The following is a 72,089-nucleotide window of genomic DNA, read 5'->3' as shown; positions in this document are numbered from 1 at the left end:
CAATTCCTTCTCTGAAGTATCTAAAGGCAGATTAAAACTAGGAAGCACCGCATTTATCCACTTCACCAGAGACACAAGCTGCTGGCTACTTGAAACCATACCAAAATCTAGTGTTGCGTAAAGAGTAGGCCAACAAAAAATTGAAATAACCATTTCATTAGAGAGAAGCCAATGAAACTTCTCTTCGGTTAACACCTGCCCGAGGAAACCCATTTCCGTTGTCAGATCCCCCTCTCCCCCGCCCCTCCTGCTCCCACTGCATGCTCATTTTCAACACTCCTCACCCCTTTGATCAATTACACCTAAACTGCCACAACTAAGAATTTTAATAAGCGCAAACTCAAAACAAAAATGTTAATACTTCAAGTGCAGGAGAAACATTTAACCAAAATATACTTAACAACACTTCATCCTAAGAAAAAGATCAATAACATCACAGTCCAAACTTTGGCAGCCACTTACATCGTTTTAAAGCGGACCAAGCTGCCATAGCTGCATTTTTCTCAGCTTGTTTCTTATTCTTGGCAGGTTCACCAGTAAACGTGATTCCAGTCAGTTCTACTATCCTGATAAAAATAGGTAAATGTCCTAAGCCTGACCTGTACGTTATGTAATGAGGCAATGGAGCTCCTACCCTTTGCGCAATTTCCTGTACAAGGTTCTTGTACACTCCAGTCTCATCCTAAAAAAATTGACAACACGATAAGCATGTGCACAAAAAGCTACTAAAGGTACAATCAAGACATAATACCATGCAATGCAGTGTGGTTCAAACATTACACATTTTTCTTTCATATCTACAAATAGATATTAAAAAAAAGCACTAAAAGTAAAACATTAGCATCAGTCAAGCAGTAAAAGAGATTAATGAGTTCATGAGAAGGCGCATGTTAGAAAAGAGTGCGCCAAACATGAATTTGGGGGGGTTAAGGAGAGGGGGAAGCAAAAGAAAAAAAAACCCTAGAAGTAGAAGCGACAATGACTCACGAGGATCTTAGTGGCGAGGGAATGGGAGGGGCCACGGTGGGAGAGGGAATTGAGAGGGACTTCAGCGGCGGAGTGTTCGGCCTGACGGAGAGTGGAGCAGTAGTGAGGGGTCTCGAAGATCTCGCCGTTAAATTTGATGGTGGCCTTGAACCTTGGCGCGTGATTGGGACCTTCCCGAATAGACATGTAGGAAGGCAGATTAAAGCAGCTCCGTTGGGCCAGCTCTTGAAGCTGGTTCTTGTACATTTCTAGCAGCAACAACAACTTCTCTTTCTAGAGAAAACAGTAACCAGAGGTGGATGGGCTTTTAGGGTTAGTGAGAGAAAACGAAGAGGAATGCAGAATAAGAGAGTGATTTCTGGGAAATAATAATAATAAAATTGGGAGCTGAGGTTTTGCTATTCGCACGCGCTTGTTTTTTTCCCCTAATTACGATGGTCTTTACCTAAAACCCGTCGCAAACTTTATTGCATATAACATTCTAAAGCGGTTTTTAATAACCATCTTAGAATGTGCGTCGTAAAATACAATTTTTTTTATAATAATTACAAAAATGTCACCACACCACCTTCTAAATTGGTTCTATAATAACCGTCGTAGATCACACGTCGTAAAAAGTGTTTTTTTTAGTAGTGAAGTGGATGTGAACCTTTAGTCCTTTTGAATTGATTTAAAGTAAATGTAGTGTTTTAAAAAAAATCTCCATGATTTTCTTCGCTTTTATTACTATGTGTTTAAAAACTTTTAAATAAATTTTGTATGACTTTTTATTTATTTATTTATATTTGTGAGGGTAGAGGGTGTCACATCTCTAAACTATGAATCTCCATCACTCACTGGTCTCTTAACCCACCCAAACCCCAAAATCTGAAAAGACAAAAACCGTCTTATTCCTGGTGAAGAAGAAGAAGAAGAAGAAAAAGAAGAAGAAGAAGAAGAAGAAGAAGAAGAAGAAGAAGAAGAAGAAGAAGTTGTGTGGTGTGTTTGCGTTTCGTTCTTCCAAATGGCGATTTCCATCAGTCCCAGCGGTGGCTCTATGCCACCTCAACAGGAACAACAACCCAACAAGTATTCTTTCACCAAGCCCGTCTCTCTCGTGGGTCCTACCGATGCTGATCTCCAACGTAACAATGAATTGGACAAGGTTAGGTTATTGGTTTGTTTATTTTTGATTCGTTTCATCTCATCTCATATACGATTTGTTTAACTAACCCGTGCCTTCGCGTGAGACAAAAACCTAAATTTGTTTTGTTTTGTTTTGCTTCATTTGTTGATCGATTCAGGGCTCTACAAGAGCAATGAAGAATCCGTGGAGAGGAAAGAGGTTACCGCCTTGATCAGGTCTTCTACTTCTTCGATCTTGCTTTTCTTCATACTATTCAAGGTTCGTTATGGCACCCTTTACTGTTGTGATTGTTGTGTTTCATTGTCCTTTGGGTTTATGTTTTGTAATGATGAAGTTAGTTTGCGATGTAGATCGAGAAAAATTGGGTGAAGCAGTTGATGCGCCAACGTGGCTACACAGATTAGATGGTTGAGAATGCAAACAGTCATTTTTACTTTTGGCCCTTACCGACTAGGGGTAAGTATGCTGTTGTTACCTTTTCCTGACTCATGACATGGCCAATTGCTAATTTCTCTTAATTGTTCCAATCATGTAATGGCTCTTGATTGTTCCTAAGGATATATGTTTGAATATCATTATACTCATGATTATCGTGGAAAGTACAAATAGAATAATCGTTGAACTTCAGCTATATAATTTGACTTCATTTACTTCTTATTTCATTTCTCAATCACATTGATATCAATTTTTTTTTGTAATGTTTTTCCTATTCACATGACTGGTGACAGAAAAACATACGATTTTTCTTTATTGTGAATTAAACAAACTTAAAATCCTGGCATTACAGTTGAGCAACCATTAGGTAGAACAAGGTTTAGGCCATCTTTTTCTGAAATCTTGTGTTGCAAAACTATCAAAAAATATTTGTGAATCTATTCAAGGTTAACAATATAATTTAACCAGAAATTGTCTTTTTCAAAGGATGAAAGTTTCTTAAGTTTAATGTGTGCATAAATAATGTCATTAAATGTGTCAGTGTGGATTTGGTTTGAGTTATTGGCTTTTTATGCTGGAAGTCTATGTCAATGTGGTTATGAAAGGTTGTCAGGCGATGGATACTTACATGAAACTTTCTATTTTTTATTATTTTTATTTTTGTGTGTACTGTGATTAGTGCTACTATGGGACTATTTACATAAACATTTGAGTCTGAAAACTTGTTTAGAAAAAAGCATGGGTTAAAATCATGGCATTTTTTTCAAGTTCTGCATTATGAACTTGGACAAAAGTATGAGCCTTGTTAGTGCTTAGCTTTACTGAGTTTTAAAAGATTGGCTAAAATTTTGTTAAAACATAAGCACTTAGACAATGAAGGAAAGCTGGAGTTGCTGCACATGATGACTAACATTATATCAAGGAATCAGATCGGGCTGCACAGTGCACAAGGCAAGATAAAATGTCAAATGAAGAATTGAAGCTGCAGGATCCACGATGTCGGATACAATGTCCAGGACATCCTGCCCGAAAATACTGGACACATAAATCTGTTATATCTTTAACAGATTAATGTGCAGTTAGCAACAGATTTGGCGATCTATCTTTAGGAACGAATTAAAAGATAATTAAAGTTCGAATTACAAACTTGAATAGTTCGTTCAGGGATTAAAGATTAAAGATAAAAACTAAAAGATCAAACTGTATCTTTTAGATCTTTAAGTGCAGATTTTCAGGAGAATGATAGATCTCATCCAGCGCAAGTTGTTGCAGCCCAGATACGCACACTGCTATATAAACATGAAGGCTGCACGAGTTTGCTACCAAGTCCGAGATTGAAGAGTTATTTTGTGAGTTTTGGGACTTGAGTGTTTTGTGAGCCACCTTGATGTTACTCTAACATCAAGTGTTGGACCTGAGTGTGTAGAGTTGATCTCTATTGTTCAGAGAGCAATCTCTGGTGTGTATTTGATTTAATTGTAAACACGGGAGAGTGATTGAGAGGGAGTGAGAGGGGTTCTCATATCTAAGAGTGGCTCTTAGGTAGAGGTTGCACGGGTAGTGGTTAGGTGAGAAGGTTGTAAACAGTGGCTGTTAGATCTTCGAACTAACACTATTTTAGTGGATTTCCTCCCTGGCTTGGTAGCCCCCAGATGTAGGTGACGTTGCACCGAACTGGGTTAACAATTCTCTTGTGTTATTCACTTGTTTAATCTGTTCATACGGTCATATACAACCTGCATGTTCTGAAGCGCGATGTCGTGACATCCTGTACGACATTTGTCCCCAGTATCAGAATTTCAATTGGTATCAGAGCGGGCACTCTAAATCACTGAGTGAGATCTAGGGAGATAAATTCTGATGAACATGGAGAAAGAAGGAGGACCAGTGAACAAACCACCAATTCTGGATGGAACCAACTATGAATACTGGAAAGCAAGGATGGTGGCCTTCCTCAAATCACTGGATAGCAGAACCTGGAAAGCTGTCATCAAAGGCTGGGAACATCCCAAGATGCTGAACACAGAAGGAAAGCTCACTGATGAATTAAAGCCAGAAGAAGACTGGACAAAAGAAGAAGACGAATTGGCACTTGGAAACTCCAAAGCCTTGAATGCTTTATTCAATGGAGTTGACAAGAATATCTTCAGACTGATCAACACATGCACAGTGGCCAAGGATGCATGGGAGATCCTGAAAACCACTCATGAAGGAACCTCCAAAGTGAAGATGTCCAGATTGCAACTATTGGCTACAAAATTCGAAAATCTGAAGATGAAGGAGGAAGAGTGTATTCATGACTTCCACATGAACATTCTTGAAATTGCCAATGCTTGCACTGCCTTGGGAGAAAGGATGACAGATGAAAAGCTGGTGAGAAAGATCCTCAGATCTTTGCCTAAGAGATTTGACATGAAAGTCACTGCAATAGAGGAGGCCCAAGACATTTGCAACATGAGAGTAGATGAACTCATTGGTTCCCTTCAAACCTTTGAGCTAGGACTCTCGGATAGGACTGAAAAGAAGAGCAAGAATCTGGCATTCGTGTCCAATGATGAAGGAGAAGAAGATGAGTATGACCTGGATACTGATGAAGGTCTGACTAACGCAGTTGTGCTCCTTGGAAAACAGTTCAACAAAGTGCTGAACAGAATGGACAGGAGGCAGAAACCACATGTCCGGAACATCCCTTTCGACATCAGGAAAGGTAGTGAATACCAGAAAAGGTCAGATGAAAAGCCCAGTCACAGCAAAGGAATTCAATGCCATGGGTGTGAAGGCTATGGACACATCAAAGCTGAATGTCCCACTCATCTCAAGAAGCAGAGGAAAGGACTTTCTGTATGTCGGTCTGATGATACAGAGAGTGAACAAGAAAGTGATTCTGACAGAGATGTGAATGCACTCACTGGGAGATTTGAATCTGCTGAAGATTCAAGTGATACAGATAGTGAAATCACTTTTGATGAGCTTGCTATATCCTATAGAGAACTATGCATCAAAAGTGAGAAGATTCTTCAGCAAGAAGCACAACTAAAGAAGGTCATTGCAGATCTGGAGGCTGGGAAGGAGGCACATGAAGAGGAAATCTCTGAACTTAAAGGAGAAATTGGTTTTCTGAACTCTAAACTGGAAAACATGACAAAATCAATAAAGATGCTGAATAAAGGCTCAGATTTGCTTGATGAGGTGCTACAGCTTGGGAAGAATGTTGGAAACCAGAGAGGACTTGGATTTAATCATAAATCTGCTGGCAGACCGACCATGACAGAATTTGTTCCTGCCAAAAACAGCACTGGAGCCACGATGTCACAACATCGGTCTCGACATCATGGAACGCAGCAGAAAAAGAGCAAAAGAAAGAAGTGGAGGTGTCACTACTGTGGCAAGTATGGTCACATAAAGCCCTTTTGCTATCATTTACATGGCCATCCACATCATGGAACTCAAGGTAGCAGCAGCGGAAGGAAGATGATGTGGGTTCCAAAACACAAGACTGTTAGTCTTGTTGTTCATACTTCACTTAGAGCATCAGCTAAGGAAGATTGGTACCTAGATAGCGGCTGTTCCAGACACATGACAGGAGTTAAAGAATTCCTGGTGAACATTGAACCTTGCTCCACTAGCTATGTGACATTTGGAGATGGCTCTAAAGGAAAGATCACTGGAATGGGAAAGCTAGTCCATGATGGACTTCCTAGTCTGAACAAAGTACTGCTGGTGAAGGGACTGACTGCGAACTTGATCAGCATCAGTCGTTTGTGTGATGAAGGATTCAATGTAAACTTCACAAAGTCAGAATGCTTGGTAACAAATGAGAAGAGTGAAGTCCTAATGAAGGGCAGCAGATCAAAGGACAACTGTTACCTATGGACACCTCAAGAAACCAGTTACTCCTCCACATGTCTATTCTCCAAAGAAGATGAAGTCAAAATATGGCATCAAAGATTTGGACATCTGCACTTAAGAGGCATGAAGAAAATCATTGACAAAGGTGGTGTTAGAGGCATTCCCAATCTGAAAATAGAAGAAGGCAAAATCTGTGGTGAATGTCAGATTGGAAAGCAAGTCAAGATGTCCCACCAGAAGCTTCAACATCAGACCACTTCCAGGGTGCTGGAACTACTTCACATGGACTTGATGGGGCCTATGCAAGTTGAAAGCCTTGGAGGAAAAAGGTATGCCTATGTTGTTGTGGATGATTTCTCCAGATTTACCTGGGTCAACTTTATCAGAGAGAAATCAGACACCTTTGAAGTATTCAAGGAGTTGAGTCTAAGACTTCAAAGAGAAAAAGACTGTGTCATCAAGAGAATCAGGAGTGACCATGGCAGAGAGTTTGAAAACAACAAGTTTACTGAATTCTGCACATCTGAAGGCATCACTCATGAGTTCTCTGCAGCCATTACACCACAGCAAAATGGCATAGTTGAAAGGAAAAACAGGACTTTGCAAGAAGCTGCTAGGGCCATGCTTCATGCCAAAGAACTTCCCTATAATCTCTGGGCTGAAGCCATGAACACAGCATGCTACATCCACAACAGAGTCACACTTAGAAGAGGGACTCCAACCACACTGTATGAAATCTGGAAAGGGAGGAAGCCAACTGTCAAGCACTTCCACATCTTTGGAAGTCCATGTTACATTTTGGCAGATAGAGAGCAAAGGAGAAAGATGGATCCCAAGAGTGATGCAGGGATATTCTTGGGATACTCTACAAACAGCAGAGCATATAGAGTATTCAATTCCAGAACCAGAACTGTGATGGAATCCATCAATGTGGTTGTTGATGATCTAACTCCAGCAAGAAAGAAGGATGTCGAAGAAGATGTCAGAACATCGGGAGACAATGTAGCAGATACAACTAAAAGTGCAGAAAATGCAGAAAATTCTGATTCTGCTACAGATGAACCAAACATCAATCAACCTGACAAGAGACCCTCCATTAGAATCCAGAAGATGCACCCCAAGGAGCTGATTATAGGAGATCCAAACAGAGGAGTCACTACAAGATCAAGGGAGATTGAGATTGTCTCCAATTCATGCTTTGTCTCCAAAACTGAGCCAAAGAATGTGAAAGAGGCACTGACTGATGAGTTCTGGATCAATGCTATGCAAGAAGAATTGGGGCAATTCAAAAGGAATGAAGTTTGGGAGCTAGTTCCTAGACCCGAGGGAACTAATGTGATTGGCACCAAGTGGATCTTCAAGAACAAAACCAATGAAGAAGGTGTTATAACCAGAAACAAGGCCAGACTTGTTGCTCAAGGCTACACTCAGATTGAAGGTGTAGACTTTGATGAAACTTTCGCTCCTGTTGCTAGACTTGAGTCCATCAGATTGTTACTTGGTGTAGCTTGCATCCTCAAATTCAAGCTGTACCAGATGGATGTGAAGAGCGCGTTTCTGAATGGATACTTGAATGAAGAAGTCTATGTGGAGCAGCCAAAGGGATTTGTAGATCCAACTCATCCAGATCATGTATACAGGCTCAAGAAGGCTCTCTATGGATTGAAGCAAGCTCCAAGAGCTTGGTATGAAAGGCTAACAGAGTTCCTGACTCAGCAAGGGTATAGGAAGGGAGGAATTGACAAGACTCTCTTTGTCAAACAAGATGCTGAAAACTTGATGATAGCACAGATATATGTTGATGACATTGTGTTTGGAGGGATGTCGAATGAGATGCTTCAACATTTTGTCCAACAGATGCAATCTGAATTTGAGATGAGTCTTGTTGGAGAGCTGACTTATTTTCTGGGACTCCAAGTGAAACAGATGGAAGACTCCATATTCCTCTCACAAAGCAAGTATGCAAAGAACATTGTCAAGAAGTTTGGGATGGGAAATGCCAGCCATAAAAGAACACCTGCACCTACCCACTTGAAGCTGTCAAAAGATGAAGCTGGCACCAGTGTTGATCAAAGTCTGTACAGAAGCATGATTGGGAGCTTACTATATTTAACAGCAAGCAGACCTGACATCACCTTTGCAGTAGGTGTGTGTGCAAGATATCAAGCCAATCCCAAGATAAGTCACTTGAATCAAGTAAAGAGAATTCTGAAATATGTAAATGGCACCAGTGACTATGGGATTATGTACTGTCATTGTTCAGATTCAATGCTGGTTGGGTATTGTGATGCTGATTGGGCTGGAAGTGCAGATGACAGAAAAAGCACTTCTGGTGGATGCTTCTATTTGGGAACCAATCTTATTTCATGGTTCAGCAAGAAGCAGAACTGTGTGTCCCTATCTACTGCAGAAGCAGAGTATATTGCAGCAGAAAGCAGCTGTTCACAACTAGTTTGGATGAAGCAAATGCTCAAGGAGTACAATGTCGAACAAGATGTCATGACATTGTACTGTGACAACTTGAGTGCTATTAATATTTCTAAAAATCCTGTTCAACACAGCAGAACCAAGCACATTGACATTAGACATCACTATATTAGAGATCTTGTTGATGATAAAGTTATCACACTGGAGCATGTTGACACTGAGGAACAAATAGCAGATATTTTCACAAAGGCATTGGATGCAAATCAGTTTGAAAAACTGAGGGGCAAGCTGGGCATTTGTCTGCTAGAAGATTTATAGCAATTACTTTTATCTGAACGTGCTCAAACGTTAATAGCGCGTTCTCTACTAGGCCAAAACAAATTCGACCGTTGCTTCACACGTCCCTCTACATTCCTCATTCAAACTCATATTTTAGTGATAATCTCGTTTTCAGCTTTCCCCAACAGCTCTCAGAGATTTACGAAATCACTCCAAAGGCTCTGCTTCTCCATGGCTACCTCACCAAAAGAAACTTCAGCTCCTGGTTCACCCTCTGTACCATCATCTCCATCATCCACCAAAGCACCATCAAACCAGGAACAACCTGAATTCAATATCCAACCCATACAAATGATTCCTGGTCGTATTGTGAGTAGCATTCTGAAAAATGCTTCTGTCCCTGATGCTGATAAAGATGTTCCAACATCTTCCACCCCAAATGCTGAAGTCCTCTCTTCATCCAGCAAAGAGGAATCAACAGAGGAAGAGGATCAAGCCACAGAGGAGACCCCTGCACCAAGGGCACCAGAACCTGCTCCAGGTGACCTCATTGACCTAGAAGAAGTAGAATCTGATGAGGAACCCATTGCCAACAAGTTGGCACCCGGCATTGCAGAAAGATTACAAAGCAGAAAGGGAAGAACCCCCATTACTAGGTCTGGACGAATCAAAACTATGGCACAGAAGAAGAGCACACCAATCACTCCTACCACATCCAGATGGAGCAAAGTTGCAATCCCTTCCAAGAAGAGGAAAGAAATTTCCTCATCTGATTCTGATGATGATGTCGAACTAGATGTTCCCGACATCAAGAGGGCCAAGAAATCAGGGAAAAAGGTGCCTGGCAATGTCCCTGATGCACCATTGGACAACATTTCATTCCACTCCATTGGCAATGTTGAAAGGTGGAAATTTGTATATCAACGCAGACTTGCCTTAGAAAGAGAACTGGGAAGAGATGCCTTGGATTGCAAGGAGATCATGGACCTCATCAAGGCTGCTGGACTGCTGAAAACAGTCACCAAGTTGGGAGACTGTTATGAAAGCCTAGTCAGGGAATTCATTGTCAACATTCCCTCTGACATAACAAACAGAAAGAGTGATGAATATCAGAAAGTGTTTGTCAGAGGAAAATGTGTTAGATTCTCCCCTGCTGTAATCAACAAATACCTGGGCAGACCAACTGAAGGAGTGGTGGATATTGCTGTTTCTGAGCATCAAATTGCCAAGGAAATCACTGCCAAACAAGTCCAGCATTGGCCAAAGAAAGGGAAGCTTTCTGCAGGGAAGCTAAGTGTGAAGTATGCAATCCTGCATAGGATTGGCGCTGCAAACTGGGTACCCACCAATCATACTTCCACTGTTGCCACAGGTTTGGGTAAATTTCTGTATGCTGTTGGAACCAAGTCCAAATTTAATTTTGGAAACTATATTTTTGATCAAACTGTTAAGCATTCAGAATCTTTTGCTGTCAAATTACCCATTGCCTTCCCAACTGTATTGTGTGGCATTATGTTGAGTCAACATCCCAATATTTTAAACAACATTGACTCTGTGATGAAGAGAGAATCGGCTCTGTCCCTGCATTACAAACTGTTTGAGGGGACACATGTCCCAGACATTGTCTCGACATCAGGGAAAGCTGCTGCTTCAGGTGCTGTGTCCAAGGATGCTTTGATTGCTGAACTCAAGGACACATGCAAGGTGCTGGAAGCAACCATCAAAGCCACCACAGAGAAGAAAATGGAGCTGGAACGCCTGATCAAAAGACTCTCAGACAGTGGCATTGATGATGGTGAAGCAGCTGAGAAAGAAGAAGAAGCAGCTGAGGAAGAAGAAGAAGCAGCTGAGGAAGAAGAAGAAGCCGCTGAGGAAGAAGAAGATGCAGCAGAGGATACAGAATCCGATGATGATGATTCTGATGCCACCCCATGACCATCAGACCTTCATTTTTGCTTTTTACTCTTACTAGCTATAGGGGCATGTCCCTTTGAACAATTGATTGCTATTGGTCTGTAATATTTGCATGCACTCTACTTTTGCCAAATTCTGTCTAAAAAGGGGGAGTAATAGTATTATGCATGATTTATGAGTGTGAGTAGTAGGATATTATGTATGCATGAGTTATGATTTTGAGGGGGAGTAGTATTTATATGATTTTGAGGGGGAGACTGCTGCTGCTGATGATGATTGATGTAAGCTACTGAAACTAGTAGCTGATAGAAGATGCAGTACGAGCATGGAGACAGGGGGAGCAAAAAGCTGATGTCACATGAGATGTCTTGACATCCTGGAAAAGACTTGTAGATTTGCAACTTGCAGAATGCCGCAGTGAACTGCTTCACAACAGTAGGAGCATGGAGACAGGGGGAGCAGAAAGCTGATGTCACGTGAAATGTCTTGACATCCTGGAAACGACTTGCAACTTGCAGAATTTTGCTGTCGCCACTACAGATACCGCTGTGCTTGATTACTCTGATAATGAAAGTTGCTGATCCCACTTGCTTAACTGCTCGTACCTGCTCAGGAAGTGTCTAAGTATGTTTTAGACAAAATTTGCCAAAGGGGGAGATTGTTAGTGCTTAGCTTTACTGAGTTTTAAAAGATTGGCTAAAATTTTGTTAAAACATAAGCACTTAGACAATGAAGGAAAGCTGGAGTTGCTGCACATGATGACTAACATTATATCAAGGAATCAGATCGGGCTGCACAGTGCACAAGGCAAGATAAAATGTCAAATGAAGAATTGAAGCTGCAGGATCCACGATGTCGGATACAATGTCCAGGACATCCTGCCCGAAAATACTGGACACATAAATCTGTTATATCTTTAACAGATTAATGTGCAGTTAGCAACAGATTTGGCGATCTATCTTTAGGAACGAATTAAAAGATAATTAAAGTTCGAATTACAAACTTGAATAGTTCGTTCAGGGATTAAAGATTAAAGATAAAAACTAAAAGATCAAACTGTATCTTTTAGATCTTTAAGTGCAGATTTTCAGGAGAATGATAGATCTCATCCAGCGCAAGTTGTTGCAGCCCAGATACGCACACTGCTATATAAACATGAAGGCTGCACGAGTTTGCTACCAAGTCCGAGATTGAAGAGTTATTTTGTGAGTTTTGGGACTTGAGTGTTTTGTGAGCCACCTTGATGTTACTCTAACATCAAGTGTTGGACCTGAGTGTGTAGAGTTGATCTCTATTGTTCAGAGAGCAATCTCTGGTGTGTATTTGATTTAATTGTAAACACGGGAGAGTGATTGAGAGGGAGTGAGAGGGGTTCTCATATCTAAGAGTGGCTCTTAGGTAGAGGTTGCACGGGTAGTGGTTAGGTGAGAAGGTTGTAAACAGTGGCTGTTAGATCTTCGAACTAACACTATTTTAGTGGATTTCCTCCCTGGCTTGGTAGCCCCCAGATGTAGGTGACGTTGCACCGAACTGGGTTAACAATTCTCTTGTGTTATTCACTTGTTTAATCTGTTCATACGGTCATATACAACCTGCATGTTCTGAAGCGCGATGTCGTGACATCCTGTACGACATTTGTCCCCAGTATCAGAATTTCAAGCCTCACTATGATTGCTTCAAGTTCTGCATTATGTCTTACAAGGTATATTACTTACCTTATCCATAAGTATTTGAGTTTTTGTATCCTATATTAATCAATTTATTTAACATCTTACAATGTTGACCTTTGACAATAAGTAAATGATATGCCCAAGTATTCCTTGATGTGACACAATACCAATAGCTAGAAAATGTGCAAATAGAACATAGTAATTGAGAAAATATTCTTAATTTGGCCTAAGTAAAGTATATTTTGGAATGTGAATGCAGATTCAAACTTTTGCATTAAGAAGATAGAGTTTCAAAGATTTGGTATGCGTAAAAATGTTGCTCAGCTTTGTGTTTTTGAGGTATTGTTTCTATTTTTCTAAGTTGTTTCCCTCCTATGTTTTATATTTGCTCTTTTGTCTTTTATTAGAATTTATCATCTAAGATGTAAATTTTTATTATCGCTCCTAAATTCTGATTTACTAATGATACATATATACTTTTTTCATATCACTCTAAATTATTATATATGGTTTCCCTCCTATGTTTTATATATTTTTATTATCACTACTCCTAAATTCTGAGATGCAAATTTTTATTATCGCTCCTAAATTCCTATTTAATAACTCTGTAGCCTTTTTGAATTGGACATCAAGACCCATTATAAATAATGTGTCGAGTGAATCTACTAAAATTGCCCCTATACCGCCAAAACTGTTAACACAATTCATAGATTGTGACTGTGAAAGGAATAACAGACTAATTAGATAAATTTAAATTTTATCAAGGATGAAAAATGTGAATGAAAGATAGAAAATATTTTCATAGGGAAGACCATTCCAAACTCTAGATTAGCATAAAACAAAAAGGATTTAAATAAGAGCATCCACAGACACATTTGTTACTGCTTTTAATCTGAACTCTAGATAAATTTTAATTGTACAAATAATTATGTGCACATATTATTGTTCTTGTGGTACCTGGTTTTGGCAGTCCGATCTAAGAGGGAAATAAAATTGGTCAATGACAATGGGGCTATTGGCTCGAACAAACCTAATCTTTTCAAACGTTATTCTCCTAGCATATCCAGCTCCCTCCCCCCCTAATGCAAAATAGAATAGAACAATTACATTTAACATAAAAGTTTGCATAACTCATATGTAACCAAAATTGCAAGAAAACTATCTTCTATTAAGAGACTTTTTAATAATTAACTAATAATTTTCTATTTGCTCAATTACCTTCCATGTCTTGATTCTTACTCCGGTTAATGTTTCGGTTGAAGTACAATTCTACACATGCACGTCTTCTTCAATGTCGGTATCTCCACGTGCTCCCAATGATCCAATGCTACAAAAGCGTAATTTCTTTTATTAGTCAAAACAGTATTCCAGAAAGTAGAAAAGGAACATGATACGTACTGGGGAATCACACATATGCCCCCAGTACTATCTAGAAAACAAAATGCGGTTAAAAGTGAATAAATAAATAAAATTTTAACATGCATAATTTATAATTGGATTTGTAGGTTACAAAATTACATTTTTTTATTTATAAAAAAACACATTGAAGTCAATATCTATATACTAAAACAGAAGTAAATGGAAAATACTGAAATACCCATGGCTGAGAGGTTGACCGTTGTCCAAAATTTTGGTTTTTTGGTCAAAATACCTATAGCTGAGAGCTTGACACCTGTCCAAGTTTTTTGTTTTTTGGTCATTTATGCCCTTCTAGGTTGGGTTGGTTTTCTACCACCTTGCTGCCATGTGTTATTTTATGGTTCTATGATTATGGTTTTAAGCCACGTAGCTTGGTGTGTTGTTGAGTGATTAGATTGCCGTTTGCAGTTTTGGTGGTGGGTGGTGTACGTGGCTTCTTTGTAGCGTTTTTTACTTCTTTCACTAGCAAGTTACAAGCTGCTGATTGCATTTGTTTAACTTTTTTCATTTGTTTTTAGTTGACTTTTGTCTTCAATATAGTTGTTCTATTGTTTAGGAGTTTGGCGTGAGGCTGTGGTTTCCAGTTCGTGATTTCCGTTCTTCTGTGGTTGAAGGTTCGAGTGCATGTTTATGCTCTTCTAGCACGTGTTCTGTTCTATTCTTTACTGTTCACAAATTCTTGCTTTTCTTTTCGTTGGCCTGCATTTGTCAGTTGTTCTTTGGATTGCATTTACATGGTTTTGGATTGATCGTATTATTCCTTTAGAGCTATAATTGTTTGGTTCTGTTTTTTGCTTTTTTGCTGAGTTGGATTTTTTGTTTTTTGTCTTTTATCACTGGCTTCGATGGTTGGATTGTATTGACATGGTTTTTTGTTAATCATATTATTTTTCGTCTGTTGTGCATGTGTGTTTTTTGATTAACCATATTATTGTTTGTGTGTTCTGCATATGTGATTTTGTCATGTTTTTGTTGTTTGGTGATTTTGGTTTCTGCATGTTTATGTTGCTCTGACATGTGTTCTGTTCTATTTTTTATTATTTACAAACTCTTAGTTTTTTTTTTGTTGGCTTCCATTTGGCTGTTATTGTTTGTTGGATTGATTGATAGTGTAATACTTTTTGTGTTATGTTGGCATTGATGGAAATCTTATTGCATGTGTGGTTTAAGGATGGGTTGGTATTCTGTTTTCCAAAAGCTGAACTTTGTTGTGTTTGTTTTCGGCCTTTCTATTTGTTTGTTGATGGTTGCAATATTATTTGTTCAGAGATATAATTTTTGTTTCTGCTTCTCTTCTATTTGCTTATTTGGTTTTTTTTTTGTTCAGGTTGTTGCATGTATTGGCTTAGTAGTTCAACGAATAGTATCATAGTTTTTATGGTATTTTGTCATTCATTGAAATGTTATTGCATGTGTCATTTGAGTCTGTGTTGCTATTCTATTTTTTGTTAGCATTATTTTCTATTCTAAATTGACAATCATTCTTTACATAGCATTTGCATGGTTTTGGATTTATTACATTTTTCATTTAGAATTGGCAGGTCTATGTAATTTTATGGCGAGGATTCCTAACAAGATTAGGTCTATTGATGGATCAAAAGAAACGCTTAAGCTTGCTGTTAGGATCACCGATCTTTGGTTCGTTGGGACTCCTAACAAGTCTGAGCAAGCGAAAATGGTTTTTGTTGATTTTGAGGTATATTTTGTGCTCTCTATTTGATTGTTGGATTGTTGTTGATGTCATTTATTGATTATATAGTTTGCATATTTCAGGGTGATCAAATTCATGCTATTTGTAAATCGGACCACCTCAAGTCTTGGAAAGCTGATTTGAAAGAGAATTGCACTTATGTTATGCATAATTTCAAAGTTGTTAAGAATGATGGTCAATTTAGAGTGTGCGAACATGAGTACAAGTAATTTTTTTATTGGAGTGACGATTGTTAGAGAAGCTGATTTGCATGAACTGCCTTTTAAGGAATTTATATTTGTTGAATTTGCAAATGTTGCTGCAGGCAATTTTGTGTCTGGCCTGTTGTTTGGTGAGTATAGTCACAATTTTTGCTTTCATTTTGATCATAACTTCTTTGGGTTTTTTCCGATGACCTATTTTCATTTCTGGTGGTTTAAGATATTATTGGGGTCGTTGATCAGGTGGTCTTTTGGCATGTTTCATCGAAAAATGCCAGGGTTGTTTTTAGAATGAAGGATTTGAGGTTATGGTTAATCACAGTTTTTGCTATCTCCTGTGTATATTTGGTTATTTAGAGTTTATATTGTCGAGAATTTTATTTTTCATTTTGCATGGTGCTTATGTCTATCTTATCCTTATGAGGTGATGGATGTAATGTTGTTTCTTTGTTGTAGTGGTGAAATTTTGTCTTGCACACTTTGGGAGAATCACTGTACTCAGTTCCTATCCTATTTGAATGAACGTGGGGATGATGGGCCGATGGTTATTATATTGACGCATGCCAGAATAAAAGATGCATAGGGTAAGTATGATATTTTATTTGTTGATTTGGATACTCAATAGCTGAGTTTTGTTGTTGCTGTTGTTGGCATTTATAGGAAGTTATCCAGCTTCAGTGAGCAATTCCTTCAAGGCGTCAAAACTATTGATTAATGATCCTATATTGGAAATTCAGGAATTTAAAGATAGGTATTTTGCTTATCATTTTTGCTCTATAGTTGTTAAATTCATGTGACAATTGTCTTGACTGTTTTCTGTTGTTTTATTCTATTTATTCGATTGGCTTAGGCTTTTAGATTTAGGTGTTGAGGTGAGTCGAGTTTCGCTACCTGGCGATCAAGCAAGCTCACAAGTTCCAGGGGGAAGTCAGCTATCATCAAAGGATTCGTTTCTTTCAAAGGCCGAAGCCAAAACTATTTTAGAAATCAATGCCATTTCTGAGGTGGACCTGTTATCTGTGTTTATTTTATATTCATTGCAGTTGGAAGTCGAATTTGGCTAGATTTGTTCGCATTCATATATTATAGCTAATGTGTCTAACAATGGCATTTTATTGTTGGCAATTTGATTGTTATGGTTTTTTAAAAAGGACGCTGTTTGTGTTACGGTAGGGACTATTAGCAAAATAGTCATGGATAACCATTCATGGTGTTATCCAGCCTGTGCTCAATGTCATAGGAAAACTGACATACAAATAGGACAATTCACATGTGGATGTGGCAAGGATAATGATCAGCCTGTTCTAAGGTAATTGGAGTTTTAGTCCATTAACATGTTTTATTCAGTATTTTGTTTTTGAGTGCCATCTAAATTGGTAGGTATAGAGTTGAAGTCATGGTTACACAAAACAATGAGAGTGACAAATTTTTGCTCTGGGACCGTGAATGTGCTGAATTGATTGGCCAAATAGCTGATGATGTGAATAGGGTCAAGATTGAAGTATGTTCATGCTTTATGATATGTTGCTTCTCATTTTATGTATTATATTTTGTTCTTCGAGTTGTAACTGGCAGCTGGTGAATATGTGTTGTTTCTGGCAGGATGGTGATCTTGATTTGAATGCTTCCCCTCAAGCACTTGACAAATTGTTGGGTCATGTGCTTGCTTTTAAGGTCAGGATTCAATCATGATTCAAAAATGCAGTTGTACTTAAATACTCAAAGGACCTGGATTTGAACAATGTTGTTCTGGAGATGCTGCCTGATAGTGAGGTGTTCTTTTCTGATATCTATTTTAGTCGTTGTTGTCATGATGATATGATTCATGAGTTTGACTATCATCAACTTATATATGGTGCAGGCATGTTCCAAAATAGATCCTTCCAATGTTGATTGCGATGATGCTACGCATGCTGAATGTGTGAGTTAATGTTGTTGTCATGAACATTGATATCTTATATTTTTTTTATTTACCAGTTTATGCTTTATGTAGCAATCTCTATCTGTCACAGCTTACCATGATCCGGTTGTGGGGTTGCCTTTAACACCCAAAAAGCGGATGTCATCTGATGAAGCCGATGATGAGTTAGGGAGCTCTTAAATTTCGCCAGCCCAACTATCGTCTAACAAATTAACAAGACATTCTCATAGGAGCTAATTTAGCTGATTTCAGATTCTTATTGTTGTGTTTTCACGCTGCTATTAAAATATTGGCATATTGAATAGACAATTATGTAGTTTTTGTTATCACTGCATTTGCACATTTGAAAATCAATTTTTTTGGATTCATGCTTTTAGACGTTCTAAATTGAGATCTGTCCATATTGTGTTCCTGCTGTAGTATCGGAAGTTTTCTTATATTAAATATGGCATTGAAAGCAATTCATTTTCCCAGTATTCTTTGTTTGGTTGTCCTCGATACAATTGAATTGTTGTTTACCATACCTTTGATGGTCTATATGGTTCTAACAAATTAATGGCGGAGTTAGCCTAAATAAAAAAAAACAGTGAAGGAGATAAATTGGTGTTCAAATAACATCAAATATTAAAAAACAACCAAGGAGGAAAATTTATAGCTACGTTGGCGATCATGTTGTTATTCGATATTCTCACGTTTTTAATCTGTTTGTTGATTAACTGCTTAATGAATTCCATTCCCATCTGAATTGCTTGAAAATAACAGGAAAAAAAACCAGATTAAGAAAAAAATAGCATGCAGAGGATTGTGTTAAATTTTTAGTTTCAGTTTTCCTTCTCAATCGAGGTGCTCTTTAAATTAATCAAAGTTTCTATCCTGACATCGTATTTCCTTATTTGGAATGTGTTTGCTTTGAATGTTATCACTCCATTTTTGTAGCTATCACTGCTTTGCTAAAATCATGTGTTCGATATTTCAGTTGCAATTTTTAATTTCATTGATGGCTTACGCAACTTTAATCTTGATTTTAACTACAGCAAAGTAGAACTATATAAAATAGGTCTAATCTATGGCGAAGAGAAATCAAAGAAAAAATTGTGATGTGCTGGACAAGGTTATATAATGCCAAATAAAAGATGTAAAATAGAAATTTCATATTTCAAATTGAACACATCTGCTAATAGATTTGAGCGTACAAATTAAACAAATTTGTGTTAGTGAATGGAAAATTCATCAACATATATACAATGTCTTCCATTGCAAGCTTAGTAGCAGTTACAGAAGTCAATATTTACGCCAATAACTATGATCATTTCTACCTTACCTATTTTCCATCATGGCCTTGGTTTGTGTGTTTAGATTGCCACCAGAGTCCTAAATAGATAATATCTTTCATTGCAAGTTTGCAGCAGTCCCAAAACCCAATTTTTTGTCGAAACCAAGTGTCATGATTTCTATATTGCCAATTTTGCTAGCTGTTGATGTTGCATCATAGTTTTGCTATGTCATCTACCTTTGGCCTCATCTCTTTACCTTACAATTTAGGCAATTCTATCATTAGCCTTTTTCAATATATAGAATTGGCAACATGCAAACATATCTAATCCAGGAAATTCCACCACTAATAGCCAGCCTATAATCCATAACCAATGAAGTCCCCTATCTCCAATTTATTCCATCTTCTAATTTTATTGTAGTTTCTGCAGATTTAAAATAAACGTTTGGTTCTTCGTTTCAACATAAATCTATTGTTTAGTTTATAATTCACCCAATTCTGCCTTTAGTCATTTTCAACATGCAGAACTATCAACATGCAAAGAGATGTGATTCTGCAAAAGGGAGGACCAACAGAAAACGTGTTATGCAGCAGAAGCGACATGGTCATGCTGAGTCATCTTCACAACCAACAATTAATTGCACTTTAGAATATAATAGTGAGACATCTGATATATCATGTTCTGGAAGAAATGAATTTACTTAGTTGTCTTAATCACATTTTCTTTTGTTTCCTCTCTATTTTGTAGTAATTGTTTCTGATTCATCAGAAAGTGAAAATTCTGAATCCACACAAGGTACTGAAAAAAAAATGTTTCCTGCTCTTTTCTGCTATGTTTCAAATATTGCTATTATATATATTTCTAATTTATGCAGGTTCAGGCTCTAATTATATGACTCCCTTCGAGGATTGTCAATCTCCAACTAATCAGCCTGTAATCAACACCAAAGGTAATGACTATAATTCTGATTTCCAGTTTCAGATGCTACTCTACATGTTCTTAAGTTAATATTCAAAATTCTGATCATGATATTGTACTATGATATTGAACAATTTCAGGATATTCTGATCTTGGTGATCAACTCATCCAATGTAGATATTGTAAAGCACAAATGTGGTATGATGAAAGAATATCAAAAAATAAAAATTTTCAGAATCCAAGGTTCATTTTATGTTGTGGAGATGGCAAAGCTGAAATGCCATTATTACAAAATCCACCTGAATATCTGCAACAACTTCTATTTCATGATGATACAATTGATAGTAAAAATTATCAACATAACTTGCAAGCATACAACATGATGTTTGCCTTTGCTTCTGCTGGAATTAAGCTAGATAAAACAATTAATAATTCAAGAGGACCTCCTACGATCAGAATACAGGGGCAACCATGCCATAAAATAGGCATTCTATTACCAATGCCTGGCAAAAAACCCAAATTTGCACAGCTATATATCTTTGACACAAAAAATGAAGTGCAAAATAGAATTAATGTCATGAGGTAGAAGTTCTTTTATTTCTGTCAGTGAGAAAATTATTCATTCACTTTCAATAGTTTGTTCAGTTATCAATATTTTTAAATATTGTTTTTTCAGTCAATATTCCGGAATTCAGAATCATATTGTTTCAGCTTTAAGTCACATGCTAGATCAACACAATTCTCATGCTAAAAGTTTTATAATGTCCAGAGATAGATTGGCAGCTAATCAAGCCAATAATATCAAATTGCAACTCATAGCTGCTCGGGGAAAAGATGGTCGTGTATATAATATGCCTAATGTTCTGGAAATTGCTGCACTTATTGTTGGCAATTTTCATCCAGCTCAAAAAGAGACATTATTGTTGAAACTCAAAATGGAGAATTACAAAGAATCCATGAACTTCATCCTAACTATCTACCACTAAAGTATCCTCTGCTCTTTCCTTATGGAGAAGACGGATATAGAGCTGACATACTTCATCGTTGTACTTCATCCAACAAAAAAAGAAAGTGAAACCGTCTGACAATGAGAGAGTGGTTTGCTTATAGACTTCAGTCCAGGTCAAATGAAGCGCTGACTTTATTGCATTCTCGAAAATTATTTCAACAATTCATTGTTGAAGGTTATACCATGGTGGAATCTGAAAGACTTAGCTATATCAGAAACAACCAAAAGAAGCTTAGAGTTGATAAGTATTCTAGCTTACAAACTTCATTGGATACTAGAACAGCTAAAGGCTTAACCAAGGGAAAAAGAGTCATCTTACCCTCAACGTTTGTTGGGAGCCCACGTTATATGGATCAACTTTACTTTGACGGTATGACAATATGCAGTCATGTTGGTTTTCCAAATCTTTTTATTACTCTAACCTATAATCCAAATTGGCATGAAATTCGTAGATGACTTTCACCTTTAAATCTCAAACCGACAGACAGGCCAGATATTGTATCACGAATTTTCATATTAAAATATGAACACATGCTGTCAGACTTAACAAAGGGTCAATTACTGGGAAAAGTGGTTGCATGTAAGTTCACCATCATTTTTATACTTAAATACAAATATAACTTGGTCATTTGGCCATTTTTGTTTGTTGTATAAAGCAGATATTCATGGCTAAAATATTACAATTTAACCAATGCTTTTACAGATATGAAATACAAAATTATACTTACCATCATAAGATTATCTTTTGTGAATCACATATATGCATTTTATAGAGTTTAGTTGGTCATCAATTTTTATAATTAAATTAAATACAAATATTAGTTGGTCATTTGGAGATTTTTCTTTGTTCTATAACGTAGATATTAATAGCTAAAATATTACAATTTAACCAAAACTTTTACAGATATGAAATACAGAATTATACTTGGCATCATAACTTTATCTTTTGTGGATCACAGATATGCATACTATAGAGTTTCAAAAGCGAGCACTCCCTCACGTGCATTTATTACTATTTCTACATCCAGACAATAAATATACATCTTCAACTGACATTGATAAGATAATATCAGCTGAAATACCTTCCCATCAAGATGACCCAGAACTCTACAGATTGGTGGAGAACCATATGATACATGGCCCATGCGGAATTTTACAACCCAACTCTCCATGTATGAAAGAAGGCAAATGCAGTCGTTTTTAACCTAAACAATTTCAGCCTCAGACTCTTTTGGATTCAAACGATTATCCATTCTATCGTAGAAGAAACAATGGTCATTCAATTTCAAAGAATGGTGTTATCATTGATAATAGATATGTAGTACCTTACAATCCAAAATTACTGAAAAAATATTGCGCTCATATAAATATTGAATGGTGTAATTAAAGTACTTCAACCAAATATTTATTTAAATACATAAACAAAGGCTATGATAGGGTGACTGCTGTTATGCTTTCTGATAGCGATAATGCAGCTCAAAATGTAAATATTCATAATGATGAACTTAAAGAATATCTAGATTGCAGGTAATTTCATCTTAACCTGCATAATTTATCATCTCACTATTATTTTTATTAACCAACCTATATCACAGATACATTTCTCCCTGTGAAGCTGCTTAGAGAATATTTGCTTTTCCAATCCATGGCAGAAAGCCTGTTGTTGAGAGATTGTATTTTCATCTGCCAGATCAACACAACATTATTTATGAAGATCATGATGATATAGATGATGTACTATCAAAACCAACTATTTTAGATTAAAAATTCCTGGCTTGGATGAACACTAATAAAGATTTTGATGAGGCCTGAAATCTAACTTATTCCCAATTTGTGTCAAAGTTTGTATATAATAAAAGAAACAGATCATGGCAACCCAGAAAAAAAGGATATACCATTGGAAGACTCATATGGGTACCACCATGATGCAAGCTCCATTGGAGCTTGTAGGCCTAGGATCTTCTTCATCAATGGATTCCTTTGCTTCTTGGAAGATGAATGGCAGCGGAATGGAGAAAGGGAGAGAGAGAGGAGACGCCACTTCAAGGATAAGATGAGTCTAGAAGAAGCTCACCACCTAGGAGGCCATGGATAAGAGCTTGGCGGAAGAATGAGATGAATGAAGGGAGAGGGAGAGAAGATCACGAAATTTTGTGCTCTAAATGAGCTTTGAAATCTGAAGTTTAATATTCAAATCATCAAAGTTGAAAAAAATGCACACACATGACCTCTATTTATAGCCTAAGTGTCACACAAAATTGGAGGGAAATTCAAATTTCACTTGAATTTGAAATTGAATTTGTGGAGACAAAATTTGGAGCCAAAATTTCACTAATTATGATTAGTGAATTTTAGTTATGGTTCAGCCCACTAATCCAAGATCAATTCCAAGATTCTCCACTAAGTGTGCTTAGGTGTCATGAGGCATGAAAAGCATGAAGGACATGCACAAAGTGTGACTATATGATGTGGCAATGGGGTGTAGTAAGCAAATGCTCACCTCCCCTTCTAAAATTTAATTGGATTGGACTTCTACCAATTCAATTAAATTTATTTCCAACCACGCACATCAAATATCCACTTAGTGCATGTGAAATTACAAAACTACCCCTAATACAAAAACTAGTCTAGGTGCCCTAAAATACAAGGGCTGAAAAATCCTATATTTCTAGGGTACCCTACCTACATTATGGAGCCCTAAATACAAGGCCCAAAAATAATGAAACCTTAATCTAATATTTACAAAGATAAGTGGGCTCGTACTTAGCCCATGGGCCCGAAATCTACCCTAAGGCTCATAAGAACCCTAGGGCCTTCTCTTGCATCTCTGGCCCAATCTACTTGGAGTTTTCTATCCAATGCCCTTGCGGGGTAGGATTGCATCATTCCCTCCCCCTTGAAAAGGATTTGACCTCAAATCCCGAGGTTCTTGAAACTCTGGGCTTTTTTCCTCACACCTGTAAAAAGAACAAAAATATATGTATTAGTGGTGTTTAGTATGTTGAAGTAAGGTAAGGTCTGAAAACTCATTTCCTGGGCATCTTCCCATGAAGGAACATGGTTCCTCACCAACTCAAGGAGTGGTGCTACAAGTATAGAAAAATACGGGGCAAACCTTTTGTAAAAGTTTGTTAAGTCTTGGAAGCCCCAAATTTTTCTTACACTTGGTGGAGTGGGCCACTCAGGAATGACCTTTATTCTCTTAGGGTTCATGGGAACCCCTTGATCACAATTTAAAAAATTAAGAAAAGTAAAGCAATAGAATATACCTTTTTCTGTATTTTCATGTTGATTATTCCTACCAAAAAGTATGACAAACCTAAGGTGTCCCATATGAGTGCCTAAGTTTGTATTGAAACTAAAAATAAGAACAAACCTACCTAACGAGTCCCTATGTACACAAATCATGAAGATGTTGGGTGCACGAGTGATTTTACAAAAGAGTGTTGCACCACCCAAAGCATTCATCACACCACCTATTTTTGGGATTTGGTGCCTAATAATACCTATTTTGGGCACCAACAAAGCACAAGGATTTAATCTCTTGCGAACCAAACCCTCATCCAACAACTCCTTTACTTGAGGAATAAACTCAAGCCTAAGAGATGTGGCAATGCTAACAAGTGTCTTTTTACAAAGGAGAAAATGTGGAGGTTGTCTAAGAAGGGAAATTTCTTTAATATTTGTCTTTATTTCAAAATGTCTTTCCTTCTTAGCTAACCTCTTGGAGGAGACACTTACCTCCTTATACTCCTCCTTAACCATTAAAGGTTGTCCTTCTTCTTGGGGATAGATTTCTTCACTAGATTCTCCCCCTTTTGCTTCTTCACTTTTACTAGAGGAAGGTGAAGTAGTAGTCTCATCTTGGCTACTATAAATGTCTTGGCCCCTCATAATCATGGTTTTCTTGGTGGGGCATTGAGAAGTAATGTGTCCTCTTCCAAGACATTTAAAGCACTTCATGGAGCTAGTCTTCTCTTGCATACTAGCCTTAAGGGGTTGCTTTTCTATTGTCTTCCCCTTATCATCTTTGGGCTTAGAAGGTCTCACCCCTAAGATTCCTTGACCTTGGTCTTTCTTTGGATAAGAGTGAGAGCCATAAGATTTTGAAGTAGACTTCCTTTTAAGTTGTTGCTCTGCCCTTATTTCCCAATCTAAATTAGCCTCTACATTGTCCTTCCCATGGAAATATGGGAGTTTAATGTTAACCTCTTGAGGCTTTCTTTCATTTTCTCTCCTATGGGAGTGAGGTCTAAGATGTGACCTATGCCATCCTTCATAATAGTCACGAAGTTCTTCACTTAGGCTCTTGCAAGAGTTATGACTACTATAGGAGACATGTTTTTCTCTTTTCATTTCTTTCATTATTTTTCTTCTTTCTTCCTCTCTTATTTTCTTTCTTTGATCTTGACTTATTTCTTCCACTCTTTTTTTACCTTTTTCTTTTCTCTCTTGTTTTTCTTTCCATAACTTAAGGGATCTCAACTCATCTAATATCTTATACAAGGGGTCCTTAGGAGTAGAACCCTCACCATTAACACTAGATGAAGAAAGACTCATGTTGGTTCCTAAGTTATGGTTCTTTCTAGTTGGGGGTTTGAAAAAAAAGGTAAAAGAAACTATGGTTGAAACTAGCCAAAATAAACACTAAAAGAGGTGTGAAAGATAAGGTAAAAACTAATTGGTAAAAGGCAAGCTATCTAGGCGGTTTGACAATGGAGGGTAAAGGAAATAAGCTATGAAAGTAAGCAAGAAATTAAAGTGCAAGAAATGCAAACTAGGCGGATCCTAAGAGTGTTTGGATGACCTCATTTAAGGTTCCCAACAAAACACTCACTATCCTAAGGGGAAATTGCCTAAAATTATTACACACAAATGGAAGTAGGGTGACCTAGCGGAGGCTCCCAACTTACTTCCAATGAAAGGCCTTTTTGTTACAAAATTTGAAAGCAAAGCAAATTACCAATTACAAAATTACAAAGAAAAAAAGTCCTCAATTGTGGTGGCTATTCTCTCTTTAGTGTTTCACTCAATTTGGAGTGCTTCTTAGTCCAATAGCTCTTAAGGTGGTTGGCCCCTTGCTTCTTGACTCAAATTCTTCAAGATATGGCACCAATCCTCCTTTCCAATTCCCTATATGGCAACTCACAAGCAAGGAAACAAAGAGACAAGCAATAACCAAAGACAAAAAAAAATGAAATGACAGCTAAACCAATAGAGTTTTAACAAGACAAATTTCGAAGGATTATTCAACAATTAAAGCAATGAAAAGCACAAAAAAGCAAGCTAGGACTCAAAGAGAAACCTAGAATGGCTCTAGAGTAGAGTAGAAAAACTCTAAAAAAAAAGACTCAAGAAACCTCTAGTTTTGGCACTTGTTTTCACAATAATTTTCAATTGAAATTTTAGAACTAGGATTGGTATAAAATAGGCACCAATTATAGAACAAATTTTGAGCCAAAACAACAAGCACACTTTCCTTTCACTTTTCCTTTTTTTTTCCTGGACACTGATTTTTCTGCCAACTTGTGAGATTTTTCTTATTTTTTCCTTTAATCCAAATCGCTTGGTTATTTTTTTATAATTTTGGTCCAGATGTCTAGAAAATTCAGTAAACGTTTCAGCTCAAAAAACGTAGTGACCAATTCCCAGTAATTTATACAAGTTCATATGTTCAAGCTGCCAGCACCAGCGATTTCAGCCTAGAAATCAAGAGTAGTATTTATGTTGCTTAAGGCTTGGATAGTTACAATTTGTGTTTGCCTATGCTCAATTATCTTGAATAACACAATTAAAGAGAGATTAAGACTTATTTTGATTCACAAATCCAGCCACAACTCAGCACCACAACTCAACTTCATCATAGGCATCATGTAGGAAACTTAGAAAACAAAAAAAAAAGTTCAAGAACAAGACTACTTCTAGGAATTGATTTAGAACATGTTATGAACTAAATAACATGCATGAATTAGACTCAAAATTCAAAAGATAGGCTAAGAATGACAATAATACATGAACAAATGTATCTAGAATTCAATCAACAAAATAAAATCAACACAAACTTAGAATATAATGTGACAATTACTATGACTAAACATGACTCTAAGACAACATGGATTAAGTGATTTACACTTAGATTTTTGTGTTTTTTTTTCTAATCAATATTTTGGAACAAAATTTAGATCTAAAGGTTCAGCACAAGAATATTATGAATGAAAATTGATAGAACCTAAAATCAACACAAAAACAAGATTCAAGAGTAGATCTAAAAAATTTGAACCATAGAAATGCAAGAACAAGTGTAGATCTAAGATTTAATCGGTTTTTTTTTTTAATCTACTCTAAACAGCACCAAACCACAATAAAATTGAGGATATACATGGAGAATAAGATGAAGAACAAGGAATTGAAGAGAATTCACCGAACAAAAAGATAGAGGAAGCAAAAAAACATCACCTAGATGAAGATGCTCATGATACCACATGATGCAAGCTCCATTGGAGCTTGTAGGCCTAGGATCTTCTTCATCAATGGATTCCTTTGCTTCTTGGAAGATGAATGGCAGTGGAATGGAGAAAGGGAGAGAGAGAGGAGACGCCACTTCAAGGAGAAGATGAGTCTAGAAGAAGCTCACCACCATAGGAGGCCATGGATAAGAGCTTGGAGGAAGAATGAGATGAATGAAGGGAGAGGGAGAGAAGAGCACGAAATTTTGTGCTCTAAATGAGCTTTGAAATCTGAAGTTTAATATTCAAATCATCAAAGTTGAAAAAAATGCACACACATGACCTCTATTTATAGCCTAAGTGTCACACAAAATTGGAGGGAAATTCAAATTTCACTTGAATTTGAAATTGAATTTGTGGAGCCAAACTTTGGAGCCAAAATTTCACTAATTATGATTAGTGAATTTTAGTTATGGTTCAGCCCACTAATCCAAGATCAATTCCAAGATTCTCCACTAATTGTGCTTAGGTGTCATGAGGCATGAAAAGCATGAAGGACATGCACAAAGTGTGACTATATGATGTGGCAATGGGGTGTAGTAAGCAAATGCTCACCTCCGCTTCTAAAATTTAATTGGATTGGACTTCTACCAATTCAATTAAATTTATTTCCAACCAGACACATCAAATATCCACTTAGTGCATGTGAAATTACAAAACTACCCCTAATACAAAAACTAGTCTAGGTGCCCTAAAATACAAGGGCTGAAAAATCCTATATTTCTAGGGTACCCTACCTACATTATGGAGCCCTAAATACAAGGCTCAAAAATAATGAAACCTTAATCTAATATTTACAAAGATAAGTGGGTTCGTACTTAGCCCATGGGCCCGAAATCTACCCTAAGGCTCATAAGAACCCTAGGGTCTTCTCTTGCATCTCTGGCCCAATCTACTTGGAGTTTTCTATCCAATGCCCTTGCGGGGTAGGATTGCATCACACCAACCACAGGAGAATTGTTTTATTTAAGAATGATGCTTGGCAGCTGCAAAGGACCTACTTCATTTGAGGATATCAAGACTGTTGCGAATATCCAATATCCAACATATAGAGAAGCATGTTTTGCAATGGGCTTTCTACAAGATGACAGAGAATATGTTGAGGCAATCAGAGAGGCCAAGAACTGGGGCACATCTAATTATCTAAGGAAATTGTTTGTATTAATTCTGTTAATAGGTGCCATGAGCAAACCTGAAGAAATTTGGAATCAATGTTGGCATTGGCTAGCTGATGACATTGGATATCAATATACTAAATCAACAATCAACTCAGGTAGGCTGTAGCAATTTTTATGTTCCACAGCAATGGTCACAATCATTCACTACCAACTTCATTTTTATCTTTTTATTGACTAACAACTTGCTTTTTTTTCTTAGAAATACAGATCAATGATGATACTCTTAGAAATTTGGCATTCATTGAAATTGAACAACTCTTGCACATAAACCAAAGATCACTAAAAAACTATCCTACAATGCCATATCCTCAGGATATCAATCTCACATCGTACCTACAAAACAACTTGGTATTATCAGAACTCGACTACAACCATGATGAAACGAGATCAGAATTTGAACATCTTTTTGCATCCATGACAGACAATATACTTATTCATACATTATAAATTCTATTAGTGACAGTTAACATCTTATAAAAAATGGTCATTGCGAATTATAAATTATATTGATGCTTTTAATATTCTATTAATAATAGGGAATCTACCCTCACTTAATTGTTTCCATCAATGACTAAATTAATCTTCATTTCAATATAACATCAGCTTACCTATCAATGCAGATGAACAAAAAACAATTTATCACAGAATTATCCAAGCTGTCAACAACAATGAAGGTGGAATGTTTTTTCTATACGGATTTAGAGGCACAGGAAAAACATTCATATGGAGAACATTAGCAAGTTCATTGAGAGCAGAAAATCAAATTGTAATTATTGTTGCTTCTAGCGGAATAGCCTCTCTATTATTACCAGGAGGCAGAACTGCACATTCTAGATTTAAAATTCCTGTACCAATTTTTGAAGACTCAACATGTAATATCCATCAAGGCACCGAATTAGCAGAATTATTGAACCAGACAAGCCTAATAATTTGGGATGAAGCACCAATGGCCCACTAATTCTGTTTTGAAGCGCTTGATCAAAGTTTAAGAGATATTATCTGATGAGGACAAGACCAAGAGCAAGGGCAAGGATCCACTTGAAGGACTTGGAAGACCTATGACAAGGGCTAGAGCAAGGAAAGCCAAGGAAGCTCTTCAACAAGTGCTGTCCATACTATTTGAATACAAGCCCAAGTTTCAAGGAGAAAAGTCCAAGGTTGTGAGTTGTATCATGGCCCAAATGGAGGAGGACTAAATGACACCACTTTGTCTCAATTTTTAGAGTGTTTAGTTTGTCTAAATAATGGCCCAATCCTTGTAAAGTTGGCTGACCAAAAATATGTTTTGGGTTAATCAATTAAAAGGGCTTTAGTTAGGTTTAGTTCAAGTTGTAATAAGGGCCCAATTGGCAACCTAGGCATCAGCCTTTTGGGAGACCAAATGGTGGCTGACTTGTTGGCTGTTGGGGGTGACTTTTGGTTGCCACAATTTCAGTTACACTCAGCCATTAAGTTTGTTTTAATTCCCTAGGTTAATGGCATTAAGTTATTTTAATTCTAGGTTAGTGGGTCATTACTAAAATCTGCTGTAAAGCTTCTATATAAGCTGAACCATTTTATCAATAAACACAAGTTGAGTTTTATTCAGAAAATTAGAGTTTATCTCTTTTATCTTAGTGAGAGTGATTCTCCTAAATTCTTGAGTGATTCAAGAACACCTTGGCTGTATCAAAGGACTTTCACAACCTTTGTGTGTTGCCCTCGCTGGAAAGAGTGATTCTTTCCTTCCTTTCATCATCACCCTTGTTCTTTCAAACCACAATTCCAGAAAATCCACCTCTGCCCAGAATTATCTCGTGGCCATAACTCCCATTTTACGCACTCAAATTAAGTGATTCTTGAGCCTAAATTGAATTTCAAAACGAGACCTTTCACCTCGTTTTGGAATCACCTCATTTGGAGCCCTGTAGCTTCAGTTATTGCCATTTCTATATTTCTGTCCAGCCACCACTTAACCTACGTTTTACCATCCCATTCATCCATTTTATGCCAAGAACCACCTTATTAAGACCCACGAAATTAGCCACCTTATTTTCCATCCTTTCCTTAATCAATTTCCGCATTTTCCATCAAGGTTTAATCCTAGACGATCCTAAGTTAGCCCTTGTGCCATGTGGGTTCATATCATTATCACAGATAAATCAAAGTCAAATCAAATATTTGGAGGCAAAGTTATAGTTTTTGGTGGAGATTTTCGCCAAATACTACCAGTCATCCCAAGAGGAACGCGCTCAGACATTGTATATGCAACAATCAATTCATCCTATCTATGGGATCCGTGTGAAATATTGACCTTGACAAAAACATGCGCTTACACAACAATCTAGAATCAGTTGATGAACAAGAAACTGCCACATTTGCTAAATGGATTCTAGACATTGGAGATGGAATTATAGATGATGAAAATGATGGTTATGCTACAATTCAAATTCCTGCTCATCTACTCATTACTCAATATGATGATCCAATCGGTGCTATAGTCAAATCAACATTCCCAGACTTAGATCAGCACCACAATAATCCTGAATTCTTTAAATCGAAGGCAATATTGGCTTCAACAAATGAAATGGTAGAACAAATCAATGATTACCTGCTATCCTTCATTCCAGGTAATTATATCATTACTTATTTAATTGTCACTTTCTCAGATAAAAATATAACCACTGAAATTGTAATTTTGCAAATCATAGGTGACCACATGGAATATCTAAGCTCTGATTTCATTGATAAATCAGAAACCAGTGAGAATTCGTATTTCCAATCAATTACTACTGAATTCCTTAATTCATTGAAAACATCCGGTTTGCCAACTCATTCTATCAAACTTAAAATTGGAAGTCCTATAATGCTGTTAAGAAACCTCGACCAAAATCAAGGTCTATGTAACGATACTAGATTAGAGGTAACAAAGATGGCAAAACATGTAATTGCAGCTGAAATTATCTCAGGTAAAAACATTGGCACGACTGTTTATATTCCAAGAATGTCAATGTCTCCTTCACAATCACCCTGGCCGTTTAAACTATTAAGAAGACAATTTCTGATTATGCTATCTTATGCAATGACAATAAACAAGTCACAGGGACAATCACTATCCATGGTTGGACTTTATTTGCCGAAACCGGTATTCACTCATGGCCAATTATATGTTGCATTGTCAAGGGCCAACTCAACAAAAGGATTAAAAATTCTTATTCATGATGATGAGCAGAAAAGCATGAATTCCACCACGAATGTAGTCTACAAAGAAGTGTTCAGAAACATTAAAAGTTAAATTTCAGTTGTTTAATATCAGATTCAATTCTATTGTCATGCTTTTTCAAACAGTTTTATTCTTTAATAATCAATTGTTCAATATTATATTATCACTGCATTATATAATTTGAGTTATTACAACCTTCAATACAATTCAATTGATATTAAATATTGATAATTGACAATCAATTTCAATTCTTTTCCCATGTGTTCTGAAACAGTGCTACTCTTTTGTGATCACTTCTTGCAGACAATTCCATTGATTTTAAATACTAAGAATCTAGCAAGAATAACAACAACCAATCTATAATTTTTTAAATAACAATGACAATTCCATTCATATCACCACTTTCACACAGACACACATCGAGAAAAATACATATATATATATATATATATATACACACGTGGTTTTATTAATACCAAAATATGCTAGATCAGTTAAACATCTTATCTTTTAAATCACATTATAAATTAAAAACTAAGGATAAATAAGGCTGACTAAGTAGCGGTAGTAGTAATTAGTGCACTACAATACTTTGGAACTTGATATGTCTAGGAGAATTAGAGTCCTCACAGAAAATCCTTTTCATTTTGTTTTGATTTATTTCAGTTTGAATTTCAGTTTTTTTACTGTATCTTGCCTATTCTTCTCTATTTTCTAACGTGCCTCCATTTTACTCATTTTTTAGAAATTGCACACACAACAGTTTCACAGGGGCATTAATTGAGAAGATATAGGTGACGGCAGAGTTGATACTGCAATTACTTCAAGCACGGGAACGTGTAAAATACTTTAATGATTAGGTGAATTTGACATTATTAATCTATTAATTAATCTATCAAGCCGAAAACCTCATGAAAAAAATTAACGAATTTAAGGCCCAACTATTATATGCACACCACAAACAGCACTAAAGTCCAATCACTTCTAAAACCATTCAGAAAAAAACCCTTCGGTTACTTCCACAACTATTCACGTTGAGGCTCTTCATATCACCACTGCCTTTCACATTCAAGAAGCAACCATTCACTTACACCATTTCCAACATAAACCTACCTCCACTTATGCCATCGAAAAGATAAATCAATTAACCAAGTGCACTCAACTATTAACCCATACTACCCGTTCCTCTGCAAACATCATCTTAACATCAAATCACCATACTTTTACTTCAAAAAAACCCAACATGAGTACCTCATCCTCCACCGCTTCAACCAGAGTAAGGACCCACTCTTACAAAATTTATATCTTGCAATGCATCATTTTTTCGTTTAAACTTTTGACATTAGCAAATCTTTTGTTCATGCAGATCAGATATCCAATTGTGAGACCACCAACAATCATGCAATTCAGAGTAGCTTTCCACAATTGATGATGTCATTTCTCTTCGTTCTGTTTTTTCCCTGTTTCCTGCTTTACCTGTTCTCTTTTTGCCTATTTCTACTGACTTGCATGCTTCCATTGCATTTGCATGCTTTTCAGTTCCCCACATTTTAAATATATAGCATTTTGCTTTACCTGTGGATTTCGCGTGGAAGTTTATATCATTTTCATTTAATTCCTTTAACTTTTTTCATTTTCTCTTTTGACATATTATTTCTTTTCATGCATTTTCTTGCTTTTTATATTCAAACATTCATAGAGATACCCCCATTTTACCATGAACAATGGGCACCCAATTACCCACACGAAGTTCGGTTCAAATACAATGGAGCAACCTACCCAATACGGGTCCAACAACACCGAGGTAGATATTTTTTTGCAGATGGACTCTCAGAGGTCAGGGCAGATTTAAAAATCTACGAGTCTATTATCATCAACTTCTTTGCCTGCGATGATAATACCGTCTTTGATCTACATTTTACGCCTCCCCTCAATCAACAGACATGCGGTAGACCAATACTTCATTCCCGTGTACATGCCTGGAGAACTGAAATTACCCAATGTATACTGGGTGCTCCCCAACCACTGGTAATATACAATCACATTAACTTGCATTATTATGAGAATTTCAATAACATTATTAATCTCTATAAATGATCCGCAGGAAATCCCATCACATGCAAGGAAATATCTGAAACAATGTGAGAATCACTTGACAATTTTAAGGAAGACTGCACCTCCTCTGCAATGGGACGTCGTTACACTTGACCGCGACATTAAAGATAAAAGTATCGTTCGGCCATGGTACAAGTTTCTCAGGGAAAACGATTTCCATCACGAAGACGAGGTATCATTCTATTACCGGCCACATGAAAGAATTTGGGAAATAGTCATCAGAAGAGAAAGGAAGTGGCTATAATTTTCGCTTTATATGTAATTATATTTTGCTTTATATGTAATTATGTTTTGTTTATTTTCTCTGAACAATCTCTATTTCATCAACATTATAATTATATATCTATTTAATATTCAATTATGCTCCTGTGATTGCAATTTTATTAACCAAGTGACTCGTGCGTACAGACTAGTTTGCATATATAGTTAAAAAAATAATGGGGTGATACCTGACTGTCCCTAAGAAAAGTTAGAATCTAATGAAAATAACAAAAATTTTATATTATGTAATAAAATTTATTAAAAAAAATATAAATTTATACGAGTCTCACTTATCATTTAATGAGATTCACCTATACTTTTGTAATTTTTAATAATTTTTAAAAATACTAACAGATGATGTGTTAATAAAAATATGTAAGAGAATACTAATTTTCTTTCTCCTATTAATGTAAAGTAGAGCATTTAAGAAATCTAAACTCATTTTAATTAATTATATAGGAAGGAATTTTTATTTATTTTTTGCACAACATAGGAAGGAAATAGTGAACAAAGTATTTGGTTTGTAGAAGCCAAGCTAGAGCAAATGGATAATATTACCGAAGCACTAACTAACTAACCTGATACCATGGCCTGGACCACATGTTATACCAGTTATTTTGATCTTGGAGGATCCAGCACTAATAGCTCAATTTCATTCAACGAGATATTTGATATGGAGGTACCCCCTCGGTTTGAATCTGTTGGAGGTAAAGTACATGAGCTTAAAAAGGCTCTAAATGAACTGAATGAAACAGTCCCTAAAAAAACTAGTGGGAATATTAATGTACTCATCTCACTAGCATGATAAAATTTCAGCAGTAAGGATGCTGAGCCAAATTATGCATGATCTTAAAAATCCCATCTTATAGTTGTCCATCACACAAAGTAACTAAAAGGTACTTGTGGAAAGAACATTCACAGGCTCTACATTGTCAAACAATACTAAATACTAAGTAAAGCTTGGCTCATATGACCTCTACATCATTAAGTAGAGGTGAAATATGTGCTAAAATCTATTGGGAAAACAGGAAAAAAAAACAGAAGTGAGGATTGAATGGCATAACCATGAATCCACTGACAACACTGCATACTACACAATTGTTCCAAATGTCTTGACCACGGATTTCCTCTACTGAGGGTAGTCCTATAGGCTCAATTTGAGGGTTCTCTAGTTGTGTTGAGTTCAAAGAAGCATTTTCAATTCCTTTAGTAGAGTCATCATCCATTGGTAAAGCTCAAATCAGGGATATGCTAGAGCTATGTAATGAAGAATGAATAGTTATTATAAAGCACAAATACTCAAAATATCTATCTATATAGATACAACAGAGTCAGTTCTCAAGTATTAAAATGAAAGGAATCCAATTGAGATAACAAGATTCATAACATTATAATGAATCATATGAGAGGTAAGGCAAAGCAGAGAGAGATAGAGAATGTGGTTGGCACAAGTAGCACATGGAAACAGGTAAAAAGCAATGAACCTCCAGCTTGGGACTCCCAAACACACTACTCATCATCATTGTGCTTGGTGGTAACAATGACCTTTTTGGCAACAAGATATACAAAGTAGAACCCCACACCAAATAGTCCAATCATACTAACATTAGCACCAGCAGCCAAAGCTTCCACGAATTCCTTAGTACCAGACCTAGCAATTGTACCCAAGTTGTTCAGCAAATCTGAAAAAAAAAACATCACAAAAATCAATTAGAGACTAACCAAGTAAACAAAAAAATTGGTCCACAAATATCTCAATAAAATAACATCTCAACCTAGTTGGATCGAGTGACCTCGAAATAATTAAGAAGGGGGATTGAATTAATTATGAATGTGTCTTGACTAATTAAAAATTTATCCTTCTTAATGTTACTAGATTCAATTAGGTTTTACTACTAAGTTATGAGAAAGTAAAGAATAGAAACAATAACTTAGACAAAAGTAAAGCGGAAATAAAAAGTACACAGCGGAAATTAAAGAGTGTAGGGAAGAAGAAAACAAACACAAGATTTATACTGGTTCGACAACAACCCGTACCTACATCCAGTCCCCAAGCAACCACCGATTCTTGAGATTTCCAATAACCTTATAAAATCATTTACAAGCAAAGATCCATAAGGGATGTACCCTCCCTTGTTCTCTTTGAACAACCAAGTGGATGTACCCTCCACTTGAATTGATCCACAAGAGATGTACCCTCTCTTGTTCTCAGTATTACAACCCAAGTAGATGTACACTCTACTTGTACCACAAAAGATGTACCCTCCAATGTGTTAAGACAAAGAATTCTTAGGCGGTTAGTCCCTTGAATCTTTGTAAGGGGAACCAAAAGATATCTCAGGCGGTTAGTCCTTTGAAATCTTTTGTCAAGAGGGAGAAGGGAAGAATCAAAAGAATTCTCAGGCATTTAGTCCTTTGAATCTTTTGGCAAGAGGAAGAAGGAATGAAGAAGAAGAATAGCACAAGTTTTTGGTTAATGAACTTTTCTTGAAAGAGAAAGTATTGTGTAATCGATTACCATCATAGTGTAATCGATTACACATCAACAGATGTGACTCTTCATTTTTGAATTTGAAAATCAAAATATTTAGAAACACTGGTAATTGATTACAAGTATTGTGTAATCGATTACAAGTTTGAAATGATTTGAAAATGTTTTATCACAAGTTGTGACTCTTGAAATTTGAAATCTAACGTTTTAAAACATTGGTAATCGATTACATGATTATGATAATCGATTACAACTTTATAAATCAGTTTGAAAAGAATGTTGGCTACTAGTAATCGATTGTTGCCTTATGGTAATCGATTACCAGAGAGTAAAACTCTTGGTAAAAGATTTTTCTTTGAAAAATTCTCTTGAACAAAATTGTGCTATTCAATATTTTGAAAAACTCTTTTAATACTTATCTTAATTGAGTCTTCTATTGAATCTTCACTTTAATCTTGATTCTTGAAACTTGCTTTGATTGAACGACTCTTTGATTCTTGAAACTTGCTTGACTCTTGATTGTTGACTTGAGTCTTTGGCATCATCAAAATAATCTTGGAAAACATTGCTTCCCCAAACCTACCAGCTTTGGTCATGCCAATACCACTGTTAACAATGGTCAGCATATTGTTATTCTTGTCAGGAATAATATGAATGAACAACTTTGGCTGAGCATCGAGCTTGCTCTTGTCCATTAAACTCTCAAATCTAATTTTGTCCAAAGCCTACAATTTTACATACAGCCACATAATTAATTAATCTATCAGAACAAATCAACTCAAGAAGAAAAGCAATATTAACACAACCACACATCACAAAAAAAATTTAGTGGCAGAGTACAACATTCCAATCATAAATTAGATATCACTAATTCACTATTCACCATTAGAGTTTGAGAAAAACATTGTTAAAAGAGCAACAATAATCGAATTCATTACATATCAAAACCAAAACAATATCCTAACCGCATGAACTTATATCTAATCCACCATCTCAATGCCAAAGGTGACGGACTCAATCTGGCTCTGGTCCTCGAGGACTTGGTTGGCCTGGATGACAGCCATGGAGAAATCAGTGTTGGCAAACTTTCTGATGTCGCGGAACTAGTGGACATCGTCCTTGCATTTTCTTCTGGCGGCGGCATTACCGGTGTCTAACATCTCTCACAAAACCTAACCCTAGGCCCCCAGCATCGGAACCTCTTTTCCCAACAGGGGCGTTCGAGAACAGGTCATAGAGGAGCGTCAATAGGAGCATGGAGGAACAAAGCGCATGAGTGAAGAGTGAATGGGAGAGAAGAGATCGAGAGCATGCTTCACAAACTTGAAGCTTAACTTCTTCAGCGACTGTGGCTCACGGGCTCCACCTTGCATCTATCTTTATACTTACCCAATCTATGATGCCAGTTTTGATGAAAATCGTCATCATATTGAATGGTTTGCATACTCTTATTTACGAAAATACCACCGGTCATTTGTTAAAAACGCTTTTAGTAGAACTGTACTTATTCATTTGTCATAAAAAGCTTTTTATTTAGTGAATGATACATATATACTTGTTCATCCATGTGCCTGTCTTTTTTTTTCATGTAGATATCATTTGCATGCATGGCCATATGTAATAACCAGGCTTGCATTTCCTCGTGGCCATATATGTTTTTCCTTTTTTATTTAATATTTTTTGTTTCATTTATTTTTTTATTTTTTGTTTGATGAATGTTTTGCTGGTGTTCTGTGTTGAAGAATTGCTCCTTGACAAGCACAATTTCAATGTTTTTCCTCGATAGGCTTGGAGTTAGAAATGCAATGGGATGGGAACCCATTGGTTATTTTATTCATCTATAATTAATTTAAGTTTAACTATAAAAAAACTTAACAATAGTGTGACTGTGCAAAACTCCTTCATCCATTTCCAATTTTTGTAGTATTCCTATGATGATCATAAACTATCCTACACTCCGCAGTCCCTTCCAAGCTCAAATGGGTGAATCTTGCAGCTTTCATAAATTAATACATGGTACTCGACACATCTTAAGATTAACATGAAATTCATATTAGATAAGTAAATGATTTCAAAATTTGACATACAGAGGAGTGTTTAATTACTCACCAAACTGTTACAAGTCACTTCGTACTTAGTCAGGAGGACTTTGAAAGTGACTGAGTTAGGAACTTTATGGTACAAGTAGTGCCATTTAGGGTAAGCTTTTGGTTAAGAGATGCTTTTGAAGATGGCGAGGAGGAAAACACTTTGTCCATAGTGGGTCAGGGTGATCTAATGATTTCCTGTGAGCCCATAGAACTCTCAAGTTTTATCCATCCAGCAAGTAGAGCTGAGCTCACCAGATCTTGGTTATATGTGACAGAGTGCATGTTGCCACTAGAGTGCAGTAAATGCCAAGTATGTTATAGTTCATCCTTCCACCTTCCAGCATATGACCTACACACTTCACCATAAGGCTACATTTAACAAGCAAAGTAATATAAGCAAAAGTGTTAAAGTCATGTTTATTTTGGAATAGTCTTGAAATAATTTCTAACCTGATCAATAACATGAATAGTGTTAAACATTTCCTCTTATTCTTTTTTCAATCTTCATCATTGTGAGTGTCATTTCCTTCCAGTTTTGTTGATGTGCATCCATCGTTTCTAAATTCCATTTACAATATAAACATGACATTAATATGCATGATACATTTGAACTATATGATACCAATAAATTAAATCTTTACAACCAACAATATGATACAAATGATATTTCATTTTGAAAACCAACAATGATATTCCTATTATGGGGGCCTAAGGTTGTGGCATAATTCTCACACCAGCACAAAGTCCCATTATAAAACACATAAAAACAAAAACAAATATTACCAAGCATTACCAAACAAAACCAAGAATGAGCATGACAATAAACAAGCATTACCAAGAAAACCAAGAGCATCCATTTAAATTATAAACAAACATTACCAAGCAAAACCAAGAACAAGCATGAGCATTACCAACCAAAACCAAGAACTTCCATTTAAATTACGAGCATGAGCATTACCAAGCAAAACTAAAAATGACCATCAACATTACCAAGCATTACCAAGCAAAACCAAAAATAAGCATGAGCATTACCAAACAAAAACATTCATTTACAATATCAACAAGCATTACCAATCATTACCATACGAAACCAAGAACAAGTATGACAATAAACAAGCATTACCAATCATTACCAAGCAAAACCAAAAACGAGCATGGCAATAAACAAGCATTACCAACCAAAACCAAATAAGCATTACCAACTACCATAGAGCCCAAGCTCTCGTGAGTGAGAGACTGACCTTATGTAACTGCGAGAATGCGAACATGGCTACGCGAGAACGGAAGTGGAGCACAACAACGCGAGAGATGTGACAATGGCAGTGTGACAGACTTGAGGACGGCAACAAGAGAGTGGGAAGGAAAGAAAGAGAGAATGAGAGAGAGATAGAGAGCGAAAGAGTGAGAAGGCGAGGCAAGCTAGAGGCGTTGGAGGACCTCAGAGAAACCATCCTTTTAGAGGAAATGGTAACAAGAGGATGAAGCCGTATGCTAGCAACAAGGGGAAGCAACCTATGGCTACCTCCAACATGAGCCAGTCAAGGGGGACTGGGGTACAGTGCTTTCAGTGTGGGGGACCGCACCTTAAGAGGAATTGCCCACAGCTCCAGCAGACACAGGAGAACCGCTGTTATGTTTGTGGCAAGGTGGGCCATTATGCTCGAGAATGTAGGGTGACCGGGAGGCCGACAGTGACGGCCAATTCCAACACCGTCAATCGTGGACCCACTAATTCCACAAGGAGCGGTAATGTTAGCAACAACAACACTAGTGGTGGAAGACCAAAAGTACCCTCTCGGGTGTTTGCTATGAGTGGTTCAGAAGCGGCTGCCTCCGACGATTTGATACGGGGTAAGTGTTTGATTGCTGATAAACTACTAGATGTACTTTATGATTCAGGTGCCACGCATTCTTTCATATCTCATGCATGTGTAGAGAGGATGGGGTTATGTGCGACGGAGTTACCATATGATATGGTGGTGTCTACTCCGACGAGCGAGCCTGTAACCACCTCTCGGGTGTGTTTGAAGTGTCCTATAATAGTTGAGGGTCGATCTTTTATGGCGGACTTGATTTGCCTACCTTTAGCTCACATAGATGTGATCTTGGGGATGGATTGGTTATCTACTAACCATATCTTTCTAGACTGCAAGGAGAAGATGCTAGTGTTTGGTGGAGATGTAGTTCCAAGTGAATCGTTGAAAGAGGATGCGGCCAACGAAGAAACGGGGGATGTTCGAACTTACATGGTGTTGTTCTCTATGTATGTGGAAGAGGACGCTAAAGTTAGTAGTATACCGGTGGTGGCAGAATTTCCAAAAGTTTTTCCTGATGATATCTGTGAATTACCACCTGAGAGAGAAGTGGAGTTCATTATTGACTTGGTGCCTGGGGCAAATCCAATGTCGATCGCACCTTATAGAATGTCTCCGGTGGAACTAGCAGAGGTGAAGGCACAAGTGCAAGATCTTTTGAGCAAACAATTTGTTCGCCCAAGTGCATCACCGTGGGGAGCACCGGTCTTGTTGGTTAAAAAGAAGGATGGAAGTATGAGGATGTGTGTAGACTACCGGCAGTTAAACAAGGTCACTATCAAGAACAAATATCCTCTACCAAGGATAGATGATCTGATTGACCAATTGAGGGGAGCGACGGTATTTTCGAAGATTGATCTACGATCTGGATATCATCAAATCCGAGTTAAGAAGGAGGATATCCCAAAGACTGCGTTTCGGACCCGGTATGGGCACTACGAGTATTTAGTCATGCCATTTGGAGTGACTAATGCTCCTGCCATCTTCATGGACTATATGAACCGTATATTCCATGATTACTTGGATCAGTTCGTGGTTGTGTTCATTGATGATATCCTAGTGTATTCGAGGAATAAGGAGGAGCATAAGAAGCACTTGAGAATTGTGTTGCATATCCTGAGGGATAGGAAGTTGTTCGCCAAATTGTCGAAATGTGAATTTTGGTTGGAGAAAGTGCAGTTCTTGGGGCACGTGATTTCTAAGGACGAGGTTGCGGTGGATCCGAACAAGGTGGAGTCGGTTATGGAGTGGCAACAACCGACAACTCCAACGGAGGTTCAAAGTTTCTTAGGGTTAGCTGGCTATTATAGAAAATTCATTGAGGGATTTTCTAAATTGGCATTGCCCCTAACTAAATTGACTCGTAAGAATGAGAAGTTTGTCTGGAATGAGAAGTGTGATCAAAGTTTCCAAGAGTTGAAGAGGCGGTTGACGACAGCTCCAGTGTTAATTTTGCCCGACCCTAAGAGGACATTTGAAGTGTATTGCGATGCAAGCGGGCAAGGCTTGGGGTGTGTGTTGATGCAAGAGGGAAGAGTAGTGGCTTATGCTTCACATCAATTACGTCCTCATGAAGTTAACTATCCGACCCATGACTTGGAACTAGCAGCGGTGGTCTTTGCCTTAAAGATTTGGAGGCATTATTTATACGGTACTCACTTTGAAGTTTTCAGTGATCACAAGAGTCTCAAATACTTGTTCGATCAGAAGGAACTCAATATGAGACAACGAAGATGGATGGAGTTCCTCAAGGATTATGATTTTGGACTTTCCTACCATCCAGGAAAGGCTAATGTAGTAGCCGATGCGCTGAGCCGGAAATCCTTACATGTTGCCACTATGATGAGTTTGGAGCAGAGATTGATAGAGGAGTTCCAAGATCTGAATCTAGCAATCGAGATGCGACCCAAGAGCTTATTTGTGGGAGCATTGCAGATCACCAATGAATTCGTAGATCACATACGCGAGGCTCAAGAGGATGACCCATTTTTGCAAGGCAAGGTGTTAGATGTAATGGGGGATAAGGATGTGGAGTTTGAGAAGGACACAACCGGGTTAATTAGATTCAAGGGGAGGATATGTGTGCCATCTTTAGATGATTTGAAAGTTAAGATCTTGGAAGAAGTGCATAAAAGTCGTCTTAGTTTCCATCCTGGAATGACTAAGATGTACCAAGATTTGAAGAGAAGTTTTTGGTGGCATGGCATGAAGAAAGATGTGGCTGAATATGTAGCAAGATGTTTAACATGTCAAAAGGCTAAGGCTGAGCACCAGCGACCATCAGGGGAAATGAAGCCATTGGAAATTTCGGAATGGAAATGGGAGAGCATATCTATGGATTTTGTATCTAGTTTACCTAGGACTAGTCATGGGCATGATGTTGTGTGGGTTATAGTAGATCGACTCACCAAATCTGCTCATTTTATTCCGGTGAATATGAAGTATAGAATGGAGAAGCTAGTAGAGTTGTACATCAAGGAAGTGGTAAGGTTGCATGGAATTCCTTCCAGTATTGTATCCGACAGGGATCCGAGGTTCACTTCACGATTTTGGACAAGTCTACATGAAGCCTTGGGGACAAAGCTAAAGCTTAGTTCAGCTTATCATCCTCAAACAGATGGTCAGACTGAACGAACTATTCAGACTATGGAAGATCTACTTCAGGCGTGTATTATAGAGCAAAAAGGTAGTTGGATGGATTGTTTGCCATTGATTGAGTTTACTTACAACAATAGCTACCAAGCCAATATTGGTATGGCTCCTTTTGAAGCTTTATATGGACGAAAGTGCAAAACTCCTATTTGTTGGTACGATGATGGAGAAGCAGTACTTCTTGGACCTGAAATGCTACAACAGATTAATGAACAAGTGAAGTTGATTCGAGAGAAGATAAAAGCATCCCAGGATAGGAAAAAGAGCTATTATGATAGAAGGAGGAAGCCACTAGATTTTCAGGAAGGAGAGCATGTGTTTTTGAAGGTTTCTCCCGTAACCGGGGTCGGAAGAGCTCTCAAATCTAGGAAGTTGACGCCCAAGTATCTAGGCCCGTATCAGATTTTGAAGAAGATTGGGCCTGTAGCTTATCATATCGCCTTACCTCCGAGTTTATCGAATTTGCATCCTGTGTTTCATGTCTCTCAACTGAGACGGTACAACCCAGATCCATCACATATACTTGCAGTGGATGAGGTACAGGTGAAAGATAACCTCACCTACAGAGCACAACCTCAGAAGATCACTGACAAAAGAATGAAGTCGTTGAGAGGAAAGAAGATCGCGTTGGTGAAGGTGTAGTGGGGAACCGATGAGGGTGATTCTACATGGGAGTTGGAGGATAGGATGAGAGAATTGTACCCAAGTTTGTTCATCGAGTAGTTAATTTCGGGGACGAAATTCCTAAAAGGGGAGAGTATTGTAACATCCTGGAAATTTCTACCCGGAATTTTGAAAACGATGTATTTTGAATGATTATATATATATATAAGTATTATTCAGTGTATATGCATATATGTTCTTGGTAGAAGTAGGGATAGTGGGGGCAAGATATGTGGGTTAGGCTAATTAAGGAAGAGAAATCCATAACTGGGAGGTTATGGGCTAATTCTTAATTAATTAGTTTAAAAATCATCGTTTTGCGTGCGACTTAAAATTTAACGAAACCAACCTCTGAACCACGCTCGGGGTTTTATTCTGAGCGTTTTGATATATATATTGCTTACTTTCGAAAACTGGCCCTGACGGACGCAGAGAAACGCGAGGAACTGGAACCAGAGAAACAGCACGCAAACCGAGGCAGGATTTTAGCGTTTCAAAGGTCAGGTTTTTCTCACTTTTTGTGGCTGAGTATGGGTCACAATCAAAAGAGAAAGTGGGCCCTTTTTGCTCCACTCAAATGGAGACATGTGGCATAGCTTAAATAAAATAATAAGAAAAGAGGAAAAAGCCTTTTAAAACCAAAAAGCAACTCTCTCTCTTCACTCAGTAGAAAAAATTTCAGACAGCTCTCTCTCCCTCTCCCTCACGTTGCCTTTCTTTCTCCCTCATTCTCCATTGAAGCTCCAAACAAAGCTTCATCCTTTAGTGCCTGTTTCTGCTCCAAATCGCAAAAGGAGGGCATTTTCGGAGTCGTGAAGTGCGTGTCTACGAGTGGGACTTCGAAATTTCAGGTTTGGGTGGACTTCTTTCTCCTTTGATTTTCGTGGGTATGGGGTTTTGGGAGATATGATGGGTAGTCTTGCTAGTTTTTTGCTTCATGATAGTTATTTGTGAAGAAACTTGTTGAAAGCATGTTGAAATTGCCATGTTTGGAAGAGTTAAACATACCCATTCTGTTTTTGGGTTTTTATGATGATGCTTATGATGTTCATGTGCTGAAATTGCTTATGGAAAACTGTTAGAGATGAAGGGTAGAATTAACCTAGGGTTAGAAAGTGAAAATGTGGTGTTATGAGTGGAAAAAGAGTGAATTGTTGAGGGCTGGAAGGCCAAATCTGGAATTGGTAGTATTTAGAGGTTAAAGTGAGTTAATCTTAGCTTGAAATGCCATTTAGAACATGTGAGAAAGGTTAGGCTGAGCTAGAGAGAAAAACAAATGACCAAAGTGAACAAAGAGCCATTTCTAGAGTAAATTTGGGTGTTGGAGAGTCAAATTTTGATTCGGCGAGATTTTAAGCGTAAATCCAGTTTGAGCAAGTTTAGATTGATCTTATGGACTGGTGTGAGGTGAGAGTTTGCTTCAAATTTACCTCATTCTCAATTTCACTTTTCAAACCTAGAAAACCCATTGAATTGAGGGGTGTTGGACACCTAGATTCTGTGATTGATACATGATTTGGAACTTGTAGGGATTGATTTGGGCAAGATTGGATGAGGGGAAGTGTGATTTTCGAAATCTGCACTTATGCAGAATTTTGCTGTCAAAATAGGTGCAGCAGGATTTTGGCTTTGTGCAGAAAAATGCTTGTGTGTGATTGGCTGTGGAAAGAGTAGTGCAGAATGAGTTCTGGATGTTTGCTAGTAGATCCCAACGGTCAAAATGTAGGCTTATGTACTAGAGACTTCCAGTAAAATTTTGGAGTCGATCCAACGGTTAACGAATTGGATCGAAGGAATTGTTACTGGGGTCTTTAAGTGAGAAAAGCTGTGATTTTTGGTTGGTGTTTGAGCAGAGTTTTCTGCCTTTGCCCTGTTTTCTTGGCTGTGGTAGTTTGTGCTGTTTGAATGTTGTTTTGCTTGGATGTTGTGGAAGCTTGGGAGGATTGATGGGGACCCGGTGTTGAGAGAAACGAGGATATGGGCTACGTGGGAGTACGTGAGCTCAGTTGGAGGTGGGCAACAGAGGATGGTGGGTTTATGCGCGCATTGTGGATGTGGAAAACTTGTTGTGCACCATCGCCCGACCGCCACCTAGTACCACATGTGATGGGTACCCCATAATCCTACAAGCTTGAGATGAGGAAGTGTAGAAGGGTGAAACTTCCTGCTTTTACTCGTTGACCACAGAGTGGTACCTGGAGATATGTCGCGGGGGTCAGGAGACCTTGGGGACGTCAGGTGGGGTGCTATTGCCCAAAACCAAGCTTGACCAATCCCGACCCAACCCGGGCATAGTCAGTCAGTGAGAACCTGTGATGTACCTAAACAGGCGAGCTCCTGGCAGTCAACAGATAAAAGGAACAAAGACCACAAAGCAAGGAGGCTTGTGGTGGCTGGCCAGCTATGAATTTTGTGTGATATATGGGTTGTGGCCTCTGGTAATCGATTACCAAGGGTGGGTAATCGATTACAAGGCTTAAAAATGAAGACAGGAGGCTAAGATGGTCTCTGGTAATCGATTACCAGGCTTAAAAAGGGAACTGGGAGATGGTGGAGGCCTCTGGTAATCGATTACCAGCCTGTGTAATCGATTACACAGAGGAATGGGTCACTGGTAATCGATTACCAGGTATGTGTAATCGATTACACAGTGCATTTTTGCATATTTCATGTCCTGAGGCTGTGTAATTCGAGTTTAGCCTCTGGTAATCGATTACCAAGGCTGTGTAATCGATTACCAGAGATGAAAAGCCTTAAGATACCCCTTTTAATTGCATGTAGTGGTTATGAGACACATTGTGTTGCGGCATAGTTAGATTCTTGTGAAAGAGTCTACCCCTTTCTTTTCCTTCTTGTAGATCATGATGGCGGCACATCTAATCCATGATCGAGTGGAGATGGAGTGCCTAGAGGGAGCTTGGGAGACCCTCGAAGGCAACACGAGGTGCCGATTTCGGGGCACCATTCGATTCACGGCTACTTCTTTGGTGCATCCAAATGAACCTGCACGGACGCTTCAGCGCACGGTGGAGTGGATACTACCCACGCCTACACCATATCGTCTAGTGGAGCCCGTCCAAGTGATCGAGGTGACGTCGTCCGAGGAAGACCTTGAGGAGGATCTTGAGGAGCTACCTCCTGAGCCTGCCGTGGATGCTCTTGACTTTCTAGAGGGGTGATGAGGATCCACTTCTTGAGGCGGATTCTCCCGAGGAAGTCATGTTGGCATCTGAGGTAGACTCTACGGAGGATAGTGGCCCGGGAGAGATGGCGATCAGCGGAGGCTCTTCATTCTAGTGGACAGCTCTTTGGATTAGTTTTGTATACTTTTTTAGGGTGGGTGTATCTAGGACTGACTGTTAGGTTTACTCTTTTGTTTTTGGTATGGGTAGACCTGATGTATAGGAATTTGATGATTGTATACATGTGGCTGAAGCCACCACTATGGACACCTTTGCTCTGGATGACACTGTGTATTTTGTAAAACTCCCATATTTTGGACAGCTTTAAATGATGAATGCATTTATGACCAATCTTGTTATTTGAAAAGAAAGCATTAGTAAAATTATTTGTAAAAGAGTTTATCGACCGTATTTTATTCTTTTATTTTCACATGACGACCTAAAGTAATGGCTGGTATATTCTTCCTTTTGAAACAGCAAAATAATTTAGAGAATTATGAACGGTAAGAAAGAACTGACTCCGAATAGAGTTGTGAATTGGGCATTCAGGACTTTATAGTGAGGATTTTCCTTCTACACCTAGTTATTGTGAAAAAGAGAAAGATATGAAAAGGGAAAAGAAGAAAAAAAAAATTTACCATGGTTTTTGTTATTTAAATTATTACTATTAAACCAGTCATTATTTTGGGGACGCCACAAGCGCGGGGTGAAAAGAGGTTTGGGTTTTTAATTAACCTAAAACACAACATCGGTTTTTTATATAAAAAAAACTGATGTTAACAAGCTCATGTTATTTATGAGTACGCCACCGCATTTTTGTTAACATAAGTTTTTTCTAAAAGTTATGTTAAGCTAGCGATGTTAAAAAGAATATTTCTAGTGGTGCTAACTCACTTTGTCTAGCAAACAACCTTTCGTAGCTATAGGGAGAAACTCTTGCATTAAAAGATGGCAATAATAACTTTTGAGACCAAATATTTTGTGTTCCTTCAGTTGCACACATCTTGAAATATTAGACAAATATTCATCAGGAGCTTTTATTGTTTTGAGAACATCCAAAAATGTTTATTTCTCCTTTGAAGTCACTTGGTAACAAGCTCTAGGAAAATATTGTTTGCCTTTACTTGGATGCATGTTTTGATGTAATTGGGTTCTAATATTCATATCAACAAGATCATATTGTGCCTTATCATTGTCCTTTGACTTACCTTCTAATTGTAACATCATCCCAATAATGTTATGACACACATTCTTTTCTATATGCATAACATCAAGATTATGACGAAGCACACTATGTTGCCAATAAGGCAATGTGAACAATGACATGGATGCATGTTTGGATGTAATTGGCATGACATTAATGATGTTGCCAAACCATTCTGCTTGATGATATGGATGAAAGTTTGAAGGTGTTTGAAATGTTGGTCAATGTTTTGGGAAAATATTAAAACACCGTCTATGTAAACAATGACAAATTTTGAATATGGATTGAAAATATCATTCATAATTTTTTGAAATTTTGAAAGGGTATTCTTCAGACCAAATGGCATTACATTCCACTCGTATTTCTCGAAAGGTATAGTGAATGTTGTCTTGTACCTATCTGATTCTTGGATCTGGATTTGCCAAAATCCGGATTTCATATCAAATTTGGAGAAAAACGATGATGCCTCTATCCCGTTGGCATTCTGAAAATGTTGCTAATGTCAAATATATATATATATATATATATATATATATATATATATATATATATATATATATATATATATATATAATGTTAAGCAATTAATGAATGGAAGAGTTTTGCGCATAAGAATCAGTATTAACAGAAATAAATTGACAATTAACAACAAAGCATTAAAATAGGGAGTCACGGGTGAACCATAGTAGAACCCTCAATTAATTGACGAACAAATCTAAGGAGGGTTTCAGATCTAAGGGAAAAGTAAAAGGTTGTGTGAGGTGCAATGGTGGTGGTGGTGCTTGGAGGGGAGGCTTTGGGAGATGACAGTGAGGCTTAGGGTTGATAGAGAGAGAGGGGGTTATCAACATCGGTTTTTTCATAAACCGATGTTGTCTAAGCACTCACAACATCAAATTTTAAAAAACCAATTTTAAATGAGTATTTACAACATTGGTATTTTAATAACGGATGTTAAAATCGTCATGTTAACATTGGTTTTTATAAACCCAATGTTAACAATGACATTTTATTTACAATAATGTCATTGTACATTCTATTACATCGGTTTTCATCAAAATCGATGTTAACAGGGTGATGTTAAAAACTATTTTTGTAGTAGTGAAGTTAAATGTCACAATTACTAAGCTAAAAGCATTTATAGAAATTCTATTTTTTAAAAAAAATATGTCGATGTACTAGATTACATATACAAATGATTCACACAAAAAAATTACATATATAAATGGTAAAGATAACCCGCAACATCTGTGTGAATTTTGATCCTTGAAAAATACACCAGAAAATGGAACGATTAGTGTTAATAAAATTAAGGACTAAAATTTAATAAAAACAATTATTAATATGACATAGAAAAATTGGTATCAAGAATTTCTTCCCTTAATGAGTCACTCTCTTTTGACTTCTCCATTTGAACTTTTGCATAATTGTATGTATGTGTCCCAATGCTTTTTGAACGATATCCTCAAGTTATCAACAATCCCCAAAATAATAAAAAGAATTAGATATGAGAAAGTATAGATATTTGCTTCTTAATTTTCACCAATTCACAAGATTTCAAGAATTTGAGCTTTTCACCGTAATCACTGTATCTAGAATTAATTCAAATGACTAAGTAAAAGATGAATTTTCGCTAACAAAATAATCATACAATAGAGAGAAGAAGAAGAAAGATAGTACATAGACTCTAGCTAGCTTTTGGTTAAAACAGATAGTACAAAGATATTAAAGACTTACCTCTACCAAAAACGTTTTTGATTCATTAGGCAGAGAAAAGTTACATTTTTTTTTTATAAAAAGGTCAAAAAATATTTACAATTTTTATTATAAAAGAAAGTCAAAATAGATTTACAATTTGTTCGAATAAAACTTGCGGTCAAAACATAGTTGTGTTGCAACCTGAATGGCATATAGCTTCACATATGGCAGGTGTCAAGGTGCATAAGAGAGTGATCGGAACAACAATTTTTCTTGGTTGATAAAAGGGAAAAAATGCCCTAAGAAATCCTAGAACTTGCAAGGAAGCACGATTGAGTTTACATATGACATAACAACATTGAAAACATAAGAGGGAATTGAATTAAAAATCCTAATATTAATATAACATCTAGAAACATGTCAAAATTAGCCAACTTATCTACTACTTGGTTAGCTTTTCTCAAAGTATGCAACCATTGAAGCAGACCTCCCTTTTGCATAACATCATTAATTTTCTGCACAATATTGTAACACGGATGATATATAAGAGGGACACCCTTTTTGAAGAAGGCCAATATAACCACTATCTTAAAATTGACTTATGCTAAGCAGGTTATACTTCAAACCTTCAGCATATAAGACATTGTTTATGGAGGCTTGAGAAGGGATACCAATTTTACCCATACCAAAAACATTTCCTATACTTATGCCTCCAAAGGCAATTTTACCAGGAACATTGACCTTTCCCTGTCATGTTTTGTGAGCACCCATTGTCCAGGTACCAACTTAAACCTTGATCGGCCTTTTGCTACCAAGGATATCTGCAGTAGGTACTATTTGAGATTTTGGTATCCATATCTTTTTGGGTCCAACATAATTAGTACCCTTAGACATTTGTTTCTTCTTATGGGTGCATCTGAACTTGGAGTGTCCAAACTTACCACAAAAGTCACATTTGTCTGATATAGATTGTGACTAGGAGAATGTTGTTCCCTTTTGAAAGCCTAGGCAAGACTTGTCATGGGGATGTTGATGGAATTTCAGAAGAGTGGTGAGAGTCTTTGAACTTTCCAAGAACTTTCCAAAGTCTTTAGTAAGACATGTTATTTCTTCCCTTAGTTTTTCAACACTGGAAGTTTCATCAAACTTTCTTCATTTGATTTTCTTATCTAATGTTTTCAAAAATAGAAGCTTTCAATTTTTCTTTAAACTTTTTGCACTTAACAAAAATCATATGACATTTCTGAAGAAGATCATAGGGCATATCCTCTTCATCATCTAATGAAACACAAGAAAAAGTACCAGTTTCAGAATAAGTTTTTTACCTCAACCTTATCGTTTGAATTGTTACTCTTCTCATTGTTTGAGTCATCTAGATGACCATCAGACTATTCTTTTTCTTGTCCCCAGAGTATCTTATCTTTTTCAATTGGGGACATTCAGTCTTCATAATTATAGGTTTCCTACACTTAAAGTACATGATCTCATTGTTTTCCTCGTTTTTCTTTTGAAATCTTGAATCTTTTCATCTAGAGGAGTGTTGGAACTTTTCTTTCTTTTTCATCATCAGTTTGAACTTTTTGGACATGAGGGCCTCTTCATCATCTGTGGATCCATTAGAATTGTCTGATCCATCAAATTCCTGCATTTGCACTTTTAAAGCTTTAGACAAGATCTTTTTTTTTCATTTCTTCTTAAGTTTGTCTCTTCAGATTTAAGGGTAGTGAAATTCTTCTTTTGAAAATACTCCATGCTTTGAAGGTGAACTTCATGGACTCTCAAGATGCCTATCAGCTCATCCCATGCAAGATTTTTTAGATCTCTTGATTCTTGAATAATTGTGGTTGTGGTTCCCAAACCTTGGGGAAGCTATCTAGTACCAAAAATATAATCATCAAAATAAATATAATTATGACTTAGAACCAAATATAATATGTATGAAGCACCACATAGCAATGCATGTTATCCAAACCTCTCTCCATGTAATATGTGTACTCCAAAGCTTAAAAGCTTCTCTTGAAGTGCTACGTTGATTTTGAACATCTTAGAGCATCTCCAATGAGAAATGGTTACATGAATTGTTTAACTTTAAGCAATGTTGCTTAATATTGTAAGGCCCCACTGATCTATATTTAATATAAAAATATTATAAGAATTTTTCTTTTTATATTAAAATAAATTTTTTGGTGCATTTGCGACACCTTATACAAACCTAATTATATAAAAATAATAAATTAGTTGCACATTTTTTTTAAAATAATAATGAGCCATAAGTTGTGTAAAAAAGGTAATTAACAATAGATAATAATTTAATTATTGAATATGCATTATTTTTTTTTGTAATTAGGCTAATTAATTATATGTAAGAAATCCGAACCAAATAATGACGAAACAACATATCATGAAATGTGTCATTTGGATCTCTCAGTGAATGACACGTGTAATCTAAGCCCCTTAAAAATGTCTCTTGAATCGTCATGTGTGTTATCCTTGGAATGTATTCTCAAATTTATTTTTATATACATAAATTATGCATTAGAAACTATTTGAATGAAAATAATTTTAGTACTATTTGTATACTAATAATGGTAGGGTAAAACATCTAATTTTTTTAATAATTCTGGTCTATTTTAATATAAAAATAGTATAAATTAAAAGACAATTAATCCTAATGTGGTGTTACTATCGATGGAGTCACTTGTGATAGTGAGGTAGAAGTAGTGTTTGTGGCGGAAAAAAAGAACACAATATTATGGAAAATTAGGATTAATAATTTTTAGTTGTCATTTTTTAATAATTAATAGTTTTGATTAATTTATAGTTCACTTAATAACTCAATTAATCATAATTATTTGTTAATAATCTATTAGGAGGATCAAAATCACCAATTTATAAGACTAGGGGATTAAATATTACAATTAAACGGGAACATAATAATTACTTTAATTAATTTCTCTAGGTCATCTTCCCCTCCCTTTCCATTCATATGTTCATATATTACTTTAGCTAAATTGCATAAAAAGATAATAGTAGTAAATTATAATTCAATTATTGAATAGACGTTGATTTTATAAAATTAAGTTGATTATTTGCAATAATTATGATTCAAATTCGAACAAAATATTTACGAAGCAACATATCATGACATATGTCATCTAAACCTCTTTGTAAACCACAAGTGTACTTTGAGCCTTGAGAGTATCTCTTGAATCACTTTGTGTGTTACAAACATGGGAATGAATTCTCAAATTTATTATTATAAATTTACAGTTACAAAATTCAAATTCAACACTTAATTTATTAAGAAGAACCAAGTTGATTGTCATTTAATCAACATTCATTGCTTTATGAAGAATTATTTATACATAGAGAGTTGAAACCATAAATAAATAAATTTAAATAAAAAGGATTATAAAAACTATAGCGGGGACAATCAATTAAGAAGTATATATATATATATATATATATATATATATATATATATATATATATATATATATATATAATAACAATATTAAATGAAATTCGTCTGCATGCATGATGCATTTAATGCAGAAAGAAAGACCATTGAATGTGTATGGGAACATAGTAATTACTTTAATTAATTTCTCTGTCATCTTCTCATCCCTTCCCATTCATGTCGTTCAATGTTGCTTTAGCTTACCTTCTAATTGTAGAGAAACTGCAATGTTGCACATCAATGTCATCATTATTCATCACCTTCGTTAATTTTCTCCACCATGTATGATCCTTCTATTTGTTCTACCAACTATATATATAATACACCTGGTGTTAAGAAGATACTTGATAATAAAGAACCTAAAGTGTAAAGTATTTTAATAAATAGTATATGTACTGATAGAGTAAATTAGTTTTTTAATTATTATGCAATTACATAATAGTATATATAATAAGTGACATTGACACCTTGTTCTATTCTTTATTTGCCTTGTAGTAACTTATAACACATTTGCTTTGTAGGGTGTGTATGTGTGTTACAAGGAAGAAATAATCGATGGGTGAAGAAGATGAAACCCCAAAATATAATAGAATTGGTGGTGGTGGTAGAAGACCTATTGGAAGACCATGCAAAATTCCATACCCAAAATTGGTGCCACAAAGAGGACTTGGAGTGGCACAGCTTGAAAAGTTTAGACTTGAACAAGAACAAAAGGAGAAGGCAGCTATAATAGCCACAAGTGCATCATCATCCAATTCCGATATCCCTTATGATAAGCATCTTCAATTTCTAAAATTTCATAACTCCAATCAACCTTCTCCAAATTCATTTCCTTTAAGCACTGCTTCAATTGCAAACAATGGTGGATCTGATGCTGGCAGGCATGAGGCTCTAGTTTTGGGGCATGTAAGTGGGCCCCAGTTACGGGCTCCCCATGATTTTAAATTTGTGAAGAAGAAAATTGGGATGAATACCGGAATGACTTTTGCATCAACATTGCCTTGTGCGTCCAACACTATCATGCCCTTCCCGAATTGTGTGCAGAAAACACAACAGCATCAACAACAACATCCTTCTTCATCAATGGTAATGTTTTAAAGTTTGATCTCTCTTGAGTTTTCATAATGATTGACATCTTTCAGCTCGCTCATTCTCTTCATGTGGAATAAGAAAAGGCTTGGCTTGAATTGTGTAGGTGAGTGTCTCCTCAAGGACTTCATCAACAATTGTGCCTCATTCCTCGTTAGAGCCCTATTCAACCGAAACCTATGTTTCTAAGAGACTAGAGAAGGTATTTACAATTTCTACTCTCAAATGATTAATTTAACTATTTCAACTATTCAATTTTTATAAGGTAGTGTTTTACATCAATTTTGTCCATATATCTCAATAATTTTGTTCATTGAATTGTTCATATATATCTTTTCTTTTCATAGTTATATTGATTTTTGATAATTTAGCTTTTCTGATTAGATTTTTTTCATTGGAATTTGTTATAACTACAAACTAATACAATTTGAAACAAATGGCTTATTTGAGCCTTAATCTTTTGATATTGCTGTAGATGATAGGGATTAAAAGACCAAACCCATTCTCCCTGAAGATAACACCTGTGTCCTCTTCCAATTTTAAACCTTTTGAGTCCAACCCTATTAGGCCCTCCCCTAATTGGATGCACAGAACACAACAACATCCTTCTTCATCAATGGTAACATGTTTCAAAATTTGATCTCTCCTGAATTTTCATAATGGTTAGCATCTTTAATATATACCATTCCCTTCCTATGAAATACGAAAGGTTTTGTTGGATTGTGCAGCTAGGTGTCAACCCAAGGACTTCATCAACAATTGTACCCCAATCCTTATTAGAGCCACCTTCAAACCAAAACTATATTGGAAGCTATGTTTCTAAGAGGAAGGAGGAGAAGGTATTTACAATTTCTACTTTCAAATAATTAATTAAACTACTTCAATCATTCAATTTTTTGATCGTAGTTTTGACATCAATTTTGTTCATATATATCCTCTCTTTTAATGATTATATAGTAATTTTGAAAAATTGAGTATTTATGATTAGATTTTTTTCCTTGGAATTTATAATAACTACAAGCTAATACAATTTAGAACATATGGTATAATAGAGTTTTAATCTTTTGATCTGGGTGCAGATGATATGGACTAAACAACCAAAGCCCTTCTCCATGGATATTCCACCTGTGTCCTCTTCCAATTCTAAACCTCTCACTTTCCCTAATCCACCTATGTCCTCTTCCAATTTTAAACCTCTCACTTTCCCTAATCCACCTATGTCCTCTTCCAATTTTAAACCTCTCACTTTCCTTGCTCCTATGAAAGCAAGTGAATCCAATTCATGCATCAGTGGAAGAAGATTCAACTTGGATTTTGGAAATTCAACTATAAGGTTGGTTCAACTTTGATCTTTTGAGTTTTGATAATTGCTTATAATTTTGCATGTTCATCTGCAGGGAAATTCCTTCTGTTTCAGCAACCAACTCAGAGCTGATCTCAAAGAAAAACAAAAAAGGGAAAAAGAATATTGGTGGAGATTTTCTCACAGTGGCTCCTCCTACTGAATGCTCATGTTCCAAGTTAAAGTCTCCTTCAGGTTTCGTACCATTTCGCCACCAGGTATACCCTGATTTTGAATCTCTATTTAGTCGCTTGTGGAAAATTTCACACTGGCCATTATCCCCATTTTTCTGATTTCAGTGTTTATTCTTAACTTCTATTTTTGAATTAAAGGGAAAAATGAAATACCAAGTCCCTCCCCCATCAAGGTACAATCAAACAAATCGACAACAACATTGGTACAATGTCATCCCTTCATCGGCAAAGGTGGCACAAATTGGACAACAATCTGATAGGTTTCAGAACTGTAATGTGGTGGGAGAAAGTGTTGATCTTGATCTTAGTTTGAAGCTGTGAACATCTTCTTCCCATTTCTTGTGGTGTCACTTATAGGCCAGTGAGAATTGTAATCTTGTATGGTTATGTTTTATTTAATTTCTTTATTTAATGACTGTGTTTATATTAGCCCTAATTTTGGTGGCTTGCTGCCTCTGGAGCTTTGGTTATTTTCTGTTTCTTGGTTTATATTTCCTGTGGTTAATGCTTGATGGGATGAATGAGTAATTGCAATGAAAAACTAATTTGTGTTTAATGTACAAATATAATGGAATAGAACAATTTTTTTATATCTTCTTGATTTGACTTTTGCTAATTAAACAGACATATATACTTTTTTTTTACAATATACTAAGGTCCATTGTAAACATAACATAATTTTATATACAAATTGTAGTTTGTGTTATTTGAAATTCTTTAACTTTAAGTGTTATTAAAAAAAAATTGCATCAAAAAATCTTCTACGATATTTCTAACATCTTAAAAATTGATTGAGCTTAATATCCAAACAAGATATTGTAATATATGGTATTTTAAAATAACTTGAAAATTGAATTTCTCTTTCAAAATTTCCCATTCAAACGTACGGATATAATTTTTCTTATTCACAATCATTTTTTCATGGGTAAATAAAACTTTATTTTAAGAATTCAAAATATTTTCAGTTTAATTTCTATATACTGTTAGTTTTTGAAAACTAATATTTATCTTTCTTAATTACATAGACGGTACAATTATTTATAAGAATAAGTACAAACAAGTATTATTTGTTGTTAATCTATCGCTCTTTTATTTTAAAAATTATCAAATTAGAAAACATTGGTTAGAAATAATAAATTCACCTTATTTTTATTAATGTTTCAAAATTTAATTCTCTAACATATGTATATATAATGTAAAACGTGAAAAGTAGAACAAAAATAAAAAAAACAAAATTACACTATATTGAGGTGTCTACTTCGAATTAATCAACATTTTCAACGTGTTTACTTCGAATTAATCAACTTATTCAATTTACATCGTGATAACTAACATAACTGATGGATTGAAGTAAAACTTCACTGGAAAATTGAGTTAGGAACTATATTGTCTTGACCTCTATAAGAAAAAAATATATTGCTCTCACCTCTTTTTTACTCACTAGTTTAGGTCTGTTTATTTTTTTAAAAAATAAATTTATGATATAGTTCTTTTAGATTTTTTAAGTTCTTATTTTTTGGTTTTTAAATGCTAAAACTCTTTTTCATATTTTTAACTTAAATAATTATTAATTTTTATTGAAATTTTGTATAAGTAAATACACATAAATAATCGTAATTGAAATTGGTTAGGTTATTGTAATTATAGAACAATATATTTGTGAATATGAAGTAAGTACGAAATAGAATTTTTTTTTGGAGAAATGTAGTATCAAATAGTAGGATTGAATCCTAAGTTTTAAGACTTTAAAATGTATAGTAAGACCGACATCTCCTATGCCACCATGTCTTTTTCTCTTTACATGGAGAAACTTAAATGATACAAGATAGAGTGGAGAAAGTGGATATTGACAACCTATGACGATCTCTAGAAATGGTCCTGCAATATTCTATCTTTTGTTTTTGTGCTAATGATTGTCTCATCACAAAGCTAATTAAGTGTGACCAAGTTAGAATTATATCAAAGATGTTCATGATAAATTTTGCATAGTTTCGGGATTGAACGTGAATGTAAAAAAATCCCTGTTCTTTGCTTCTGAAAATGTACCAAGGAGGAAAAATTTAATTTTCTCACCTCTATTATTGTTTTCAACCATACTACTAATTCAGGAAAATATTTGGATTTTCCTCTTCTCATTCGTAAAGTGAAGAACAATGACTTCTCTTTTATTTAAGTTTTCAAGGCTGGAAAACAAAGTTGCTTAACTTTGCAGGTAAACTTACTTTGGCAAAGTCAGTTCTCTGACCCATTCCAATTTATCCGGATTCTTGAAGATATTTGTCATAATATTGATAAGAGTATTTGGGGCTTTGCTTGGGGTAGCCCTTCTATGCGTTGGGTTCGATGAAATAAAATTACTCAACCAAATTTATAGGGTATTCTCTTGGCATTAATTGATGGTTCATTTATTAAGAGATTATCACAAAAGCAATCTTTTACGACACATATTCTAAGGCGGTTATCTGGGACCGTCTTAGAATGTGACACGGTGACAAACTTGTAATTAAGATACCTAAAAATTGTTTTTTACTATGCACATTCTAAGACGGTTGTTAATAACCGTCTTAGAATGTACTTGGGTGACAATTTTGTAATTATTGGCAAAACAACAATCATGGTCTTAAGAGAAAATCGCCTTCGTTTTTGCGCACAAAGGACCAGGACCTTTGGTATTCTTTCTTCTTCTACGAAAATTCGAATAATCACCGCTGGCCTCAAGGAATCAACATCTATTCTTTTTCTCAATTCTCTCAGTTCTAGGTGGGTTAATAAGTGTGGGTCCTTCTCTCTTTCTCTCAGTTCTCTCATTTCTTAATTCTTGCATTTTCTATTTATTTTAATTTTAATTGTCCGATTTCCTCCAATTCTTTCTCAATCTTTGTAGGGTCAGGGTTTCAATCCCTTTCTCCCTCAATTTCAATTATTAAGGAGTGGTCAACATGAATCAGCTCCACCGTGCTTTGGACAACAAACAAAAAAACTAAGGAATGATTTTTTGTGTGCAATGTCGTCATCACCGTTTTCAACTCTCTCGTTTCGACGTCTTGTCGTGAGCAATGCGATGGTGTCTCCTTGCATGTCGTATGCCATGAAACCATTAACGGCACTTCCGAGCGTGGGGCGGAGGCAGTTTCTATTTTTTCTAACGGCGACGACAGCGTTCACAGTGAGGGAAGCGACGTCCGTGGCGCAGGACATTCCCTTATTTGGGATACGGAAGAGTCTAAAGAAGGCGGAGGAGGAAGTGGAGGAGATTGTGAAGGAGGGATTTGAGGCTGCAGACAAGGGGTTGGTGGCAACGGAGAAGGGGTTGTCCCTTATTCTTTTGTTGTTGTTGATCTTCGCTTCCCTCCTCGACTCACTATTCCACCCAAACACACCGTTTTTTCATTCACATTCCTCTCACTCAGAATCAGATCACACCACCGCAAAACCCTAAATTCAATTTTTAGATCTTGCCCCTCGCAGCCGGAGTGGAAATGGGGAGCAGGAGGGACAAGGCGCCCGCCATAAACAGCACCAACGTCTTCGCCGCGCTCGAAAGCCTCAAGAAGATGAAGGACTAGCAGGGCCGTCCAAGCCCAATGACAAGAAGGACGTCTTTTGGGCCCCCGTGCCTCTCACCTCCAAGTCATGGGCCGATGTTGACGACGAAGATGACGACGACTACTATGCCACCATCGCTCCTCCCGAATCTGTTTGGGCCGCGCCGATTATCACTCAAAATGACATCACTGCTACTAAGATTTCATTTTTTTATTTGCCCTATTTTTTTCCTCCCTCCTTATAGATTCATTGCTTTTACTTATTTTATTTGGATTGTTGTTTGTCTTTGACCAAACTGTGGATTGGTTCAACTGCATGGACATCACTGCTATTCCAAAATCTGTGTTTCTATATCTATCTATCCATGAAAATTAATCTGTGTTTCACGAGAGTACTATTGGTTTATAGAAACTGGCTTCCCTCATAGGCAAGCACATTGCATTTTTTATTTTCCTATAATTTTTAATGATTTTTTAGAGTTTAATTTTTCACGGATTGTGAATTTTTTTTTTGTAGTATGCACATGTAATTGTGACTGTCCTTTCAGGTATGAACGAATATTGCCATTTGTCTGGCCTGCCATCAATACCTTTACATTTTAAAGAAAAGGAATCACGATGTAATGATTCTTATGACCTTCAAAATGAAGAGACTTCTTTAAGGTAATTACAGACGACTATCATGTTAATGCCATAAGGATATTTGTGTTGCATCTTACTGGAAAATTATCTTTTGTAGCGTTGTTTTTAAAACCAGTTAGTATGTTTAGTTTATAGCTTAATTTTATAGCATCTTAAGGAATATTTTCCCCCTAATTCTATAATCTCAAATGTCTTAGGCTGAATGTGGTGGGACAGGTAGAGAAATAAGCTTTCGTTTGTTCCTTGTTATTTTTGCCTTTTATTTTTTTGTTTTCGATCAATTTATATGGGTGCCTTTTTTTTATTCGTTTAAACATTTGAGCTACCTTAGGGTATATTAATCTACGTTTAGTTGTTGATTTTGATTTCGGGTTTGGATATTGCTAATTACAATGCTATCTGATTCAGCTGAAATGGTTTATTGATGATGTCGTTTGTTTGCGTGCGTGCGAATTTGAATTCGCAAACTGGATTGTGATTGGCAGCAGAACCATGTTTTTGTTTGATTCCGTAGTGTGATTTCAGATCCAGAATGAGCTTCCCTTTTTTTGTTGACGTATTGATGAAAGTCGGCGGTTGATTTTTCTCCTTTTGGTGGCGTCATGTCACATTTTTGTTTCTTAGCACCGAAAGTTTTCTCTTAAACCATTTTGTTCAAATGCGTTTTAAATATTTACATTTATTATTATTATTATTTAGTTAAAGGATGGATTTTGCCCCATGTCTACTTTGTAAATGAAAAAGCTATGCAAGAGGTGGAACTCTTGTTTTTGGATAGAACTTGCCTCTTATAAGTTTGTTTATTGATTCTTTTGCTGAATTCAGGTGAATAACAATATTAGAATATCTATTGACATTTGTAAAACCGATCACTACTACATAAAAGGCTTTCTACATCGGTTATTCCAACCATTTTACGTCGGTTTTCAACCGTCAATGAAAAAGCTATGCAAGAGGTGGAACTCTTGTTTTTGGATAGAACTTGCCTCTTATAAGTTTGTTTATTGATTCTTTTGCTGACAACCGATGTAGAATGATAATCATTCTAAGACGATCACGTGATAAAAACGTCTTAGAATGATTAACATTCTACATCAGTTGTTTGAGAACCGATGTAGAATGTCAATATTCTAAGACGGTGTTTGCCACATGACCGTCTTAGAATGATTATCATTCTACATCAGTCCTCTCAGAACCGATGTAGAATGCATTTTTTTTTATTTAAAGCTACTTTTTATTCTTAGTGCCTGTCCAATCACTTCTGGCAATCTAAATTAACTTTATAAGCACGAAAAATACATGTTTTGAATATCTTCTACCATGATCACATCCAGAAGCAAGAGTACAAAATTAATAATTAAATGAGAAAAAGGAGAAATACTAGGAAAAAAATCTATAACCTCTATATCATCAACATGGTGAAATATCAATAAAAAATAATTAAACATGACAAAACTTAAGTATAATTGTTCATGTGCCAAGCAAAAAAAAAATAATAGCTTCATCCCACTAGGAAAAAATAATCAATAAATTCAATATCAAATAAAAAACAATTTACTTTCTAATAAATTAATATTTAATTTTTTAAAAGGGCAATTAAATATTAATTGCATAGATTTATAATAATCAATAATTAGTTTAGATTATATATGGTCTTTTAACCATCACTCATGAAATTTTATTGTTTAACAAATTATATCTTACTTTTTAATTGTTAGCAATTGGTTGCTTTTACCGTATCTTATAACAATTTTATATTAGTGAGAAAAAAAAGGAAAATACATTTAGGAGATGAGTAGATATTACAATATGATATTAATGCATCCGTTATGATTTTTTAAAATAGTGCTACCACAAATTAAGACAGCAACTAAATCTAAGTAACAATTGATGCTTAGTTTTAAAAATAACAATTACTCTGATTTTTTTTACAAGACCCAATTAAGAATTAAGAAATTAATAATAATTTAATTGGTAACAATAAATTTATTTTAAATTTATATATTTTTCCTAAAATTATTCTTATAATAGTAATAAAACATATTTTTATTAATTTTAGTTATTTTATCCTCTTTTATGATTTTATCATTAATATATTTATTGCTTTATTTTTTATTTACTATGGGTATGAGTCGTCAAAATAAGGCTATAATTATTATTTACCATGTTGGAGCACGCATTTTATATTTGGTTTACACTTTGCAGTGAATGAATTCCACAATTAGGAAAGGACGAGACATATACCTTTGTAATTCTGTGACCACTCCCACCCAAAGTTTGTATCCCCTTATGAAAAAATATTCGCTATCAACAACTCCCACTTTTTTAGTTCGATGTCCCTGAAAAAATGACATTATTCTCACTAATGATATAATGGTGGCTAATAAAGTCAAGGCAGAGCAACCTAAGTCCTAGTATACAAATGATTGATTGATTAAATATAAATTTAATATATTCACATTATGCATTTAAAATTTACATGCTAATGATTTCACACGAGAATGTGCAAATATTCCATAACCTTTATCTCTCGCTGGAGGAACTATGGAGGAACTATAAGCACGATTGGCTATATCAGTCACTTCCAAGAATGAAAAATAGAGTTGCAAGGTAATAAGAATCTTACAGGAAATATCATCATTGAAAAAGAAAATAAAGAAATAAAAAAAATTACAACCACCAAAAGTGTCTAGAAAATGCATATTTCTCACCTGTGCACAATATCCTAGTTTCATATCTAGTCCCATCCATGGACAAGGTCATTCTGGACAAGATACAAATGATAGTGATGAGCCAATATTGAGCACCAACATAGAGGATTATTTTCATCTATTTTTAATCTATGAAAAAAATGACAATTTGAATTCTAAAAATTTCATAACAAACAAGGTTAAACTTCATCAGGAAGCCCCCCAAAATAAAAGGCAAGTAAATCAGAATAAGTTTTCTTATGAGCAGCTAGACGAAGGTAAACCTCATTTAAAAACCCCAACAAATAACCTCTTTTTTAAGATACCACCCTAGAAAAGCCAAGATTTCTTAGCAACCAAATGTAAGGTTAACAAACCTAATAAGGATAATATACATCTTATAGTGTGTTGCAGAAAATTCAGAGCCAGTTTTCATTCGGCTATCAAATCATAAAAGGGGAAAACTAATATATAATCATGTAATAAAATAAAATTGGATTCTTTTTTCATAACATTTACACCAGTAGGTTCCTGCTAGCCTATAAAATGATAATCATTCACATCCAAGGTAGACTGCACATACATAGTTTCACTCCAAAATTAAAATACTTGACTGCTAAAGAAATTTCAGAAAATTCAAAATTAAAATACTCCAATTTATTTTTGGTCTTGCACCTGAAATGATTGAAAAAGCATTGGAAAATTCAATATCTCATCGAAATGAAGATTAAAGATTGAGGTTTGTATTGACTTGAGTCAATTGGCAAAGTCATCGTGGTTGAATCATTGTCTCCTACTAATACCCCATTCAAAGTTATGCAAGCTTATAATCACCCAAACCAACTCCTTAAGCGGGTTAAAAAACAAAAAAATGCTCACTACTTCATCCAAAGCTACCTTTTCAAACTATGGCATTAAATGGGTTAAATCAACATATTTTGTCACTTAGAAAAGGAAAAGCATAAGGAAAAAAAAGAAACTAATGAAGGGGAATTATGCACACGAAATAAAAAAGGACTTGTAAGGGAGGATATTGACAGAGCATGATCATCTCAAACCATTACTCAAAAATCGTAATTCCATAAGAGGGTAATCATAGTTAAATGAAATGTAGATTCGTTATAAGGGTAATCACACACAGATGCCTGATATATATTGGTCACTGCATAATACAAGAAAAATATGCATTTATGTAAAGAACCAAAATATGCTCATACCATCTTCAACCTCTCTCAGCTTCTTCTCTACAGAATACAAGATATATTTAGGCTGCCCAAGCACACAAAAACTAAGCTAATCAAACACAAACCTAAAATCATGCCAAACCCTATACAAATTCAACCTTGTAAAATTACGCAAAAATTAAACAAAAATAAATAAATTAAAAGAGAGAGAGAGACAAACCCTTGTTCACATTCGAAAGGTTGTCTTCAAGACCTAGATGCTAAAATCATCCAAGTTTCTTATAATTTGATAACAGAAAAAAGGGGAAGCTAAAGAATGATGTACAAAACTAAAATTACATAACCCTATGTTTGAACCTGAAATTTAGGGGACAGGTTTACGCTTTCTTGAGGCATGAGTGAAGGGAAGAAAAAGAAAGTTCAGGTTTTGGGATTCTAATTGTCCTTTTTCAACTTTCCCTATAAACAAACAAAACAAAAAGAAAATGTGAGAGAGAATGACTCACAAGGTTTCAAATGGTCCAAAAATACCCACTCGTACTAGTGCACTTTCTACCAGAAGAAGAAGAAGAGCGAGAACTTCTGAAGCCAAATCGGAAATGCAGAAGTTTTAAAAAATAAAATAATTAATGAATAATTAAAGAGGAAGCGAATGGGCTTTGACTGCAAATAGTAACCGAAAATCAATTCTGCTTGCTGGGTTGGGATTCAAATGAATGATTTTACCTTAAAGGGTGGGGGATTTAATGATTAATAATGAGATGATTAGTCCAAAACGAACAATCTCTATCTCTGAGGCCAAAAAGCAAAGCAGCAAGGGCACAACTTCGAAGCTCAGCCACAGAAGTTGCTTTTGCGGCGAAGGGTGTCTTCAAGACCTCTTCGAAGCTCAGCCGGAAGACGAAAGGTTGAACGGAGCGCGCAACACATGAAATGGGTACAGATGATGCAGGAGAGCGGGGCTGCTAGCTAGGGCATGTATGTTTGTGAAACAAAGAAAAAGCAGGCACGTGCAGTCATTAATGATACAAACACGGTTCTCAGGAAAGGCCTGTCCTTGTATATTAATTACTTACGCTATACAATGACGGGTTTCAAGAAACGTCGTAGGTGTCTTTCTCTTAATTACGATTATGCCACCGCCTAACTTACTAAGACGGTCCTTTCGAACCGTCGTAGAATTAGCGACGTAAAAAACTATTTTTTAGTAGTGGATGCTCTTCTGGCTGACCAGCTGCGTGTACTCTAGATGGACGAATCTGAATCCACTCTAAATAGAGGGAGCATTCAAACTATATATATATATATATAGAGAGAGAGAGAGAGAGAGAGTTTATTTTTTAAGCACTCATGTCTGATGATACAATTTTTCCATTTTGACTGTCAATAATTTACTTTATTTCCAGGTTGGACCCCAAGCAATCTATGTGGTTGGTCGAGACGACGATGATGAATCAATTGCTGCTGGGAGTGAAATAAGTGATGTTGCAAGCTGGGAAACTGTTAATGACAATGAAATGGAAGTCCTTGAGGATTCCATAAATAAGTGATGTTGCAAGCTGGGAAACTGTTAATGACAATGAAATGGAAGTCCTTGAGGATTCCAGAGAGGTTTGTTTCTTTTTCCACCTGTACTGTGATTCTTACCGAGTTTCAACTTGTTTCTTTCTGAGAGGAAGCTTAAAGAAGAAGAAAAAAATGTTATTTGGAATCCTTATCTAAAGTTTGCTTCTACCCATTCAATAAGTTTGCTTCCACATGGATCATTCTATTGGTAAAAAAAGGTAACTGATTTGAGAAATATGTTAGAAAATTAGATTTAAATAAAAAATGGACTGACTGGATATATATAACTTTATTAGTTTCTATGAAATAACAATAATGCCCCAAATCAAGTTAATTTGGTAAAAATAAAACTTGGAAGATGACAAGCATTTTTTTAAAATAATCATGTTAGTTTTTGTTAATGAAGAAAAACTTACAGTGCATTTACTAGGAATAAAAGAAATAATATATATATATATATATATATATATATATATATATATATATATATATATATATATATATATATATATATATATATAAAAGAAATAAAACAAATAAATATAAAGTAGAAATAAGAGTGTTTTGATTTAAGAGAGTGAAAAAGGAAAAGAGAAAAATTTTATAATTGATAATTAATTATCACGGTTCAAAAGCACACATTTCGCATACATGAGTGTTTTCTTTTAAGGAACATACAAGAGGTATGGACTTAATAAAAGTTACATCATAGATATAATTTAAAGTCAAGATAGGCAGAGTTTAATGTTATTTTTCTAATTATTATATTAATCTTGTAATTTGTCTCTATTTTTTTCCTTTGAAATGTATCATGTGAGTTTGTGAGAATCTTTCTTCAAGTTATAATATCCCTACTCTCTTATCCATAAACATCTCCTCACAAAAAAAGAAATGTAAAATCATTAAAAGTCAAGTTTGATAGTTAAATGTTTAAATTAACATTAAAGAATTGAATGATATATATGAACCTCGTACGTACATGAATCTTAAAAAAAATTTGTTCAAAACGTTTTCTATTATCAGTTTTGGATCATTTTGGCCAAGTTTTTTAATGACTTATTAGACTGGTATATAACTCAACCGATTCATCTACTTTCAGACATATTAGTCTAATCCAATTTTTTTTATTAATGATATTTGGTAGTTGCCTCACAATTAAATATTTTAATTTTATATAAATTGACGTCGTATATATGTAAAGTCCCCCCATCCTCCTCTCGGGGTCTACTATGATTTTGGCGCTATATGCCAAATTTCGATAACATCCCTGTCACTTTTGTGTCCACGTTTATTCCAAATTCTGAAAATAATGTGTTCCGAATCGTATGCAAATCACATTTGCAGCTGACTCTATTCGAAAGAATTAAAGTTGACATCTGTTTATTAATTAGAAAAAGACGTAGACATATGTTAATATTATTATAGGAAGCTATTAGTATGTGGTATTTGTTAGGATACAATTAATCATAAAAATAAAACATAATTTCTTTATTAAAAAACACTATTCTAAAAGATCTCACTTTATAATTATAACTAGTCTTTTGTATCAAAATAATTCAGTACGACCAAAAAATAAAAAAAATAATTCAGAAATCATAGTGTGGAATCACTCTAAATTCATATCTTTTATGTTTGGTCCTTAAATTTCTACATTTTTAATTTATAGATTTTCATTTTGGGGTGAGGTGAAGGACTGGACCAGTTTCTAGCAAGTCATGCATGTTAGTGCTTTAAATTGAAGTGCTAAAAAGAATTAGGACACAAAGTATAATTTGTCTTGGAGATCAGACTATAGAGACAACTACATATGTTATATCACTACACCGCAAAAGTGTATAGCCTGGCTAAACCAAGCTGAATTTAGACTTCCTCTTCCTTTGCATAGCCTGGCTATTATAATAAATGCTGTGCAATTTTAAGAAGAAGAAAAGAAAAATTCTTAATTGGTCTGCATGTCAAGGTACGAAAGATTAATTAGTAATCTCCAGTCTCCACTATGGTTTTCTTATGATTATCCTACATTACAACTTCCTTGCGTGTACTTTTGGTATTTATTTTATTCACACAGTTAACTTTGGTTTATTTATTTTTCAATATAAATGAAACACATGTACAAACTCACTCTTCCAAAACAGGGAACCAGCTAAACTTGGGAACCACATGGATCACATTATGTCCGAGAGAAAAAGGAGACAGCTATTTGCTGAGAGATTCATAGCACTTTCAGCTATTATACCTGGCTTGAAGGTCAGTGCTCAAATCTTTGCATCACTCTATAGTATTATTTTATTGTTAAACACTTCAAAATACAATATTTCTATGGATAATGTTTCCAATTTTTTGCCTGTGATCCAAGGTAGAAGGACGACAAATAGAGAGATAAAAATAAAGGAATGAGGGGAAATTGTTGGTTGATGGATATGTAGTGAAAAAGAATAAGGTTTGAAATAATTTGTAAGAGAAGCTGCTGGGTGAATAAAATAGTGTAGAGAGATTGAGAGATGGATAAAAAAAAGAGATCGAGAGTAATAGATACTGAAAGTAGGTTGGACTATTTGGAGACTGGAATTAGGAAATGAAAAATAAATAAAAAAATAGTATCATCTGTGAATATGTATTGTCACGATATGTCTACAAATAAAGATTAAGATTAACTATCTAGATTTTGAAATTTAGAAGAGAAATTGGAGTTAGCTATATAATGAGAACGATAAAAATTCAGACTGTCCTATAATTTATGTTTTCCATTTTAAGAATATATGCTTAGTAATAATTGAGCTGGGTTAGGCTAAGTTTGACTAGTTTAACACCCAACTGAAAGTTATTGGTTTTAACTTTCTATAGTTTCTCAATTGGCCTTAAGCATTATTTGGCTCAATACCTGATAAGAATAATACTCCATAGGATTCAATTGTCTAAAATAATCTAAGATAATTATCTAAGCTAAAGTTTTTATTACTATATTTTACTTCTTGTTTTTCTAAAAATAATCTTAAATCATAGTTGTGCACCTCTCAGTGAGATTCATGACATAAATGTGAGAATAGGAACCATGAGTTTCTGAAAAATAGTTCTTGAATCAGAAAACAATGAACTTTTTTCAAGTTCTTCGAGAATGAGGGATTTTCTCCTACAACAATTTTGTAATCATGGAATAGGGAATGAACATGTTGTGTGTGACATTCAGTTGTCCCTGGGCATCTCCATTGCCTTCTCCTTGGTCAGGTACATTTTCTACCATCGAGTACATCACCTGTTGTCTGTAATTGGCAAGTTGGTCTTTGTAATTTATTTTCTATCATGTTTTAACCCGGGAAGTAGAATAGCATAACTAATAGTTGTGTGTCAAAACACACGAATAAGCTATTTATTGTTATATGGGGGTGATGAAAGTTAGTATACCTTTTAAGTTTAATTTATGTTATCTTTTTTTTTTAATTGTTTAAGTTTCTCCAATATATTTATTTTCTCCTACTGGATTTGATGGTAAGTTCAAGAAAGAATAGAATAGCATAACTAATAGTTGTGTGTCAAAACACACGAATAAGCTATTTATTGTTATATGGGGGTGATGAAAGTTAGTATACCTTTTAAGTTTAATTTATGTTATCTTTTTTATTTTAATTGTTTAAGTTTCTCCAATATATTTATTTTCTCCTACTGGATTTGATGGTAAGTTCAAGAAAGAATCACTTCAACACTTCAAGAAGAAGCGATGGGCTCATGAGCATGAGCTTGTTGATAGTCTCTTAGATGTTGTTTAGGTGTCAAAATAGGCTTCTTGAGAACCTGAGTTAACATAAATCATGCCACTATCTTTTAAAAAAAAAACAGAACCGAAAAAAAAATTAAAAAAAAAAGATACTACGACGGTTCTTAAATAACCGTCTTAAGACAATTATTCAAGAACCGTCCTTGATTTCGCGTGTTAATGACGACGTACTAAGACAGGTTGTTGTTTTAAGCCGCCTTCTAAAAGGGATCATTCTGTGACGATTATTTACTAACCGTCTTAGAAACTTATATTTTTTAAGACGATTTAAAAACTGTTGTTGTAAGTGTAATGCTATTTTATGACACTACATTTTACGACGGTTTTGAACCGTCGTAGAATACCAAATTTAACCAACTTATAATGTCATATTTGTAGTAGTGTATGCTCGTGCTAATGTTTATGGTTTTCTATTGGCATTAATGGTTCCTAATACTTTGATTCTATATATGGATGGACATGGTTGGTTCCAAACTCAACTTTAACGTCAACATGACATTCTTTTTGCCATAGCTCGCTGATACAACTGGAAATCTTGAAACATATGTTGAGATCTTTGAAGAAAAAATCTGCCCAACAACCACAAGTCAAATAAAGATAACTCAATGTCATAATGCTTGGAATTTTCTTAAGGATCAAGTTTTTAAGCTTAATGTGGATGTTAATTGTACGCATAGGTTCCTGGAACTTCAAGTTTCAGGTCTCATGTGTGATTCATGTGGACATTGACTGTTAGGTTTCTCTTGAAATTGTGGTTTCACTACTAACATGCATGTTGAGTTCCTAACAGTCTATAATGGTTTATGGGTAGCTTGAAATGTTGGATTTATGAAAATCATTGGTAGATTGACTGCTTATTATCATTAAGCGGTCGTATCAAGACTCCTGCTGCTCAACCATGGTAGCTTTCTTTCCAACACACTTTGAGGGGATGCAATTAGGGTGCCACCAAGTTAGCTAAAAAATGATCTTCTCCTAATCTTTTTTGTCCTCGTTTGATAGGAGATCATTAAAACCTCCCATGACACACTAAGGGAAGAAATTATCATGAGCAAGTTTCCGCAAAGCTGCCAAGAATCTTTTTTTTTATTTCTCTCAAGAAAATCATAAAAGCTTGTGAATCTCTATAGTGGCTTGTCAAGATAATGAACCTCCATATTAATAAAATTTTGAGTGAAATTTATTAGACGACAATCAAAAGGGTTTTCTCCAAAACATGACTAACCCTCCACTTCTTCTTGAACAATCAACAATAAAACAATAATCATCAACTTAATTTTTATTTCTTTAATTCTTTTTTCATGAACCAAAGTTTCAAAAAGGCAAATAACATTTGATTTATACATCTGAATAAGACTACAAGAAGAATGTAGTGCTCTCAAATTGCCCAGACCTCGAGAGTTCCAACTTAAATAAATCATTTTTCTTGTCAGGTCTGGTTGCCAGAACCCATCACCATAAAAAAGTATCAACATTTAAATTTAGAATTTTACTTCAAAAGCATTATTGGTGGTCAGCTCGTCTCATACATGGTGGACATGGTGGTTGAAACATTTTAAACTTTGATTGGATAACAATGTTTATTGATATAGTCAAGGAAACATTTTACTTTGGGGAAACATGAGTAAATACTTTTTTTGTTTTGTTTTTATTTCTTTATTACATGTAAGTTGTGACAGAAGATAAATTTCTTGATAAAAACAAATGCATCTTTCGATATACTTTTAACGAGTGCATAACGTCGTTTTCGGATATAACCATACACCCTTTTTAGATGAAAGGAAACATAAATGAAATAAATGTTAAAATGTGAAAATATATGTAAAGAGTGAATGAGTGAGCCAAAACACATAATGGAAACTGATGACTGAGGATACATGTAAAAGTCTGAAGCCTAGGCTTACATAGAACAAGTACATATAGAAGTAAAGGTCCTAGACTTAGAGCAGACTTGTCTAAGAACCAATTTGGTGTGGAAACTACACACAAACCTTAGTCAGCATGCATTTGCGCATAACTGGGATACCCAAAAAAGTGATCCATGCCTCTAGTCATGTCAGGTATCCACCGCCTCCAACTGCATTCATCCTCGAGATGGAGCATCGACTCTCTGCCCGCCATATGATCCTAAAATAAAAACTTAAGGGTGAGTCTTTCCACTTCATCAGCCAAAACACAAAAAGCTCTAACACAAGTTAAAACACACAAGACTAACAACCATTGTGTTGTGGTTATCTACCAGATCTGATACGCATCTTAAGACATCACATCTTACATTCTCAACACAGAAAATACATTAACCAATTATCATTGGAACTCCCAAAACTCAGTGGTCTTATGACATTTTACTTCAGATGACTCTTGGGAGTACACCCTTACCATGGTATAATGGCGGGCTCCGTCGACTATG

At 35.7% G+C, this 72,089-nt stretch overlaps 2 protein-coding genes, 1 long non-coding RNA gene and 2 pseudogenes across 3 annotated transcripts; 2 read left to right on the top strand and 3 right to left on the bottom strand.

The window, feature by feature from the left end:
• Positions 1–289: 289 nt before the first annotated feature.
• Positions 290–1,275, bottom strand: LOC102666975 (double-stranded RNA-binding protein 2). Its single transcript, XM_006582586.2, has 2 exons — positions 988–1,275; positions 290–682 (listed from the first exon to the last, which is right to left on the bottom strand). The coding sequence occupies exons 1-2, from the start codon at positions 1,231–1,233 to the stop codon at positions 434–436; spliced, it is 495 nt and encodes a 164-aa protein (XP_006582649.1). The 5' UTR covers positions 1,234–1,275; the 3' UTR covers positions 290–433.
• An 18,455-nt stretch (positions 1,276–19,730) lies between these two features.
• On the top strand, positions 19,731–32,097 carry LOC106799066 (uncharacterized; annotated as a pseudogene).
• Positions 32,098–35,799: 3,702 nt separating this feature from the next.
• Positions 35,800–37,956, bottom strand: LOC102666832 (heat shock cognate protein 80-like; annotated as a pseudogene).
• A 15,774-nt stretch (positions 37,957–53,730) lies between these two features.
• Positions 53,731–65,335, bottom strand: LOC121174986 (uncharacterized). The gene is made up of 5 exons (XR_005891889.1): positions 65,068–65,335; positions 64,848–64,923; positions 63,179–63,231; positions 62,712–62,806; positions 53,731–53,964 (listed from the first exon to the last, which is right to left on the bottom strand). It is a non-coding gene; the product is annotated as an uncharacterized lncRNA (long non-coding RNA).
• On the top strand, positions 54,017–57,332 carry LOC102670287 (uncharacterized). Its single transcript, XM_006582077.4, has 7 exons — positions 54,017–54,741; positions 54,851–54,946; positions 55,220–55,363; positions 55,473–55,583; positions 55,824–56,077; positions 56,142–56,304; positions 56,419–57,332. The coding sequence occupies exons 1-7, from the start codon at positions 54,211–54,213 to the stop codon at positions 56,599–56,601; spliced, it is 1,482 nt and encodes a 493-aa protein (XP_006582140.1). The 5' UTR covers positions 54,017–54,210; the 3' UTR covers positions 56,602–57,332.
• Positions 65,336–72,089: the final 6,754 nt, after the last annotated feature.

Source organism: Glycine max, chromosome 6 (genome assembly GCF_000004515.6).
Source record: "Glycine max cultivar Williams 82 chromosome 6, Glycine_max_v4.0, whole genome shotgun sequence".
Classification (NCBI taxonomy): Eukaryota; Viridiplantae; Streptophyta; class Magnoliopsida; order Fabales; family Fabaceae; genus Glycine; species Glycine max.
The sequence above is the reverse complement of the archived record's forward strand: the minus strand, read 5'-3'. Positions and strand labels throughout refer to the sequence as shown.

Excerpts from the sequence above, each read along its gene's own strand:
- LOC102666975 (XM_006582586.2), bottom strand. The coding sequence starts at position 1,233 with ATGTACAAGAACCAGCTTCAAGAGCTGGCCCAACGGAGCTGCTTTAAT. Across the intron at positions 683-987 it reads CCCTCGCCACTAAGATCCTC|GATGAGACTGGAGTGTACAA; the intron begins GTGAGTCATTGT and ends CAATTTTTTTAG.
- LOC102670287 (XM_006582077.4), top strand. The coding sequence starts at position 54,211 with ATGGGTGAAGAAGATGAAACCCCAAAATATAATAGAATTGGTGGTGGT. Across the intron at positions 54,742-54,850 it reads AACATCCTTCTTCATCAATG|GTGAGTGTCTCCTCAAGGAC; the intron begins GTAATGTTTTAA and ends TGAATTGTGTAG. Across the intron at positions 55,364-55,472 it reads AACATCCTTCTTCATCAATG|CTAGGTGTCAACCCAAGGAC; the intron begins GTAACATGTTTC and ends TGGATTGTGCAG.